Here is a 69,713-nt window from a genome sequence, read left to right on the forward strand (position 1 = left end):
TCTATAGGTCAGAGCCCCCGGAGAGGGCGTCGGACTTGGCGGAGTTCTTGGGGGGGGGGGGGGGGGTTGCCTTTCCCGATGGTAGAGGGGGAGAGTAGGAAGGAGTTGGAGGCCCCGTTAGGCTCAGAGGAAGTGCTGAGGGTGATTGGGCTGATGCAAATGGGTAAGGCTCCTGGCCCAGATGTGTTTCCCATTGAGGTTTGTAAGGAGTACTGCCTTGGCTTGTGAAGTGATTTAAAATGCCCAGTGGTCATGGATTCTCATACCGGCTGAGGTTAAATACCCGTACCTGCTGGCCTTCTCAACCTGGCCCCTCGCCTGAGGTGTGGTGACCCTCAGGTTAAACCACCACCGGTCAGCTCTCCCCCTCAAAAGGAAAAGCAGCCCATGACCCTCTGGGACGATGCCGACTTTACTGAACTATAAATGCAAATCTTGCTCTTAGAAAAGAGAAAACTGAGGGGGTGACCCGACAGAGATCTTTAAAACGATGAAAGGGTTCTGCAGGGCAGACACAGAGAAGATGTTTCCAGTTATGGAGGAGTCCAATCTCGTGGCCCATGAATATAAAGTAGTCACTAATAATCCAATAGGCAGGAATTCAGGAGAACTATGTTTACCCGGGAAATGGTGAGAACTCAACACCACCGGGAGCAGGTGAGACAATTCATCGAGGATAGAATCCCTGCAGTGCAGAACGAGGCCATTCGGCCCATCGGGTCTACACCAACCCTCTGAAAGAGCACCCTGCCTGGGTTCAAGCCCCCACCCTATCCCCATAACCCAGTGGCCCCACCTAACCTTTTGGACACTAAGGGGCAATTTAGCACGGCCAATCCACCTAACCCGCACATTTTTGGACTGTGGGAGGAAACCGGAGCACCCGGAGGAAACCCACGCAGACACGGGGAGAACGTGCAGACTCCAGGGACCCATGTTCGATTCTGTCCCTGGCTCTGTAAGTCAGCTGTGCTAACCATTGTGCCACCCTGCTGCCCAAAGCTGCATTTAGGGATGAGCTAGATGAACAGACAAGGGAGAGGGGTATAGAAGAGGGGCATAGAAGGACCTGTTGATCGGGTTGGATGAAGACTGGCTGGAGGAAGTTCTGTGTGGAGCAGAAACAGCAACATTGATCCGTTGTGCTGAAGGACCTTTTTCAGTGCTGCGAATACTGTGTCACTTTCATACCCCTTGATTTCACATTGAAATCAGGCTGATTTCAGGGAGCTGAGACTCCGCAATGCCAGCCTTACCACCTCGGCATCAAGTCCAAAGTCTACCCTGATATTTCCCATTGTCTCTTTAACCGTCTCTTGAGGATCTCAATAAGAACATTAACAGACTGCAGGAGGAAATCAGTTCACACTTTAACCTGGCAATCGAAGAGTTAAAGTGCCTGGCTGTGGGTGGAGTGTGCATTTTAATGCTCACTGTCTGGAGGAAACAAAATAGAAGCCGTTCAGGATCACTCAGTGCTGAGCGGATTGAGCCCAGAGACTGAAGACTGGGGGATTGAGGAGGACCATGCTGGTCGCTTTGGTCTGTATCATCGCCATGGCCATTTGCACTGGAGGTGGGTAACTCACTAAGTGTAGCAATCATTTATCTCTTTGTCTTTTCAATATGTCATGAACGGCCAGAAATTGACCCTCTCGCTCTCTAGATTATTGATAGATTGTTAACGGATTCAAGTCAGATGCGGGCGAGGACCCACAGCGAGTATTAACAGCTTAGAAATCACCTTCTCAATCACGCCTAAGTCCAGTACGAAGGTGATTGACTTCAAGACTGGTTAAACATCTCGTCACCCTCATGAATTCTTTACCATACTTGAGAGAAGGTTTACGGTTCAATGCTAAACGTTGGATGCTCTTTACCCTTTGGTTAACTGGTGGGAGCACTTTGAATGAACAAAATAACAAATCGTTGTTATGTGGTTTGAAACAAATTGAAGACAAATGTGCCAGTTAATGATTGCACCAACCCAGTGGCTCACTGAGTTTGTCTAATGAGTCACTGAACTGGGCAGCCCAAAGTGGTCATCGATCTGCTCAGTACACAGAATGACATAGACGTTACAACAGAGAACCAGGACCTTGGGCGGCATTCTCCAATAATGGGACTATGTCCCCACGCCCGCGAAGGAATGCGCACGATTCACTCTGGACTTACCTGGAGATAGTCCAGGGTGATTCCCCGCTTTGCAGGGGGCCAACAGGGCCCCGGAGTGCTCCTCGCAGCTCTGGCTGCCGATACGGGGCCCTGCACGTCCGGTCGGGGGTCCGTGCATGGGCGCGGCGGTGGCCTGCGGCGGCCGCCCCACGCGACATAGCGATCCCACACCGCGGAGCAGCATCAAGCGGATAGGCCCCTCCCCCCCCAGATCGCGCGCGCCCGCGGAGCGGTGGCCCCCGATCGATAGCCGGGCCATCCTGGAGGCCCTCCCCCCGGTGGATGATGCCCCTGCTCCCCACTAGGACGGCCACGGACCGCGGGCACCCGGTTGGCGGAGATTGTCCAGGGACCAGAGAATCGCGAGAGCGGCGTCGGACCCGATCTCGGGTTTGACGCCCATTGTCAGCCCCCGCGCCGAGCGGTGGCTCAGAGAATCCCGCCCTAGGTCTACATTGAGGTTTATACTTCATCCAACTCACCCGACCAACAAATCACTCTGTTCCTTTTACCCTCCTGTCCATCTCGTTTTCCATTAAATGCACCTACACCGTTCACATTAACTGTCCTACATGGCTCCAACTCTCACCACGCTCTGGGTAAGGAGGTTAGCTGATGTCCATTGCTAGGAACAGTACAGTTGCACCTTCAGCAGCACCTTCCAAACCTGCAACCTCTACCATCTAGAAGGACAAGGGCAGCAGCCGCATGGGAACATCACCCCCTGGAAATTCCCCTCCGAGTCACTCACTGCCCTGACTTGGAAATATATCGGTCGTTCCTTCACTGTCGCTGGGGCAAAATCCTGGAACACCCTCCCTAACAGCACAGTGGGTGTACCTACACCCCATGGACTGCAGCGGTTCAAGAAGGCAGCTCACCACCACCTTCTCCAGGGCAATTAGGGATGGGCAATAAATGCTGGGCTCGCCAGCGACACCCGCATCATGTGAGTTTAATTTTTTAAAAGCCTTTATCCCTATTTTAATAAAACCACCATATTATGCTTGTTCCGTCACTTTTAAAGATTTGTGCACAGACTCAACATGCCCCTCTGTCCGCGAACCCTCTTTAAAATGATTCGTTGAAAATGTCTCTTTTCAAACTTTCAACCAAAATGAATTACTTCCAAAAGTGGGGGTTCGCCCGGCTGTGGTTGATTGGAATGGAAGGGGAGGGAGGGCTGGGTGCTTTGAGTGGGCAGTAAACAGAGGCACAGTTCGCCAATTGACATCAAGCCTGTCATGGGTTACTATGAAGGGTGGTAATGATTCCAGGGGCTTTGGGGTGCACTGTTCACTTGCCCATGCATTGCCCCGACTGCATGGCCACCAGGTGACAGTACCCTCATGTGCTTTGCCAACGCATCCACAGCAGTCACCGGTGATGGGCGTACCAGGATGGCAGGTTGCAGGGTGAGCTTCAGTGAGCAAGACATTGTGTAACTTGGAGTTTCCAACCCTGGGCGGATGTATCAATGCAGATGACTGAATTACACTGAGATGCATCCAGGAGAATGGGTACACCATGTATGCTCAGATTTCACAATCTAAACAGAATCATAGCTCTGGGGAAATCTATCGAGTCCAAGTTCAGGTTTTGGGGAAGGTTGAGACCTTAAAGTAAAGATTTTAATGAAGGCTTTAAAACACACAAGAATTTTCATTGGGTGCAGTTAATCATGTCATTGAGAAATTTGCATTCTTCATTTTAGCCAGGAGTGTGGTGGAATACTCTCCACCTGCCTGGATGAGCGCAGCTCTAACAACACTCAAGAAGCTCAACACCATCCAGATCAAGGCAGCCCTGCTTGATTGGCACCCTAACCACAAACATTCACTCTCTGCACCACCGACACAGTAGCAGCGATGTGTACCATCCACAAGATGCACTACAGCACCTCACCAAAGCTCCTTAGGCAGCACCTTCCAAACCCATGACCACTACTGTGATGAACGGTTACTGTAACACTGTACCCTTGTCATCATGTAAGGTGATGTCCCCTTTAAGACCGGGCTTGGAACCCTGGGGAACTCCACCTCCGGCTCCGCCCACCTGGGAGCCGTATATAAGGGGCCGCCTTGTGGGCGGCACCACTGTTAGCACACGTCTCAGCACCAGGCTAGTTCTTAGCTTATTAAAGCCTTATTTACCATTTTACTCTCTAAGCGTTGTTATTGAGGGTACAACAATTTAATAAGCTAAACTACATCAGGATGGACTCAGGCCTAAAACCAGAGAAGCTCAACCTGGAAGCACGGACACCGGAGGCAAAAGACATTTTTAAATACTGGCTCCGATGTTTCGAGGCCTACCTGGACTCCTCAGAGAAACCCATCCTGGGGCCTCGCAAGCTGCGCCTACTCCACGCCCGGGTGAGTCACAGAATCTCCGCCACGCTCAAAAAGGCGACTACTTATGAAGAGGTGGTTGAGTTACTCCGCAAGCGGTTCGTCAAACCCATCAACGAGGTACATGCCAGGCACGGGGGAATCGCTAGGTGAATTCGTCGAAAAACTCACCGCGCTTGCCAGGGACTGTGACCATCAGGATGTGACAGGGGAAGCCCATATGAACCTGCACATCAGAGACGCGTTCATGTCCGGCATCCGCTCGACCTACATCTGGCAACGGCTACTCGAAAACGGGGCAAAAGACCTCCAGGACACGCTAACGCTCGCCTCCTCGCTGGAAGTGGCCCGACATAATTTAGGTACGTACCCCGCGGACTCTGCGAGCCCCCCTCGGACTTCCTCAGACTCAGCCACGTTACAGGCCTGCGCCGCGCGGCGAACCGCTCATCCTGGGGGCACCCGCTACATCTGCGGGCAGGGCCAGCATCCATGGCCACGCTGCCCAGCCCGCTCCGCGATCTGCAGCAACTGCGGGAAGAAGGGGCATTTTGTGAGGTCTGCCTGGCCAGGCCCCGGGGCCCGAAAAACAAAGAACAGCCGGCCCAAAAATCAGGCTCTCAGGCTCTCAGGCCCGCAGGCCTCGCAATGCGGCTGCGCACCGGCCCGACACGCCCCCTTCCGACCCGACGCGTCATCTGCCTTGTGCGAATCATGGGAGCGGCCATCTTGTCAGCGGCCATCTTCTCGACCCGACACGTGCGACCGACGGCGACGGCCATTTTACGAGTCCGATTCGGCTGAGGACTCGGACTACCCGCGAGTGGGAGCGATCATCCTCGACCAAACTCAGCCAAAACATCTGCAGAACTCGATGATGAAGGTCCAAGTCAACGGGCACGACACTTCATGCGTCTTCGACTCCGGGAGCACAGAGAGCTTTATTCATCAGAAACGGTAAGGCGCTGCTCCTTGCGCACCCATCCCGTGTCCCAAACCATAGCTCTCGCATCCGGGTCCCACTCGGTACAAATCAAGGGGTACTGTATCGCGGATCTCTCGATCCAGGATGCCGAGTACACCCGTTTCAAATTTTATATCCTCCCCCACCTCTGTGCCCCCCTGCTGCTCGGACTGGATTTCCAGTGCAGCAACCGAAGCCTGACACTGAAGTTCGGCGGACCCTTGCCCCCCCCTCACGGTATGCAGCCTTGCGACACTGAAAGTCGCACCCCCCTCGTTATTCGCGAACCTCACTTCCGACTGTAAGCCCGTCGCCACCAGGAGCCGGCGCTACAGTGCCCAGGATATGACTTTTATCAAGTCAGAGGTCCAGCGTTTACTGGGAGAGGGGGTCATCGAGGCTAGCAACAGCCCTTGGAGAGCACAAGTGGTGGTAGTCCGGTCCGGGGAGAAGGAACGGATTGTCGTGGATTATAGCCAGACCATAAACCACTTCACGCAGCTCGATGCGTACCCCCTTCCTTGCATAGCAGAAATGGTAAATCGGATCGCCCAATACCGAGTATTTTCCACGGTCGACCACAAATCTGCCTACCACCAGCTCCCCATCCAACCAAAAGACCGCCCCTATACTGCCTTCGAAGCAGCCGGCCGGCTCTTCCACTTCCTCAGGGTCCCCTTTGGTGTCACAAATGGGGTCTCCGTCTTTCAAAGGGCGTTGGACCAAATGGTGGACCAGTACGATTTGCGGGCTACATACCCGTACTTGGACAATGTCACCATCTGCGGCCATGACCAGCAGGACCATGGTGCAAACCTCGAAAAGTTCCTCCAGACCGCTCGAGCCCTCAACCTGACCTATAACGAGGAAAAATGCGTTTTCCACACCACCCGGCTAGCCATCCTCGGCTATGTCGTGGAAAACGGGGTCCTAGGTCCCGGCCCCGACCGCATGCGCCCCCTAAAGGAACTCCCTCTCCCCCGCAGCCTCAAGGCCCTCAAACGGTGCTTGGGGCTCTTCTCTTATTACGTCCAGTGGGTCCCCAAATATGCTGACAAAGCCCGCCCACTCCTAAAGACCACCACTTTTCCCCTCTCGGCTGAGGCTCAATTGGCCTTCAATCGCATCAAGGCCGATATCACCAAGGCTGCTATGCACGCGGTGGATGAAACTATCCCCTTCCAGGTAGAGAGCGATGCATCAGACATCGCCCTGGCTGCTACCCTCAACCAGGCAGGCAGACCAGTAGCGTTCTTCTCCTGGACCCTCACCGCCTTCGAGATTCGACACTCTGCAGTCGAGAAGGAGGCACAAGCCATTGTGGAGGCTGTACGGCACTGGAGGCACTACCTAGCCAGTAGGAGGTTTACCCTCGTCACCGACCAACGGTCGGTCACCTATATGTTCGATAACACGCAACGGGGCAAAATAAAAAACGATAAAATTTTGAGGTGGAGGATCGAACCCTCCACCTACACGTACAATATCAAGTATCGTCCAGGGGAGCTCAACGAGCCCCCAGATGCCCTGTCCTGCGGCACGTGCGCCAATGCGCATGAGGACCACCTGCAAGCCATCCACAATGACCTCTGCCACCCGGGGGTTACCCGGCTCGTCCATGTCATCAAGTCCCGCAACCTACCTTACTCAACCGAGGAGGTCAAGGCCATGACCAGGGCCTGCCAGATCTGTGCGGAGTGCAAACCGCACTTCTACTGGCCAGACAAGGCTCGGCTCGTGAAGGCCTCAGGGCCCTTTGAGCGACTAAGCGTGGACTTCAAGGGGCCCCTTCCGTCCACCAACCGTTATGCCTATTTCCTCACCGTTATCGATGAGTTCTCCCGCTTCCCATTTGCCATTCCCTGCCCCGACATGACCTCTGCCACTGTGACAAAGGCACTGCACAGCATCTTCACCCTGTTCGGTTTCCCCGCTTATATCCACAGCGACTGGGGTACATCGTTCATGAGCGATGAACTGCGTCAGTATCTGCTCAGCAAAGGCATTGCCTCGAGCAGAACGACCAGTTATAACCCGCGGGGAAACGGGCAGGTGGAGAGGGAGAACGCAACAGTGTAGAAGGCTGTCCTTCTGGCCCTACGGTCGAGAAGTCTCCCAACTACCCGCTGGCAGGAGGTCCTGCCCGACGCCCTACACTCCATTAGGTCGCTCCTCTGCACGGCCACAAATGAGACCCCTCACAACCAATTGTTTGTCTTCCCCAGGAAGTCTACCTCCGGGGTCTCACTTCCACCTTGGCTGATGGCTCCGGGACCTGTTCTTCTCCGGAGGCGCACGAGGAGCCATAAAACGGACCCCCTGGTCGAGAAGGTCCGATTACTCCACACCAACCCCAGTTATGCCTACGTCGAGTACCCCGACGGCAGACAAGATACGGTTTCCCTCCGGGATCTGGCACCCGCTGGTTCCCCCACTACAGACGCCCCTTCCCTCGCAGCTCCCCTGCAGGACCCGGCCCCCACTACAACACACCTCCTCCTGGCCGTGTCAACTAAGATGTCCGTGGCCGCCGCATCACCGCCCGAGCTGAGGAGGTCGATAAGGACGATCAGGCCACCGAGACGAATGGACTTATGATGGCACTTCACCCCCGCTGGACTTTTTTTAAAAACAGGGGGTGAATGTGATGAACGGTTACTGTACTATTGTACCCTTGTCATCATGTAAGGTGATGTCCCCTTTAAGAACGGGCTTGGAACCCTGGAGGACTCTGCCTCGGGCTCCGCCCACCTGGGAGCCGTATATAAGGGCCCGCCTTGTGGGCGGCACCCAGTAAGCACCTGTCTCAGCACCAGACTAGTTCTTAGCCTATTAAAGCCTTCTTTACCGTTTTACTCTCTAAGCGTCGTTATTGAGGGTACAACAACTACCATCTAGAAGGACAAGGATGCAGAGACAAAAGAACGCCACCATCCTGATTTAGAAATATATCGCCGTTCCTTCACTGCCACTGGATCAAAACCCTGGAACTCCCTCCCTAGCAGCACTGTGGGTGTACCTACACCACATGGGCCGCAGCAGTACAAGAAGGCAACACATCACCACCTTCCCAAGGGCACTGAGGGACGAGCAATAAATGCTGGCCTAGCCAGCAACACCCTCATCTCAAGAATGGATAAAGAAAAAAAACTTTTTTTTATTTGTTCATGGCCGTCGCAGGCTGTGCCAGCATTTATTGCCCATCCCTGATTGCTCCTAAGGGGGGCAGTTAAGAGTCAACCACCTTTTTATGGGTCGGGAATCACACATAGGCCAGACTAAGGATGGCAGATTTCCTTCCCGAAAGGACATTAGTGAACCAAATGGGTTTTTACAACAAGGGTTTCATGGTCAGCATTAGATTTTTAATTCCAGCTTTTTATTGATTTGAAATTTCACCATCTGCAGTGGTGGTATTTGAACCTGGGACCCCAAAGTACTCTGGGTCGCTGGGATACTCGTCCAGTGAGAAAACCACGATGCAACCACCTCCTCAAAGGACGGCATTTTGGACATTAGAAATTTCAGATACTGAGGAAAAATGTTATCAAATCATTTTCTTTAGCTCCAGTGGAACAGAAACTCTGGCATAGACTGGTTGGGCCAAATGGCCTGTTTCTGTGTCCTATATCCTATATATATATCCCTGGAGCTTTCACATATGGCTTCCAATAATCCCAACCTCACATGTCCTTTATTGGTCTGCTTAACCACAATGCCATGAACTGCTGAGGCTGCAGAAAACCCCAGTTAATTTAAGGCAATGGGGACACAGACCCTGGCGATGTTACTTGGCTGCTGAACATGGACTGGGAAAATAGAATGGAACAGGGGAAGCTGTGTAGGCCAACAGGTCTCAGGAGGGAACTGAAGATTTCCCAGAGTAATGGACGGGGAGAGCAGGCACCCAACCAAATAAAACCAGTTCAAACTCCTCCTGAAGGAAGGTGGCTGGACCAATAACTGTTTCAGAATGGGGCTGCAGGTCACAGAGCCCTGCAATGGGTTAGCAAGCTGCAGAATGTTTAAAAGAGCATCTCGGTGCCTTGGATTGAAATCAAGGAGCGTGGGAGGAATTTTAAATCAGTAGCAGCTCAATGCACGCCAGAATAGGTTTTGCAATGGGTTGGAATGAATGCTGTCTCAGAGGTATCGACAAGATCATTAGATAGGCTCGAGGAAGAAGATATTTCATCCTGTCTGGTCCAACGCTCTCACTGCCCACTCAGAAGTTTCAACCATTCTAGTCCCATTTTTTCCATCACTTGGCCCATAGCCTTGTGTGCCCTGAGGTCGCAAACGCTACATCTAAATACTTCTTAAATGTTATGAGAGGCCCTGCCTCCACCACCAAATTTGAATTCAATAAAACCCTGGAATTAAAGTCATGAAAACATCATCAATTGTCGTTAAAAACCCAACCAGTTCACTAATGTCCTTTAGGGAAGGAAACCTGCCGTCCTTACCTGATCTGTCCTACATGTGACTCCAGATCCACAGCAATGTGGTTGACAATAAACTGCCCTCTGAAATGGCCGAGCAAATCACTCAGTTCAAGGGCAATTAGGGATGGACAATAAATGCTGACCCACCCAGCGACCCCCACATCCTGTGAACGAGTAAAGAAAAAAATAGGGGGCGCGATTCTCCACTCCCGCGCTGGTTGGGAGAATCGCCTGGGCCGCCAAAATTTCCCGCGACGCCAGTCCGACGCCCTCCCGCGATTCTCCCAAGCGGCGGGAACGGCCCCGTCGAGTTCCGCGGGCCGCAGGCCGGAGAATCGCCCGAGACACCCAAAATGGCGATTCACCGGCACCCCCGCTATTCTCGGGCCCGGATGGGCCGAGCGGCCAGCCTGAAACGGCGGGTTCCCCCCGGCGCCGTCCACACCCGGTCGCTGCCGTCGGGAACAGCGTGGGAACGCTGGGGGGGGGCGGCCTGCGGGGGGGGGGGGGGGGGATCCTGCACCGGGGGGTACCTCAAATGTGGGGTGTCGTCGGGCCGTCCTCTCTGAAGGATCCGTCTGCCATCTTCTTGCGGGGCGGACTCGGAGAAGGCAGCAACCACGCATGCGCGGGGGACGCCAGTTATGCGGCGCTGCCTTTACGCGGCGACAAGGCCTGGCGCGTGTGGATGACGCGGCCCCGCTCCTACCCCATTATTGGGCCCTGAATCGGTCAGGATAGGGGCCTTTTCGTGCCGTCGTAAACCTCGACGGCGTTCACGACGGCGTGGGCACTTGGGCGCGGCAGTGGAGAATCCCGCCCAGGATTTTGGAAGGAAAGTGTTTTTCTTAATTAATTGTTTGGAATCACCAGCATAACCAATACTTACTGCCCAACGCCCCATTCCTATTTATCCTTGAGAAGGGTGGTGAGCTGCCTTCTTGAACCCCTGCAGTCCATGTGGTGTCGGTACACCCACTGTGCTGTCAGGGAGGGAGTTCCAGGATTTTGACCCAGCGACAGTGAACGAACGGCCGATATATTTCCCAGTCAGGGTGGTGAGTGGCTTGGAGGAGAATCTCCAGGTGGTGGTTTTCCAATGTAGCTGCTGCCCTTGTCCTTGCTGGGGCTGCCAAAGCAGCCTTCGCTAGTTACTGCATCCTATTTCCGAGAATGCACGGGAGGAAGTTTAATGAGAAGGTTGAGAGATCTTTGATGAATTCTGTGCTCTTCTGCGTTATGTTGTGACGCTGCGCAGGTTTCAGCGAGGACGGCTGGAGCGCGGAGACACCAGATAAAGTGACGGGTCGGGAAGGGAAGGCCACTATTCTGTTCTGCAAGTTCCCTCACCCTCAGCTGGGATATAAAGGTAACATCACAGTCACGTGGATGGAAACGTGGACAAATATGGTGCCTTTTAGTTACACAAATTACCCATCGCTAAACCCACAGAGCAGCGGGTTTGCGAATCGGATCCACCAGAATAATGGCGCGCGTTATCGAGTGATGGGGAATCCGAGAGAGAACGACGCTTTCATAATGATTAAACAGCTAAGTATGGGCTGCAGCAGGGGTAAATATTTAGATACATGCAGGTTCGAGTCTTTGCCAGAAAAGAGATGCAGAGCTTCCCAGTAGAGCCAGCTTCCACATTGCTGGAGGAGGTGCTGACGACAGGGGGACTGGAGAAGGGGGTAGTATCGGAGGAGCAGAGGGTGCCGCTAGAAGGGATCAAAGCAAAGTGGGAGGAAGAGTTGGGAGAGGGCATGGAGGAGGGGTTCTGGTGTGAGGTGCTCCGGAGGGTGTACGCCTCCACCTCGTGCGCGGGGTTGGGGCTGATACAGCTGAAGGTGGTGTACAGAGCGCACCTTACAAGGGCGCGGATGAGCCGACTCTTTGAGGGAGTAGAAGATGGTCCATCTGTGGAATATGAACCACGTTCGTATGTTTTGGTCCTGTCCAAAGCTGGGGGATTACTGGAAGGAGGTGTTTAGGGTAATCTCTAAAGTGGTACATGATGTGTTGGGTACTCTGCTACACAGACAAACCAACACGGTTGCGAATGGTACAACTCAGTTTTATTGCTAACATTTATTTACAGTGGTAAACTGGTTACTGAGGTTCGATCATAACCCTAGAATCTGTGGACCTATTCTTAATACTATCTTGTAGTGGCACTCAGCACATGGTGGATGCATGAGTGGCTTGCTATGAGCTCTGTGCCCTGAGCTGTCTCCTGCTGGAATGCTCAGGAAGTGTCGTGTTCCCTGTTTTGTACTGTGTATGCTCTTGCCTGTGATTGGCTGTGGTGTTGTGTGTGTGTTGATTGGTCCGTTGATCTGTCCATCAGTATGTATGTGCTATGATGTTTACCTGAATATCATGACAGTACACGTGAAACTGATTCCTTTTTGTCATTTGTTTATGTTAACATGCGGGCCAATGTCTGGGGTTTGGTGGGCGATGGGATCGTTGTTATTGATATGGGGATTGACGTTACATTCATGAATGATTATTGTTTATTGTTGGGTGTAAATTTGGGAGAAAATGAAAAAGGAGAATGAAAAATATTTTTTTAAAATAATGATTAAACAGCTATCCCGACATGGTAACTATTGGCAAACTGCTTGTCTTGTGAATCTGAAGGAATATTCGGATAAAACATCCGGAAGCTTGTTTCAAACAATTCTTGTGGTGGCAGGTGAGAATTTGTTGAAAGTTGAAAAATCAGATTGTCGACAGTTGGGATCAGAGAGTCGCGAGGGTCAGATTGTCGACAGTTGGGATCAGAGAGTCGCGAGGTTATTTGGCCCACAGCGTCCATGCTGGTTCTTTGAGAGAGCTGTCAGGGGCTGGTTTAGCACAGGGCTAAATCGCTGGCTTTGAAAGCAGACCAAGGCAGGCCAGCAGTGCGGGTTCAATTCCCGTACCAGCCTCCCCGAACAGGCGCCGGAATGTGGCGACTAGGGGCTTTTCACAGTAACTTCATTTGAAGCCTACTTGTGACAATAAGCAATTTTCCTTTCATGTCAATTATTCCCACCCCCCCTTTTCCTCACTTCACAGTCCTGTTTGTTCTATTTCATGTACAGCTAACCCCTGGACTCCATCATTCCCAGATACTCAAGCAGTCCGTGTTCATGTGCAGCAAGACCTAGTCCACATTCAAGTTTGGGCTGATAAGTGGCAAGTAATCGTCACACCTCACAAGTGCCAGGCAACGACCATTTCCACCAAGAGAGGATCTAACCATCTCCCTTTGATATTCAATGGCACTTCCGCCACTCAACCCCCTGCCTTCAACATCTCCGGGGTTGCCAGAAACAAGACTGGATCTGCCATATAAACACTAAGGCCACAAGAGGAGATCAGAAACTGAGTATTCTGAGGCAATTAACTCAGCCCTTGCCTCACATGAACAATGGGACATATGAATTTTGAGCAAGAGTAGACCATTCAGTCCCGTGGACCACTGCGCCACTCAATATGATCGTGGCTAATGTGATTGTGGCCTCAACTTCACATTCTGCCTGCCCCTGATAACCTTTGACTTCCTTGTCAGCTCAGCATCCATCCACCTCAGCCTTAAAAATATTCATTGCCCCTGCCTCCATCCATCTCTGGGACAAAGAGTTCCAAAGATTCAGGTCCTTCAGAGAGGAACAAAGTTATTCTTAACTACGTCTTAAATGGCAGCCTCCTTTTGTTCAAAACTGTGCCACATCAAAGGTTACTATGCAAAAGAATATCTCATGGCGTGGGGGTTAAAATGTTCACATGCACAGAGCTTAGAGGAAACCGAGAGTAGGGATAAATGGGTCTTTTTCGTGTTGACAAGCTGTAAGCGTAATCAGTATTGGGGCCCAAACTGTTTCCAATTTATATCAATGACTTGAGATGTAGCGATTGGATATGTGACAGATACATTTGCTGATGGCACAAAGATAGGCAGAAAAGTAAGTTGTCCAGAGGAGGTAGAGAGTCTACAAAGGGATATTGATAGGTGAGATGAATGGGCAAAGAAATTAACAGTTGGAGTATGGTGCGGGTAAATGTGAACTTGTCCACTTTGGCAGGAAGACTAGAAAAACAAGCAAAATGATTTAAATTCAGGGAGATTGCAGAATCCAGTGGTACAGAGGGATCTGGCTGTCCTGGTGCGTGACTCAGAAAACATTTATATGTAAGTACAACAAGCGATTAGGAAGGAAACAGAATGTTGTTGTTTACTGTAAGGTGGATGGAACATAAGAGTCGAGAGGCTTCACTAAAACTGTATCAGGCATTGGTGTGACCACAGCTGGAATACTGTGGAACGTTTTGGTGCCCCCTTTTGAGAAAGGGTTCAATTGCTTTGGAAGCAGTTCACAGAAGGTTCACTTAACTCATTCCTAGATAGAGGGCTAATCTTATGAAGAAAGGTTGAACAGGTTGGGGCCTAAACCATTGGAGTTTAGTAGAATGGAAGATGATATTATTGTACATGTAAGATCTTGAGGGGACTTGACAGGGTAGATATCTGGCAGATGTTTCCTCTTGTGGGGGGGGGGGGGGCTAGAACCTGGGAGCAAAGGTTTTAAAATAAGATGGAGAAAAGGGGGATGTTTTCGGAGAGTCATTAGTCTGTGGGATCCTCTTTCCCAGGAAGCAGGGGAAGCTGGGTCGTTGAATATATTCAAACTGAGTGAGACAGATCTTTGACAGACAACGGAGCCAAGGGGAGGCGGACAGGAAAGCAGGGTTGAGACACAACCCGCCCAGCCATGATCTTGTCGAACAGCAGAGTAGGCGCAAAAGGCCGAATATCCTCCTCCTATTTGGGTTCTGGAGGAGTGCTGCACTGTCAGAGGTTCCACCTTTCAGGTAAGAACGCGACCTGAGGTCTCACCTGATCGTTCAGGGTTTGGAAACGATCCCATGGCCCTCATGTGGAAAACGAGCTGTGGAGGTAACCCCAAGTTTCCGGGCCAATGTCTATCCCCCAGCCGATGGCAATAAGAACAGAACCTGGTTATGATCAGGGTGCTGGTTGTGGAGCTTGCTGTGCACCAATTGGTTGCTGTGTTTCCTGTATTGCAGCAGTGACTAAACTTTAAAAGTGCTTTCAGACATCGCAAGGTTGTGAAAGGTGCTACAGAAATGCAATTATTTCTAGTATTCCTTTTAAAGGTGCTTCACTTTCTGATTCAGTGAATATTGCCACATGGACAAACAGAATGTAAACTCTATCCATCTAATAATAATCTTTATTGGTGTCACAAGTAGGCTTATACTGTACATTCTTTCAAATCCTTCCCTATCTCAGGTCAGAACAACACGGGGCCTGTGACTGGGATGAAAGGAGATTCTGTCACGCTGCCCTGCACCTTCACTCCCCCTGACCGGTTTGCCAGCTCCCTCACTGTGCTCTGGATGAAGGGGGATCCATACACAGAGTGCACTGTTTTTAATCACACTCGTCCCCTCGCTGCCGATTCTCGCGTCACCGACTCGGTTACTGTCAATGAAGAAAATCGATATGGACTGATCGGAAACCTAACCCAAGGAGACGCCTCCCTCAGGATCAGTGACCTGCAGCTGAACGACACCAATGATTACTTCTGTCACGTCCACATCAAGAGAAGGAGACGGGAATATGTGATTCGGGATGTGACGAGACTACGGGTCGTTGGTAAGAAAAGATCTAGGTCGACGATAATATGAAAACATAACTTTTGACGACCGGTATATTTTCTGATTTAGCCATTGGATGGTTTTGAGATATTTTAAAAATGAATTCATGGGATGTGTGTGTCACTGTTAAGGTGGGCATTTGTTGCCCACCCAGAGTTGCCCTTCAGAAGGTGGGGGTGAGCTGCCTTCTTGAACCGCTGCAGCCCGTGGGTGCAGGAACATCCACAGTGCTGTTAGGGATGGAGTTCCAGGATGTTGCCCCAAGGACAGTGAAGGAACGGCGATATATTTCCAAGTCAGGATGGCGAGTGGTTTGGAGGAGAACCTCCAGGTGGTGATGTTCCCAGGTATCTGCTGCCGGCAGAGGTTAGTGGGTGCCTGTAACTCGCTGTCGGAGGAGGTGGTGGAAGCAGATACGATAGGATGGGAATAGAGGGAGAAAGACCTCGGACCTGTATACGGTTTTTGGTTAGACTGGTTGGCACAGGCTTGGAGGGCCGAAGGGCCTGTTCCTGTGCTGTTTTTTTCTTTGTTCTTTGGTTGTTGTCCTTCTAGATGGTAGATGTAGCGGCAAGATATGGACATACACTGTTAATGTTGGACTGAGTTCAGTATCACCCACACAGTGATGTAAGGAGACATATGACCCAGATCTACGTTCAGTCTACAGATGGATGTAGAAGTGTAAAGACCTATGATGGAGTCAGCTCCATACTGTATCTTCTACTATATATACCCATATAGTTTTCAGTTGTTAAGAAATACCTAATATATCCAAGACTATGAAGCCATCTTCATGTTGTCCAAAGCAAGATTCTTCAGTAGAGGTTGTAGGTTTGGAAGATGCTGTCAAAGGAACCTTGGTGACTTCCTTCGGTTCATCTTGTAGGTGGTACACACGGCTGCCACTGTGTGTCAGTGATGGAGGGAGTGAATGTTTACTGTAGAGGCACAACATGTGGACTAAGATACTAAAACCTACTTCATAGAATCGTAGCATGATCAAGCCCAGAAGGAGTCTATTCATAGCAATGTGTCTCTGCTGGCTCTTTTAAAAAGCCATCCAATTTGTCCCACATCAAAAATGAAATATTAATCATAGAATCACAACAGCACAGAAAGAAGTTTCCATTGAGTTCACGCTGCCTCTCAATCCATTCAGTCCAATTTACCCGCTCAATCCTCATTACCTGGCTTATTCTCAAGTGCCAATCCAATTTTCTTTTGAAATTAACATAGAATTTACAGTGCAGAAGAAGGCCATTCGGCCCGTCGAGTCCGCACCGGCTCTTGGAAAGAGCACCCGACCCAAAGTCAACACCTCCACCCGATTCCCATAACCCAGTAACCCCACCCAACACTAAGGGCAATTTTGGACACTAAGGGCAATTTAGCATGGCCAATCCACCAAACCTGCACATCTTTGGACTGTGGGAGGAAACCGGAGCACCCGGAGGAAACCCACACACAGGGAGGATGTGCAGACTCCGCACAGACAGTGACCCAAGCCGGAATCGAACTTGGGACCCTGGAGCTGTGAAGCAATTGTGCTACCCACAATGCTACCGTGCTGCCCCAATGCTACCGTGCTGATGATCAATTATTGATCATCTCCTTTTCCATCAGTCCTGATAGGCAACAAGTTCCAGATTATTCATTGCATTCTTCACGTTCCCCCACTCCATCTCTTACCCAAAAACCTTCAATCTGTGCCCCCCTAGTCCTTGTATTGTTAGCTAACGGGAAGAGATTTTATTTGTCCACTTTATCTAGACTTGTCATAATTGTGTCCACGTCTATCAAATTTCCCCTCAATCTCCGCTGTTCCAAATTGAACAATCCCAACTTCTCCAACCTAACCCTGGAACTGAAAGCCCTCCCATCCCTGGAACCATTCTGGGAAATCTCCTCCGCTCCTTCCCGACGGCCCTCACATCCTTCCCAAAACGTGGTGACCAAAACTGGACGCAATACCCTCGCTGCCGCCTAACCAGAGCTCCATAAAAGTTCAGCATAACTTCCCTGCTTTTGCCCTCAATACCTCGATTCAAGCCGAGGACTCCATAACCTTTGCCAGTCATTTCTCTCAATGTGTCCTGCCTGTGTCTTGAATGATTAATGCACCTTCTACCCCCGCACACTCTTTTGAATTTTTGCCGTTAACTTCTATTGTTTCCCCTTACCCATTCTGCCAAAATGCGTCACCTGTTATGAATCCATCTCCTACTTGTTCGCTCACTCTGAGAGCCCACCCATGTCCTATTGCTGTCGAGTAGTATCGTCCTCACTATTTGTCACCCCTCCAAGCTTAGTATCGTTGGAAAATGTTGACATTTTACTCTGCATTCCAATATCCAACTCATGTGTCGATACCAAACAAGCAGTATTGACCAGGCATTGGTCAAAGTGAAATGTTTATGAACTGGATTGTACAGATGTGAACATGTTCGTCAATTTGGTCCCTGACACATAATTAATAAGCGTCAGGCGAGATTCAAGATTGAAAACAACATATAGAATAATGGATTTGTACAGAAGATTCCCAGTTAACGGAACACTGGAAGGCCAGAGAATCATTGAATTTACAGTGCAGAAGCAGGCCATTCAGCCCATCGAGCCTGCTCCGTCATTTCATTAAAGCATGGATCGTCTCTACTTATTGTCCTTTATTCTTTCATGGCTTAGATTATCATAGAATTTACAGTGCAGTGCAGAAGGAGGCCATTCGGCCCATCGAGTCTGCACCGGCTCTTGGTAAGAGCACCTTACCCAAGGTCAACATCTCCACCCTTGTGGCCATCAGTGACAAGGCCAGCATTATCCATCCAGCTGGGCCATTACAGCGGGCATTTAAGAGTCACATGTGGGTCTGGAGTCACATGTAATCAGACTAGGTAAGGGCGGCAGACTTCCTTCCCAAAAAGACGTCAGTAAACCAGATGGGTTTTTACAACATTCAGCGATAGTTTCGTGAGACTAGACCGGCTTTATGTTCCAGAGTTATCCATTGAGTTTAAATTCCAGCGACTGCCAATTAGGATTTGAATCGGTGTCCCCACAGCATTGCCTGGGCTTCTGGATTACTAGACCAGTGATATCATGCCTGATGATTGTGACGTTAGGGAGCCTCCATAGATCTTTAAGAATGGGACCCAAATCTATTTTTTTCTGACAGTAAAAAGAGGACAAAGCATGATTCATACATTAGGGGACACCTGAACTCAGTAGGACCCATGCTGAGCACAGAGCTGAGTTCAAACATGACCCAATTTTGTGTAGCAAGGGCCTGAATCCATAGTGCAGGAGTCAAGGATCGATGAAGGAGACATAAAAGGTCACAAAAGGTGGATAACATATGTTGAATAGTCAAGCTGTCACTTTATTTAAATCCCCAACTCTTTAAAAGTTAAAAACAGGCTGCCTGTGTTGGTGAGGGTTGAAAATAGTTTGTTTCATTAATTACAATAGCTGCTTGTTGACATTACCACAAGGGCTATCATTATATCATTATTAATGGGTAACAGCTAACCACAACCTACAATTACCCCAGCAGGAAGTTTGTAAGCTTATAATTTGATTGACAGCTCAAAGTGGTTATCAAAGGATTAGCTGTCTTAGATGTGGGGTTAAGAATACAAGTTTGTTTGTTTCGATAAGGGATTAAGTACTCGAGGTTCTTTTAAAGTTTGAATGAGCATTCATGAATGGGAGTGATTTTTTATTTTACTCAAATCAGTGATAGATATTTATAACTTTACGTTATTTTGTCTCAATATGGCTCCTGAGGTCTGCCCATGATGGATACTTGGCCTTTGGCATGGAGGGTGAAAGGGCTAAGGGTGGTGGGCGAACGTAGAACATACAGTGCAGAAGGATGCCATTCGGCCCACCGAGTCTGCACCGACCCACTTAAGCCCTCACTTCCACCCTATCCCCGTAACCCAATAACCCAGCCCAACCTTTTTGGACACTAAGGTGGAAGGGCATAGATTGACAAGAGTTGGCATGGTGGCTATAAGACACCATGGGAGGTGGGTGGAGGGCTGTACATGAGCAGGTGGAAGTGATGAGGTATGATGTGTGAAGGTTTGAGAGCCTAATGTTTGACAAAACAACCGGGACAAAGTCCCAGAGAACCAAGGTTGGCCTTCTAAACAGCCTGCCTCGACACACTGGTGCCCCGTGGCTACCTCCGACCTGTATCCGGGGAAGGTGGGACCAATTCTATCCTACAACCATTTGGCTCTTTCCCACTCCACCCCGCCCTCCCAATGGAGCACACATTGCAGCTTTCAGAGCACCTGTCCGCATGTACGGAGCACCGAGCTGGGAAACCTCGTGACTCAAGCTGTCTGCTTCCGGATCGGAAATCTGGTCCATTACTATTCCAGAGCCGTCTCCGCCTATTTTAACTTGGTTTACCGTACCTTTGCTCCAAATTCTTACCCAAGAATTATCGGCAGTCTTAAAAGCTCCAACTGGCATTCACAACTTTGTGGAAAAGAGGATTCTTGATATCTAATATGGCAAGACTCAGGGGAGGGGGTCTCACTTCCATCAAAGGTCCGGACCCCGTACTAGGTATTAATGACACAAAACAAACTGTAGAGGGTGCCATCTCCGCTACTCCACTACTGGGCCGATATCTGGGGTTTGGGTATCTGTGTGTGTCTCTCTCCAGCTGGCACTGAAACTTCAGAGGCCAGGGGATGTCGCACTGGGACACTTCCACTGAAGAGAGCACTGATTCAAGCCTGCCGTTTATTCCTAACCGGCAGCCTGAGACTTATATCACATAGATCTCCAGACCCCTACCAATACCCAGGTGATTCTCTCTCTTGCCGGTGGTGCAACAGCCACCCGGTTCCTACTCCACTAGAGTAGCCTTCCCAAGAGAGAGAATAGGACACTGCTGTTTATTCCCTAACCAGCAGTCTGTCCTGAGTGAATCGCTCAAGATGACCCTCGATTCCTGAACCCGGAATTAAGGTGAGGAGTATTTTAACAATGACTTGGTCAGAGATCGCTGGTGAAAGATTGAAGAATTTAAACGACTCCAATTGTCATCAAATCAAGGTTTATTGTAAAACCCAGGTCAAAATCATCAACAGAAGAAACACAATACAATCTTATACTCTAATATACACTATGTCTATTCAAAGGTAATATAGCGGACACAACGAAAATTCTTATGCTTACACAGGTTTTAGCAATATCACAGGCACAAAACAAGTTCCCTTCCCCCAAAGCCTCAACCACTATTAAAATCAAGGGAGTTTCGTAAGCTGCTGCGGAGTACTTACGGTCACAGGCTGCAGAGGTCAAGTCAGGGGTGCAGAGGTCGAGCCACGAACGAAGAGCCCCCAATCGAAAACACAGCCCCTTTTATATTGTTTTACCTGGCTTTGTCCTGTGGTCGGCCAGCCCCCTTTGCATTGAAAAAGGTAAGGTTTAAAGTTCCCGCTGGTCCTGCCCCCTTTGAGCCGGTCAGACCTGTCGAGATGGGAGTACCTCCCCTAGGTCCGCCTCCAGTCTGTTTTTGAGATAACGAGGTTGAGCTCCCTTGAAGATTTTCAAAGACTTCCATCTGCTCTGGAGATCGCTGCTATGTTGATGGGGTGTTGATTGGATTCTGCTCTGGTGGAGGCCAGGTCATTTACATCTGCATGGGGCTATGACCATCCCATTGTCCTGCTTGCATGCAAGCCTCCTGTGTATTCCCGTGCCCCTTTGTCTGTGCTTTGATGTTATCTTGTTGTCTGGCTCCTTCTTCCTTGTAGCTCCTAGGGGGGTGTTTTGGAAATATTTATGTATTTATGTCCCTACTCAGCTCAGCGGGCCAAGCCTGCTGGGAAAACTGGTTCTGTTCCCTTGGCTGGAAAGTCGGTTTACAGTCTCTGAGTTTCTCCAAAAGGGCCGAATTGCCCGAAAACCTTACAGATGCCCCTTCGATACGTCCCTACGTGCTTGGACCGTATCGACACAGGTGAAGGGCAATTGTTTGCCTTTGTGTGGACCGTAGGTCCCCCCCTCAGCAACATGCGAAATTACAATTCCCAAGACAGTTCCCTTAGTCTAGGCTACCCCTGGTTTCAATGAAAGGGAGAGACAAGACCATATCTAATTTAAACACACAGTAACATATACACATTTCACCGGAACCCCAAACGTAAGGGTCCCTGTACATATATCACAATCAAGTACACATTTCACCGGAACCCCAAACGTAAGGGTCCCTGTAACCCGCGAATCCATACAACTATTTACAATTGCATCTGTTTATTTCACCAAGGATCCTCCTTTCTTGGCTGCACTTCGCTTCTTCCCGATGAGGGCTCTTCATTTACTCTCCATCGTCGATACCTGCAGCTGAGAGGTTTAGTCCAACTGAGGCGACAGCACAATGTACCCCCTGTACAACATTTCCTTTGTGGGACAAACACTAAACCATTCTCAGGCCCCCCCCTGGTGGTGATCGGACAGTTGTGAGGGTCGATCGGTTGGGCTGTGGGCAGGGGTCGCTTTACCTGAACCAGCAGTTCGGTAGCTTCTACAGTCATCCCTTCCCTGGGCGTTACACATCCCTCCCCACTGTGGTCAATTTATCCCGTTCCCTGGGTTCTGCCACCACCTTACAAAAGTGATTAATGCCCCTTGTGGGCACGCCTTGGTAGATCCCCATGAACACAAATAAATGCCCTGGTCAGAAGCCCACCCCTTATCCCCGCAAACGGTGATCCTACCCGGTGACCCCGTGATGGTCCGGTAGGTGTTGTCCAGTCCGTTCCCAGTCCGAGGACCGATCCCTCATGTCCAGCCTCAGCTTCCTGGGCCACCACCATCTCCCCAAAGGAACGTCCCCCTCACAGGTTAAACACACCCGCCTGCCCCCAGTCACCCTAACCCGGTCAGTCGAAGGACTCTTCTGTCTCGCCTCTGCGGAGTTCTCCCGGTCCCACCATCGCCAAGATCCTCAAACTCCACATCGTCGGGTGCCCCATCTGTAAAAAACAAAACACATTCTTGCCTCTACAGCCCTACCTACCTTAAAGTGCATGGGTTCTATCCAGTGGCAGCAGCAGCTCCCGCTTTGAAGTTGCCGCAGCCTGTCTGTGGTTCTGTGTCCACAGCCCGGCTCCCCAGGGTCCTAGTGCCTGGTGCTTCATCATTTTACCCTTGCACCAGGCGCTTCTGTGTTCCCACGATCCTAAATACTTTACACACAACTACACACTAATTAGAAGTAGCAGGGGGAGAGAAAAAGTAATATGATATATACAATGCCACCCGTCTCCGGGTGGCCAAATTAAAACTGTGCCCCGCTAAACTGGGGCAGTCCACCTGTTTGGTCGAACGGCTCGGGCCAGACCGTCCCCTCCCGGGGGTTCGGGCTGCCCCTTGCCTCTCCTTTCCCAACAGGGTTCGGTGATCCCTCATCGCTCCCTTCTACTCGGGCCCCCTTACTGCGGGACCGGGTGACAGGGAGGTGTGATGGGGACCATCTTACCGGGGGCTTGGAGACCCGATTGCTCCTTCGTCCCCTGACTGGTTCCCAAGCCCAAGGTGATACCTCCACTTCCTCCGCCTCCTTAGCCTCTATACTAAGGCAGGCCACCTGACCCACAGGTAAGGGCTTGGGAATCGTTACTGTCCCTGGGCTGGGTGCTTGCAGCACTGTCGGTCTCTTTGGGACTGCCCCTTCGGGACAGCACCTTGTCACCGGTTGTGTGACCGTGGAGTCAGGGACCTCCCCCACCGTCGTTAATTCTACGGGGGGTTTCTCCACTACCACCCCCCGTCTTCCCCCCACCTTGCTCTTTTTTGTCCTTATGGGGTGGAACAATTTAAATTGACTGATGTGGCGTTCGCATGGGTCCCACCTTAAGGGATTTAAACTGCAAATAGCCCCTGAGGCAGCCTCCAGAATGGGACCCTGCACCTGGACCGGACCAGGGTCTGGGGCTAGAACTACCCCTGCGCTCCCTTTTTCCTGAGGCTGCTCCCTGGGTAGTCATACGGGTTCTTGTGGTGTGGGTGCGGGCAGGCCCTGGCCCGTTGCCATTGCCCCCTGTCCTGAGCCTTGCAAAAGGGCTAAAATTTTACTTATCTCGATGGTTCCCGGGGCAGCTGCTCCTACCGCCGGGGTCTGACTCTCTACTGCGGGAGCCCTCTCCTGCTTGCTAGGGTTTTTACATTCCCTCTTGAAATGTCCGGCCTTCCCACACCCGTAGCATACCGGTTTCTCGTCGGAGGTCCGGGTGCCCTCATGCTTCCACTCTCTCTTAGGGGCTGCTGGCAAGATTTCATGCACCCTACCCTTAAGGGGCTTGTCCTCACCCCTCTCCCCATTACGATATGCAAGGGTGAGTTTCCTAAGGACCTCTGCCTCATTAAGGTCCGGACTCTGCGGGTCGAACCAGTGTTCGGCCTTTGCCCTAATGTGAGGGAGACAGTTAGCTACGAGGGTCTTCAGCCAGTGGGCTGTTCTCTCATCTAAATTCTGCCTATCCGCGGGAGCCCCACACGCCTCCACATAGACAGTCCACAGCCTGTCTGCGAACATAGTGGGAGATTCCCCTGGTTGCTGCTTGGTTTCCCCCACCCTCATGAAAGGGCTCCCCAGATTCAAGCCCATTGCCTCCAGAACAGCAGTCTGTGCTGCCGCCCAGGTGTCAGGTCTTCCCCCATTCCCAGAGGTCACTGTCCTGCATAGCTGGGCATCTAGGGTTATCAGGAGCATCTTTATTTGCTCCCCTTCGTCGCAGTCATTGATGTTGGCAGCCTGTTCCACCTCCATAAAATGCAGCGACGGATCCCCCTTTGGAGTTAGTCTGGGAACGTGGGCCACCATCCCCCTGAGCGCGGATGCCCCATGAGGAACGATAATGTCGCCCTCAACCGGTCCCCTGTTTGCCATCCCCGCCGGGGGACCATACCTTCTTTGCCTGACAGGGCACATCTGCCCTACCTGGGGTTCCTGCTCCTCCTCCCCACTGTCCAGCTCTCCTGCCTCGTTGGGTAGCCCCCCTGTCCCCGGGCTAACTACCCATATAGGAGACGCCGCTATCTGGGGATACACCACTGACCCCCCTTGGACCTGCCCCTGAACGTGCAGTCCGATCCCCCCCTGCCGACCCGGACACAATCTCGGTGCCTCAGGAGGCGGTCTATTCCCCTTGGCCTTTGGGGAATCATCCGCTGCGAGGAGCACCTTGCCCCTAGGGAACCCCCCTGGACCTACCAGGTGTATCTGTCCCCTGAACTTGGACAAGGTCTCCTCCAACTCCGTTATTCGTGCCTGGCACGGCCCATGGACACAGTCCCCTACTTCCTCGCGAGCCACTCGGTACGCTGCCTGGATGTCCCGGAACTTCCCCTCCAGCTTCCTACACTGCTCTGTGCTCCGAGCATAGAGTTCCTGGAGCCTCCGTTCCTTTTCTTTACCCTCCACTATCTGGCAGTGGAGATAGTCCTTCTCGCACCGCTTAGACTCGCTTTCCTGTTTCATTTCTGCCAATTCCTCCCGCAGTCGTTCCGCTGCGCTAGCCTCCTGCTCTAACTCTTCGATCCTTTGCTCTGTTTTGACTACCTGCTGAGACAGGCAAACCAGCCAAACTGCCTTCTCCAAGTGCCTTTTGTGCGCCTTGCTTTCTGTCCATGAAGCCGCTGCCATTACCGGTTGCTCCGCATTGATTAATTCTGAGACCCAAGGTTTGGTGAGGTTGACCTTTTGCCACAAATACGAGGATATTCTCTCCTCCATTTTGCTTCGTTCCCTCACCCCCTCTGCCAAGTCACATACTCCAAACCACCGGGGTCCTGCCGCGGTCGCCATTGTAGAGGGTGCCATCTCCGCTACTCCACTACTGGGCCGATATCTGGGGTTTGGGTATCTGTGTGTGTCTCTCTCCAGCTGGCACTGAAACTTCAGAGGCCAGGGGATGTCGCACTGGGACACTTCCACTGAAGAGAGCACTGATTCAAGCCTGCCGTTTATTCCTAACCGGCAGCCTGAGACTTATATCACATAGATCTCCAGACCCCTACCAATACCCAGGTGATTCTCTCTCTTGCCGGTGGTGCAACAGCCACCCGGTTCCTACTCCACTAGAGTAGCCTTCCCAAGAGAGAGAATAGGACACTGCTGTTTATTCCCTAACCAGCAGTCTGTCCTGAGTGAATCGCTCAAGATGACCCTCGATTCCTGAACCCGGAATTAAGGTGAGGAGTATTTTAACAATGACTTGGTCAGAGATCGCTGGTGAAAGATTGAAGAATTTAAACGACTCCAATTGTCATCAAATCAAGGTTTATTGTAAAACCCAGGTCAAAATCATCAACAGAAGAAACACAATACAATCTTATACTCTAATATACACTATGTCTATTCAAAGGTAATATAGCGGACACAACGAAAATTCTTATGCTTACACAGGTTTTAGCAATATCACAGGCACAAAACAAGTTCCCTTCCCCCAAAGCCTCAACCACTATTAAAATCAAGGGAGTTTCGTAAGCTGCTGCGGAGTACTTACGGTCACAGGCTGCAGAGGTCAAGTCAGGGGTGCAGAGGTCGAGCCACGAACGAAGAGCCCCCAATCGAAAACACAGCCCCTTTTATATTGTTTTACCTGGCTTTGTCCTGTGGTCGGCCAGCCCCCTTTGCATTGAAAAAGGTAAGGTTTAAAGTTCCCGCTGGTCCTGCCCCCTTTGAGCCGGTCAGACCTGTCGAGATGGGAGTACCTCCCCTAGGTCCGCCTCCAGTCTGTTTTTTGAGATAACGAGGTTGAGCTCCCTTGAAGATTTTCAAAGACTTCCATCTGCTCTGGAGATCGCTGCTATGTTGATGGGGTGTTGATTGGATTCTGCTCTGGTGGAGGCCAGGTCATTTACATCTGCATGGGGCTATGACCATCCCATTGTCCTGCTTGCATGCAAGCCTCCTGTGTATTCCCGTGCCCCTTTGTCTGTGTTTTGATGTTATCTTGTTGTCTGGCTCCTTCTTCCTTGTAGCTCCTAGGGGGGTGTTTTGGAAATATTTATGTATTTATGTCCCTACTCAGCTCAGCGGGCCAAGCCTGCTGGGAAAACTGGTTCTGTTCCCTTGGCTGGAAAGTCGGTTTACAGTCTCTGAGTTTCTCCAAAAGGGCCGAATTGCCCGAAAACCTTACAAAACTGAGCATACCTTTCCACTTTATTAACTCACTGAACAATAGTGTACACTTATTACACCAGTAAGACCCGTGTGTAGGAGTTCAACCCCAATTCGTCAGTTCTTCCACATGACTTCATTTTTGCAAAAGTATGCTTTATTCATAAAACATCTGAAAGAACATTACAATCATTTCAAACTGGTCATTACAAAAAGTGCAATGGCATTTAAGTTGTCTACATAAATCATGGGCCGGATTCTCCGCCCCACATTTCTGCCCCGACCCCGCCGGCGGGATTCTCCGTTACACCGGCAGCTCAATGGGGTTCCCCATTGTGGGGCAGTCCCATGCCGCCGGGAACCCCCCGGGCTGTCCCGCCGGCGGAGAATGCCGCCCAGTGTTTTCTGTGACTGACCAAGTCACGCTGTCGTTCTGGACTGTGGCTTTTTGACCTGGGTCCCTTGACATATCTGGGTCACCCAATCAGGTTTCAGTGTCTTATCAATCCCGCCAAGGCCATCCGCATGTGGTAATTTCCTGCTCTCTGCTGGAGGAGGGAGGGTCTCCAGGTGCAAACCAGCAATGGATGGAATACGTGTTGTAATGATATGTATAATATAAGGAGAGGAAAGGGTTAACAAGGTGACGTTCCTTTCTATCAACAGTAGATGGCATCACCGAGTAGTCTTATAAAAGATTGCGTCTCTAAGCATTCTGGGAGAAGCTGTTGGAGAAGTTGATGAAGCAGGATAGTGTGAGGTTGAGTAGGAGTGTTGGTTGTACTAGTGAGAGATAATTAATTACTGTAACATAGATTCAATACTATTATTTTGTTAGCTGTTACTCAGTAGAGTGTGCAAACCATTTCAAGTAGTGTAAAATAAATTAGCTTTGGTTTAAACATATAACTCTATTGTAGCCATTTAAGATGGCCACCTGCAAAGGACCATGGGAATTATGGCCAACCCAGGACTCAGACAGATACAGAGCCTATGTGTATCTGAAACACAGCTAACCAGACCTGATCGAAACCCCCGCTCGTTTGCATTTTAATGGCCCATTTTCCCAGGACAATAGAACTCCAATCAAGCAACCGGTACAGACACAGACTGATCGGCGCCACTCCCCTTACTCAGAACGCCCAACTGCCAAGGTCAATGACCGCTAAGGACCCGCCCAGCTACCCCCAAGGCACCCGCCACTTTATTGGCCAAAATCAAAGACAGCAATCAGAGCCCTGTCGAACTATTGGGTCCAAGGTTAAGGACCGCCCCAAAGAGCGCAAATTCCCAGGGGGAGAAAAGAGGACACAGCCATGTGTTCTGTCTCTATTGGATCCAGCCTGTGCCAACCCAATCGTAGCAGGAACAGCCAGCCAAGTTCAAGACCAACGATCGCTACCTGACAGATGAGCCTAGCACAGACAGAGCCACTTTCTTCGAACCAGCCAAGTGAAATCCAGATAAAGGCCTTATCCATTTGCACAGTGCCGGTCACCCTGAAGTTAAGTATAGGTTATTGTAGGTGATAGGTGTAGTTTAACTCGTGGTAGACATTGTGTTTGCATGTTGAGATAACTCTTGTGTGTGTAAATAAACCATCTTTTGAACTAACTAACTGGTTGTGAGGTCATTTGATCGATACAAGGGAAGGCTTGTGGTTCACCAACATTATTATAGGGCAACATTATTGGCGACTCCGCCGGGACTCGATTAGAAGTGACTTGTCACTTCGAGAGAACCCACAAACTTTGAATCCAATCGCGAGAAAGAAAAATAACCACAAGTGCAAGTCCCATATCGACCAAATAACCAAATTTCGGAAGTGTGTACTAACCCGCATGCGTACCTAAAGGAAGAGTAAGGTAAACTCGTTAGAATTGTGTACGACTATCGAGGGATTGTGAGCCGGAAAATAGCTTGAACCATACCCGCTGTTCAAATCGCTCCCTTATTCCCCTGTCCCAAATTAAAAGTAGAGAAAGAGATAAGAGAAGTAATGGCCACTAAAGCAATGGAAAGATTGATGAATCCACAGGAACCCGAGGTCGCAGCGACCAACAGAGCAGAGCAATGCCCCATATAGGAGGAAGAGTAAAGGAAATACTTAAAGGGGGAAGGATGGCCTCTTTGGTCGAATTTTTGCGCTGGTCCAGGAAAAATGGGACAGACATGGTAGGAGAACCTAAGCGAGGTCCTCAAGAAAAATGTAGGGAAAGTCAGAAAGCCGATGGCAATAGTGTCCCGTTTGGCACAGTTGCGAGGCACAGAGGAGGTCATGAAGACGCTCTGTAGGCAGTTAATTGAGAAGGAAGAAAAGAACGAGGGAAACAGTAATGAAAGCGAGAAGATAATTGAGCAACTCCGGGAACAGTTAGTAGCTAAGGATAAGGAAATACCGATGTGAAAAGCGTACGTCAATCTTGTCTAGTTCACCTTAGTAGCTTCTTGACCCAGTACGATAAAGCCTACCAAGATACACAGCGCGCAGTCCTGGTAAGAGAGGAAACAGAACAACTGGTCGCCCAGCTAACCAGCAAATGCGCGGATTTAAAAGTAGCTTTGAGAGCACTCCACAACTCCACCAAGGAACAGAGGCAGAGTATCGTTGACCATGCTAAATGCCGACAGAAGATAGAGAAGTTACAGTTGCTACTCTCAGTACAGAATGGCTTCAGGTACACTATAGGGCAGGATTTAGATGGGGGAGATGCTCCCAATTGCCAAGAGTAAAACGAAAGCGCCCAAAGATACGTAGAGGACACAGGAAATCAAAATCAAACTCCCCACGCTCCAAAAAGGAAAGCACCCGCAGTACCGACTGATGACCACAACTCGACCCCCATGCATCACACAATGCAAGTCATCGGATCAGGAGGAACCTAATATAGTTTACACCCACTATCCATTCCCAATTAAGAGAATCTAGCACGAAAATTAGTCCATTCCAGCCCACCGCAGACCCGCACAGCTTCTTTGAGGAGGTGCGCCAACAAAAGGTTATGTAAAGGCCTGGATGAGAGAGAGGAAGTAAAGCTAATAGTTATGAGCCTCAGCCAGTGTGTAAGGTCAGCTTTGCCAGAACCCCAAAATGTAGCAGGAGGAACCCACAGGAAATGAAAACAGCCATATTAGATGCCATAGGGTATAACAAAGGAGATCCAGTCGAGGGTTTAAATCACTGCAGGCAAAAGAAGGAAGAACATCCGACCGCGTTTGCTGGTCGTCTATGGATTCATTTCATGACAGTCTACGCACAATTGAACCGCGCACACCTAAATGAGGAGGACACCACTAAATGGTCCCGCACCTTAGTCTCGCATGCCACAGGCGCAGGTCAAAAGGTTTGTGTAAACTACGACCCCGCACACCATACACACACACAATGAAGTTTGGGTATTGAAACGACTTTCTAGAGCATGGGAACAACCCCTACACCGACAGACAGATCAGGATTAAATAGAAGCAAACATGCACCCAGTTAGGACTAGCCAGGACCCAGCATGGATAAACGAGGGACAGCACCCCAGAGCACAGGCACCACGAGGTTGTTACAATTGTGGCCACGTAGGACATTACACCAGCAAAACCCCCGAACCAGCAACGATACCAACAACCAAACCCCCCCACCTCGGAACAATATTAGGTCCATGCATAATGTTAGCGCCTGTTCAGGCGACTTAGCGTTTAACTCCACAGATTGATGGTGTTCGGACTCCCCATCTTGGGTCTGTGACACACGCTGGGACAAATCAGGCAGACCAGTAGTTACAGGCACAGTCCGGGGACATACAGTCAATTTTCTTTGGGACACAGGAGGATCCTGCACCTCTTTAAACTCCTCCACCATGTTTCATGACCCTGAGTGGATTCACAGGCCACATGCAACTAGTGTATCACAGCTCCCACAGGGAACATTAGCACCAAACACCCTGTTGTTTTAGTTGACTTACCCCAAACCGCAGAGCCCATTTTAGGCATTGACTTAATGAGCTCCCATAACCTTTCGTTTGCCCCAGTAAACAAATGTGTCTGGTGAATGGCTAAAACAGCTAGGGCTCCCACTACGCTCACAGTAGGGGATTATGAAAACAGGATTTGCTCAATAGGGGAATATTGGTTTGATCCGCAAACAATTAGGGCAGACCAGACGATTAGAGAGGTCCTCATAAAATACAAAGCTTCGTTCGCACCAAACAAACACGATTGTGGGAAGATCCCAGGTACAGTGAAGATTTCCGGTCCCGATTCAAAGCCGTAAAAGCAATACGGTTTCCCACAGCAAGCCGAGGGTGAGATTTCGAAGTTTATTAACAGTTTGTTAGATCAAGGAGTTATTCGACCCATAGCCTCCACAAATAATGCCCCAATTTGGCCCGTAAAAAAGCACAATGGTTCATGGTGACTAACGATCGACTACCGAGAACTTAATAAGGTAGCTCCTTTAGCAGCCCGCACCGTTGCCACGAGTCCCGCGACCATGCTCAAACAGGGAGTACAAGCAAAGTACTTCACAGTGCTGGACATCAGCAATGGCTTTTGGTCCATCCCGTTAAACAGGGACTGCCAGTATAACGAGTTTACGTTTCAAGGGCAGCAGTACACGTGAACATGCCTCTGACAAGGATTCCATAACTCCCCCTCCATTTTACACTGACAATTGGCCAACGGATTTTCTAAATTTTGCTGACCCGAATGCCTAATACAATATGTGGACGATCTGCTATTGCAAACGGACACAAAAGAGGAACACGTGGCGCACTTATCTGAATGACTAGGCCTACTGCAATCAATCGGATGTGAGGTGAACCCCAAAAAGGGCCAGATTTTAAAGGAAAAGGTTCTTTATTTAGGCACCATCATCACCCACGAGAAAGAAGAAATTGAGCAAAAACGGATCAAGTCCATCATTAAATTGCCCCTGCCCCAAAATGTCACTGCACTCCGGTCATTCCTAGGTTTGGTCGGATATTGCAGAAATTATATAGATAGTTTTGCCACCAAAGCAGCCCCACTCTCAGAGCTCCTTAAAAAGAACGCCACATGGGAATGGTTTCCGCAGCACAGCGGGTGATTTAAAACGCACCCTAGGTACAGCCCCCACTTTATAAGTTCCAGACCCAGACTTGCCCTATAGCATAGATGTAGCAACCACCGACCGAACCCTATCAGCAGTGCTCCTGCAAGAACAACACACTTAGGACCCGTAGCCTATGCCTCAAAAGTATTAGACCCCATTGAGCAAGGATTCTCAGACTGCGAACGGCACTTGCTTGCAGTCTTTAGGGCAGTACAGTACTTTGCGTACATCACAGGCCTCAACCCAGTCACTATCTTGACCGAGCACCCCCCCACTCAACTATTACCAGATGGTAGATTAAAGGACGGTTCAGTCAGCCAGATCAGAGCAGCCCGCTGGACACTACTGTTACAAGGCAGATGCATTTCGGTAAAACTCACCAAAACCCACACATTTCTGGCCAATAATCTCCAATATGCAGGGACCCCACATGAGTGCCAGATCATAGCAGCCCAACACCACACAGGAGCCTTTATCCCAAAGACACTACACCCACGGGCAAGCAGCATGACTCAGGATTCCCAAACCACAGGGGATACTTAAATGTAGACGGTTCTTCCACAATCGGAAATGGAGTTAGAATTACTGGTTGTGGAATTTACGTGGAAGACGTGCAGGGACTCCCACTAGAAGAGATCTCTTTAAAATTGCCCGGCCACCTAGGTTCACAAGCAACAGAACTCGCAACCATAGCCTATGTAATTCAGTACCCCGACTCTTTCCCAACTCCCGCAGACATCCACTCGGACAGCCTGTATGTGTGCAACAGTTTAACAGAATTCCTGCCCCTGTGGGAATCTCGAGGTTTTGTTTCAGCCGATGGAAAACCTCCACTCTCTGCCCCATTGTTAAAGCACAATCTCAAGACAGCCTCAGATCGCACATAGGGTATCGTTTAAGTAAGAAGCCATCATCGCTCCTCCCCACCCGGTAATGTAAAGGTAGACGCCTTAGCCAAAGCAGGATCACGCCATGGTCACTTCTGACAGCCACCAGAAAGCGACCGATACACTCAGTCCAGGTTTCCCAGACCAATATTGAGGATCTATCTCAAGCCCAAAAAGCAAACAACACCCTCAAACAGGCTTTAGACGGCAACTTCCCAGCCCCCTATGATAAATGGAAGGACGCACTGACTGCACAGGACGGAATAGTTTTTTAAAAACTGAATTTATGTGGTCCCCACCGAGGACAGAAACCAGCTCATTTACCAATTTCATGACGGACACGGACATCAGGGGATAGACAATACCATTTCCCATTTAAGACCTTTGTGTTGGTGGCTCGATTTAAAAAGCGATGTAAACCATTATGTCGAGAATTGGCTTATCTGTGCTCAGAACAATCCCGAACGTTACTCAAAGAAAACACAATTACGTCACACCCAACCTGTGAATGGCGCTTGGACAAATTTGCAAATCGATTACATTGGCCCCCTTCCCCCTTGCAGAAATGGTTTCAAGTACGTGCTGGTTGTAATCCACACCTTTACTAAATGGATAGAAGCATTTCCCTCACGGACAAACACAGCAACGAAAATCGCTTATTGTCACAAGTAGGCTTCAAATGAAGTTACTGTGAAAAACCCCTAGTCGCCACATTCCGCCGCCTGTTCAGGGAGGCTGGTACGGGAATTGAACCGTGCTGCTGGCCTGCCTTGGTCTGCTTTCAAAGCCAGCGATTTAGCCCTGTGCTAAACAGCCCCTGCCTTAGGCCACCGTTAAGCAAAGGCCACCGCTAAGATTTTGACCCAACAGATATTCACACACTGGGGTCTCCCCCACAGCATTGAGTCAGACCAAGGTTCCCACTTCACCGGCAGTCATGCAAAATGTTTTAACAATTTTTGGGATCAGGCAGAAATTCCATACAGCATATCACCCCCAATCCAGTGGCATTGTCGAGAGAATTAATCGAACTTTAAAAGCGACCATTAGGAAGATGGTGCAACAGGACAATACCATGTGGGATACAGTCCTCCGATTTGCTCTCATGTTTATTCGGAACGCCATTTCCAGTTCCACAGGTTTCACCCCCCACACTCTCATGACCGGACGGCCCATGAAGGGTATTGAATATTTATTAGGCATCGATTTGGCAAGCCCTACAGTAACCACCCTCACCCACAAAAAAGCAGTGCAACAGGTTACAGATAACATTAAAGTAGCACAACTATCCGATTAGGCGCCAGAAGGAAGCAGAGTAAAGCCTGCTTTGACAAAACCGTCCACCCCGTAGAGTACACAGTCGGTCAGCAAGTAATGGTTTCACTTTCCAACCCCAGTTCTTTTCTCTCCCCCAAATTAGCAGGACCCTACTCCATTTCCGACAAAGTGAGCCCCTCCGTGTACAAGATAACGTACCCCAACGGTAAAACTGGTTGGTTCCACATCAACCAACTGAAAGTCTACGGATCACAATGTAGCCACTCCCACCACATCTCTCTGGCAATAGGAGATGATTACGCCCCGCACATCGACAACCTAGTCCAACCCCTACGCCAACCCTCCCCCAAACATACCGGCATTTATCCCTTGTTCACGCCCACAGACCCGAACTTGTCTCCGCCCAAAGGTACAGACTTTCACCTTCAACTTGACTCCGACAGCGAGAGCCTCCCGGATTTGATTACTATCCCTGAACACTGGCACGATCTCTCTGCCCCCAGTTACCCCAGTCCCCGGAACCACAACTTGGATATCTTTGACCCCCTATATGCCCTTGCCCAGCCACCGCCACTGCCACCGCCCGACCACAGTAACTTGCCCTCCACTCCCACTGCCCTTACACCCCACAACAAACAAGCCCCTCTTTGGCACCGCGACAACTCTTGCAGTCTAGTAAGGCACGCCGATTCGGATTATCCGACGGCCCACGCGGCCAAGGCACAGAAATGGCAGACACGAGTCTGGCAACCGGGAGATGGTGATGATTCAGATACTGACTCTCGTTTCAGTAATGCTTTTACAACACTGTTTGGTACAGAGCCCTGAGGTGTCCAGATGATGAGACAGAGACACTGCCTAAGTATTAAGGTGTCCAAAGTTCTGATGGAGCCTGCCCGCCTTTTTCCTTCTTCTTTTTTCTACTACATGGTTTTAATTCATGTCGCCCGACAATAAATTACTCTTCTGATTCGAGGGTATGATACCCAGTGTCAGTTAAAGGCACAAGTTTGTTGAGAAACAGACCACTGTTCTCCCAGTCTTTATGACAAGTTTCCACACGACTCCAAACTCTCACCGCCCACCCAGGTCACCCAGGTAGGGAGTAACGGCACTGATCCCCGCCTTACCTGAGGACCCCAAATTCATCCGGTCAGTTAAGCTTGGGTAGTGGAGTAACGGCACTAATCCCCGCCCTACCCGGGGATTCCACCCATTCTTCTCCCGCAGCGGCCCACATGCACCTCATGTTCCCGTCACTTCATACGCTCTGGAATGGTTCTCTACACTCTGCGTTGCCTTTGGCAGGCCTTAGGTTCACCTTCTCTACTCTCCCTTTGGTTGTGGTATAAAGAATGGATTTTGCCACGTTCTGTACGCTCACCCCTTCTTTCCTTTACCTTCCGCGACCCCCTGGTCGCTACCCACCTGCTATTTACACATATGACACAATTGGTTGCTATGCACGCTGCTACACGCGAGCTATCTCTGAGCCCTGGGATGAAACTCTATAAAACTGGCCGCCCTGAAATCCGTCTGGTTGAGGTAAGCCGCAACCACCACAGGTTGCAAGTAAAGAAAAGACTGGTTGAAGAAATCGTCATCCCAGTCCCCGCACCGACCACAAGCTGCGAGAATCTCTGTACTTTAAAAATTTGCCCTTCTTGTCTCTCCAAAATGGTATTTTTTTTTTAAAATGAGGGAGTCACACATGGTGACAATCATAACGGGTAATTGGAGTAAAGAGGGAAAGACTAATAAAACGAGATATTAACCAAAGATAATAACAGATACTATGCTTGCACCCCCAGGATTACCCGGAAAACAGAAAACACAGGATGAAGCAAGGACTGCTGACATGCGTTTGGATCATCGCTGGACTTCTGCAACTGCGCGCGCAACGGACTGTTTCAACAAACCCCACACCAGCCCCGAACACTACCACACAACAGGCCACCCCCAGCCCGCACACTACACCACACATAAAGACAGACATCGAAACCCCCACCTGGTGCGAGAACATTTCCTAATGGAACCCCCTTTCATACATAGGATTTGCAATTCTAGTAATTGCAATAATCTACAGTGTCATTCAGACACTCCGACTCCGTAAATGGCGAGCAAAAGCCTCCCGCTCCCCGATATACACAGTCCGATCCCCTTTCTTTGGAATTCAACAAAATTGAACTCATGGAACAATCGCTGCTAAAAATAAACCATGTACCTCTTTAACTTTATTAGGATGCTGCTGTTTTAAATTTTGTACTGAATATAAGTTATTTGATATTCGCCAGCAGCATGAGAGTATCTTAGATAGTGTCAGCTAGAGATCAACTGTGCGGATAAATTAAAATGTTATAGTGACCTAAATTATAGTAACTGTTAGAGATGAATTAATTTATGAATTTATGAATTTATTAATGGAATATTAGGTAAATGTCCCAAACCATAAGATAAGAGTAGAGTAGAACCTTGCCTTGACGAAGGGTGACCGGGTCACCAAGGATGAACAGGGATCAATAGTGTGATCCACCACGCTTCGCATTCAGGATCAAGAGGACGGAATGTAGCCATCTAAGATGGCCACCTGCAAAGGACCATGGGAATTATGACCAACCCAGGACTCAGACAGATACAGAGCCTATTTGTATCTGAAACACAGGTACCCATACCTGATTGAAACCCCCGCTCATTTGCATTTTAATGGCCCATTTTCCCAGGACAATAGAACTCCAATCAAGCAACCGGTACAGCCACAGACTGATCGGCGCAACTCCCCTTACTCAGAAAGCACAACTGCCAAGGTCAATGACCGCTAAGGACCCACCCAGTTACCAAGGAACCCGCTCCTTTATTGGCCGAATCCGAAGACAGCGATCAGAGCCCTGTCGAACTATTGGGTCCAAGGTTAAGGACTGCCCCAAAGAGTGCGAAATCCCAGAGGGATAAAAGAGGACATAGCCATGTGTTCGGTCTCTTTTGGATCCGGCCAGTGCCAACCCAATCGTAGCTGGAACAGCCAGCTAAGTTCAAGACCAATGATCGCTACCTGATGGATGAGCCCAGCAGAGACAGAGCCACTTTCTTCGAACCAGCCAAGTGAAATCCAGATAAAGGCCTTTATCCATTTGCACAGTGCCGGTCACCCTGAAGTTAAGTGTAGGTTATTGTAGCTGATAGGTATAGTTTAACTCATAGTAGATATTGTGTTTGCATGTCAAGTTTACTCTTGTGTGTGTAAATAAACCATCTTTTGAACTAACTAACTGGTTGTGTGGTCATTTGAATCATAGAATCATAGAATTTACAGTGCAGGAGGCCATTCGGCCCATCGTGTCTGCACCTGCTCTTGGAAAGAGCACCCTACCCAAGCACACACCTCCACCCTATCCCCATAACCAAGTAACCCCACCCAACGCTAAGGGCAATTTTGGACACTAAGGGAAATTTAGCATAGCCAATCCACCTAACCTGCACATCTTTGGACTGTGGGAGGAAACCGGAGCACCCGGAGGAAACCCACGCACACACGGGGAGGATGTGCAGACTCCGCACAGACTGTGACCCAAGCCGGGAATCGAACCTGGGACCCTGGAGCTGTGAAGCAATTGTGCTAACCACAAGGCTACCGTGCTGCCTTGGAGAACAATACAAGGAACATAACATGTGTATCTTGAAAAGTCAGGGAGAAAGCAATTTACACATTTCCAGAGAGGACATTGTCTCTGTGAGTCGTTATGGAGGGAGTGTCAGGTGGTGCAATTAGTCTGGGCCACCACCTTAATGACGTGTCGAAGTTACATGTCCTGATTTGTGTCTGTTTGTGTGTGTGTGAGTTCCTGTTCAGTTAAAACTGTCTTTGATTTTTAAAAATTCAATCTGAGCCCCGTGGTGATGCCCTGGGTCAGAGCACCTCTCCCTCCATCCCGATGTGCTCCACACTCCATGTTCCTACCACCTGATATTGAGCTGCACACACTGGTTCACACCACAACTGGTTACATTGTACTCACAAGCAGAAATCCAAGACATTAAACATGCCTCACAGTGCAACAGAAATATCCGAGATAGCAAAATACCTTACAGTACCATCTGTGCAGAAAAGCGTTTCTCGATTTCACACGTGAGTGGTTCGAACTTTCAGATAATATCCCCTTATTCTGGGCTCTTTATCACAGCAAACAGATTCTCTGTGTCAACTCTATCAAATCCTTTTAACTTTTTAAAAAATCGACGATTTACCCCTTTTAAGTCCTCGTTTTATTCTGATAAATCTGTGCGGGACGCCAATCTCCCCACATCCTCCAAGAACCTCAATTTATTCCTCGTGAAATGTGTTTCACCAATTGGAATATATTCCTGCGATGGAAAAATTGCTTTTCTGAACAGTGTGTGCATGTGTTTAGTTTTGACACAAGCTTACAATTAACAAGCTTCAGACAGGACTCGAGATTAAAAATCACAGTGTTGCGACTTATTCTTCATTCTGATCTTATGTTCCATCAGGACTTTACCAATTTCCCTAGCAGCACAGTGGGTGTACCTACACCACATGGACAGCAGCAGTTCGAGAAGGCAGGCCTTGCCTTCGCAAGGGCAATTAGGGATGGGCAATAAATGCTGGTCCAGTCAGCAACGCCCATGTCAACGCTACCACCAAGAAAGCACAACAGCGCCTATACTTCCTCAGGAAACTAAGGAAATTCGGCATGTCCGCACTGACTCTGACCAACTTTTACAGATGCACCATAGAAAGCATCCTATCGGGCTGCATCACAGCCTGGTATGGCAACTGCTCGGCCCAAGACTGTAAGAAACTTCAGAGAGTCGTGAACACCGCCCAGTCCATCACACAAACCTGCGTCCCATCCATTGACTCCATCTACATCTCCCGCTGCCTGGGGAAAGCGGGTAGTATAATCAAAGATCCCTCCCACCCGGCTTACTCACTCTTCCAGCTTCTTCCATCGGGCAGGAGATACGGAAGTCTGAGAACACGCACGAACAGACTCAAAAACAGCTTCTTCCCCACTGTCACCAGATTCCTAAATGACCCTCTTATGGACTGACCTCATTAACACTACACCCTGTATGCATCATCCGATGCCAGTGCTTATGTAGTTACATTGTATACCTTGTGTTGCCCTATTATGTATTTTCTTTTTATTTCAGTTTCTCTTCATGTACTAAATGATCTGTTTGAGCTGCTCGCAGAAAAATACTTTTCACTTTACCTTGGTACACATGACAATAAACAAAATCCATCCATCCAAACTGTTTATCTGCATCTCTCTTTCTTCCCCAAGCCCCAGCCACCATCTTGGAGCTGTCGGCCGTGAGGGATGGTATCACCGGAGGCACCATCGTGTGCCGCGTTGAAGGGGAGCCACCTGCCAACATCACATGGATCGACCCCGAAAACAGCACGGTGCACGAGGACAGCAGTGACACAACGGTCACACGAGTGCCCGGCAAATATCAGACTGTAGGAAGGTTTCTTGACCCAACGCTGAGAGGGACATACAGCTGTGTAGCTGTCAATGAACACGGGAGAGAAGTCCGTCAGATTCGCTTAGCCACTGCTGGCTTCAACTACTCAAATTTCATCATCGGGATGTTCTGCCTGATCCCTCTGGTTAAGTTTCTCCTCCTTCTGATAACAGGGATAATTCTATTCATTAAAATAAAAGGTACGTCCATTTCGCTTTTGCCTGTTTTGTGATTCAAAGGAGGAACAAGCAAAAAATAGTTCATTTAAATTGACAAAGTGGGCCCTAAATGTGATTGAAAATGATAACATAACAGAAAATGTTGGATAAACACAGTAGGTCTTGTCATAATATCCACTCATGTATATAATGAGATGCAGACAGGCAGTGATTGACACACAGGATAACCAATGAACACACACGACACATAACAACCAATCACCAGACAGGACACCACCTCTATAAAGCACACAGGGCATTAAGACTCTCCCTCTCTCTACAGGACACAGCTACTGAGATAGTAAGAGTGCACAAGCCAGTGAGCACTATCACCATGAGGTAGAGAGTTAGTCTGGTCAAGCCAGTAGGAGGTTATCAGTTAGATTGGTAGAGTGTCAACTCACAGCAGACTATGTACAGCAATCAGGAAGTTCAATAAAACAGTGTTGGACCATCTCCTGGGTCAGAAGCCTGTTTCTAGTTTCACTGCATCCAGTTGCAGTCAACGTTGAACCAACTTACTTAACACATCAGGCCTGGCAGCACCTGTGAAGAGAAATAGAGTTAATGCTTCAAGTCCAAACAATCCTTCTGCGGAACTGAAGAAAGGAACCCTCACAACATTTAAGAAGCATTTAGGTGAACATTTGAAATGCCACGGCATACAAGGCTACCGATCAAGTGCTGGAAAATGAGAGTAGAATAGATAGGTGCAGACGCAATGGGCCGAAGGGCCTCTTTCTATGCTGTAAAACTCTATGACCTTATGAGATAAGCAATGAATTATGTAGTAAGAGAAGTGGGTGGAGGAGGCGGGACAGAATATAAGAACAGGGATAAGTTGGGGCAAAGGAGAGATTGACAAAGTGTCATGGACTGTTATAGGCTTACCCTCAATATGTGGCAGCTGATAATGAGCAGATTCCTTCGGGTCGTTCCTTTTTCCTCGTCGCCACTATAATAAGTCCACGGCGGCAGAAGTCCCTTCACCAGAATTCCTTTGATTTTGATTTGATTTGATTTGATTTATTATTGTCACATGTATCAGTATACAGTGAAAAGTACTGTTTCTTGCATTCCCGTACATAGGGGAGGAAGGAGAGACTGCAGAATATAATGTTACAGTTATAGCAAGGTGTAGAGAAAAGATCAACTTAATACGAGGTAGGTCCATTCAAAAGTCTGATGGCGGTAGGGAAGAAGCTGTTCCCGAGTTGGTTGGTACGTGATTTCAAACTTTGGTATCTATTTCCTGACGGAAGAAGGTGGAAGAGAGTATGTCCGGGGTGTGTGAGGTCCTTAATTATGCTGGCTGCCTTTCTGAGGCAGCGGGAATTATAGACAGAGTCAATGGATGGGAGGCTGGTTTGCGTGATGGACTGGGCTACATTCACAATGTTTTGTAGTTTCCTGCGGTCTTGGGCAGAGCAGGCTCCATACCAAGCTGTGATACAACCAGAAAGAATGCTTTCTATGGTGCATCTGTAGAAGTTGGTGAGGGTCGTGGCTAACATGCCAAATTTCCTTAGCCTTCTGAGAAAGTAGAGTCGTTGGTGGGCTTTCTTAACTATAGTGTCGGCATGGGGGGACCAGGACAGGTTGTTGGTGATCTGAACACCTAAAAGCTCGACCCTTTCTACTTCGTTCCCATTGATGTAGACAGGGGCATGTTCTCCACTACGCTTCCTGAAGTCGATGACAATCTCCTTTGTTTTATTGACATTGAGGGAAGATTATTGTCGTCGCACCAGTTCACCAGATTCTCTATCTCATTCCTGCACTCTGTCTCGTCATTGTTCGAAATCCGACCCACTACGGTGGTGTCAGCAGCAAATTTGAAGATCGAGTTTGAGGGGAATTTGGCCACAGTCATAGGTGTATAAGGAGTATAGTAGGGGGCTGAGGACACAGCCTTGTGGGGCACCGGTGTTGAGGATGATCGTGGAGGAGGTGTTGTTGCCTATCTTTACTGATTGTGGCCTGTGGGTTAGAAAGTTCAGGAACCAGTCCCAGAGGGAGGAGCCGAGGCCACAGAGTTTGGAGATGAGTTTCGTCGGAATGATGGTGTTGAAGGCTGAGCTGTAGTCGATAAATAGGAGTCTGACATAGGTGTCTTTGTTATCTAGGTGTTCCAGGGTAGAGTGCAGGGCCATGGAGATGGCGTCTGCTGTGGACCTGTTGCAACGGTAGGCAAACTGTAGCGGATCAAGGCAATCTGGGATCAAGGAATTCCTTTTATTAAAAAAAACAACCGCCTACAACCAGGTGCATTTAGCTTGCTATCCACTCTGGGAGTGCAGAGGACCTGACACTCCCTGTTATAGACAAAAAAAAAGTTCCCTGATTGGCCCGCTAATCAGGGAACTCGTATTCCAATTGGCCAATCTCAAAGGCCTGGTCTGAGTCATGACATGGACATGAGACAAAGGGGAGTGTTCATGATGCCATTCAGGGATGAAGAGTGTTAACAGTGGAAAAAGGTCATGCAAATTACGAATCTGCTTCTCCCAGGCTTAGTAACGGTTTGGTGGCATTATGGTAATGCCGCTGAGCTGGTGACCCAAAGGCCTAGACTAATTCCCCGGAAAGGTGAGTCCAAATCCCACCACAGCAGCTGTAGAAATTTAAATTCAATCAATCGATAAATCCAGAATAAATCACTGATGTTGATGGGGTGCCGGTCAACATAGAACATACTGTACAGAAGGAGGTCATTTGGCCCATTGCGTCTGCACCGACCCACTTCAGCTCGCAAGGGGCAATTAAGAACGGGCAATAAATGCTGCTCGAGCCAGCGACACCCACATCCCAAAAAATTAATTCGAAAAAAGTGGCAGATTGTGCGAATCGCCTCCTCCTGCTTCTTGTTCGTATGTTCAGTGTCCTTCAAAAATCTTATGCACCTTTCTCAACTTTAAGGTTGGAGACCTGGCCTTACTTTGCGGTGCTAATTTTAAATTCTATATTATCCTATATGTTAAATATCTGGAGTCGGTTAGCTCAGTTGGTTGGAGAGCTGATTCATGATGGGGAGCGACCCCAACAACTCCTGGGTTCATGTCCCGCACCGGCTGAGGTTATCCCTCTCAACGTAACCCGTGGTGACCCTCAGGTTAAACCGCCTCCAGTCAGCTGTCAGAGGGGCGAGCAGCCTCTGATCCCCTGGGACTGTGGCGAGGTTTACCTTAACCATCCCTTATGTACAGTACATTTAAAATATTGAACATCTCTTGGACGAACTCCAGTTGGGAATGATGAACTTTTCTGTTTCTTCCCACAGATTGAGCGACTGTGCAAGCTGAGGGTGAGAAAATACCTGCGCCCCCACCCACCACCCCCACCCACCACCCCCACCCACCACCATATGACCCTTTGTTTGTCGCCACTAGACTCCAGTCCTGAAGGTGATTCACAATGGAGCATCCACGGTATTAGTTTGTCTTGCCTTTGCTCCGTTCGTATTGCTCTCGCCAGGCTGTGGCTCCCTCTACTGTGCTGAGGAAGTACTGCATTGCCAAAGACACCGCCTATCTGATGGGATGTTAAACTTTTTAAAAAAATAATATTTTATTGAGGTATTTGAAAAAGTTTTCTAACAGTGACATAAACAATGACAACAACATGGTAAAATTAACATTTCCCCCCTCAGCCCAATCTTCACGCACCTCAAACATACAGCAACAATCCGCACCCCCCTTGGAATACTGCATCTGCTGATGCCACCTCCGGACGAACCCTAACATTGACCCCCTCAAGGCGAACTTTATTTTCTCGAGGCTGAGAAACCCAGCCATGTCACTAACCCAGGTCCCTGCACTCGGGGGCTTCGAGTCCCTCCACATTAACAAGATCCGTCTCCGGGCTACCGGGGAGGCAAAGGCCAGGACGTCGGCCTCTTTCGCCCCCTGAACTCCCGGCTCTTCCAACACTCCAAAGATCAACACCTCCGGACTCGGCACCACCCGTGATTTTAGCACCGTGGACATTGCCTCAGCAAAACACTGCCAAAATCCTCCAAGCTTCGGGCATACCCAAAACATGTGGACATGATTATCTGAGCTTCCCGCACACCTCGCACACCTGTCCTCTACCCCGAAAAACCGGCTCATCCTAACCACTGTTATGTGTGCCCGGTGGACTACCTTAAATTGTATCAGGCTGAGCCTGGCACACGATGAGGAGGTATTAACCCTGCTTAGGGTATCCGCCCATAGACCCACCTCTATTTCTCCTCCTGGCTCACCCTCCCACTTGCCCTTAAGCTCCTCCACCGGAGTTTCCTCCGCCCCCGAAAGCTCCTGGTAAATATCCGATACCTTCCCCTCTCCCACCCAGGTACTGGAGACTACTCTATCCTGTATCCCCCGTGGCGGCAGCAGCGGAAAGGCCGGCACCTGTTTTCTCAGGAAGTCTCGCACCTGCAAATACCTAAAACCATTCCCTGTTGGTAATTCAAATTTATCCTCCAAAGCTTTCAAGCTGGGGAAGCTCCCGTCTATAAATAGATCCCCCATCCTTCTAATTCCTGCCCCCTGCCAACTCTGGAACCCACCATCTAGCCTAGCCGGTAAACTGATGATTATTATAAATCGGGGTCCAAATCGATGCTCCCTCCACTCTCTTATATCTCCTCCACTACCCCCAGATCCTCAGAGCCGCCACTACCACCGGACCTGTGGGGTATCGGGCCGGCGAGAACGACAGAGGTGCCGTTACCAATGCTCCCAGACTGGTGTCTTTACATGACGCCGCCTCCATCCGCTCCCATGGCGACCCCTCCCCACTACCCACTTCCTAATCATGGCTATATTAACCGCCCAGTAGTAACTGCAGAAGTTCGGCAGCACCAACCCACCCTCCCCCCGACTGCGCTCCAGCAACACTTTCTTCACTGGCGGGGTTTTACCTGCCCACACAAAGCCCGATATGATCTTATTAACCCGCTTGAAAAAGGCCTTGGGGATGAAGCTGGGGAGTCACTGAAAGACAAACAGTAATCTGGGGAGGACCGTCATTTTCGCGGTCTGTGCCCTCCCCGCCAGTGATAGCGGGAGCATGTCCCATCTCTTAAAGTCCCCTTCCATTTGTTCTACCAACCGGGATAGGTTTAACTTGTGCAGTGCCTCCCATTCCCAGGCCACCTGGATTCCCAGATATTGAAAGCTCTTCCCTACCATTCGAAGCGACAGCTCTCCCAGTCTCTTCTGCCCTCTTGCCTGGATCTCAAACATCTCGCTTTTCCCCATGTTCAATTTATATCCCGGAGAATTGCCAAATTCCTCCAAGATTCGCATTACTTCCCCCATCCCCCAACGGGTCCGAAATATACAAGAGCAGGTCATCTGCATAGAGCGAGACCTGGTGCTCCCCTCCCCCGACCCACCCCTTTCCAGTTCCTAGAGGCTCTTAACGCCATGGCCAATGGCTCTATGGCCAGAGCAAACAGTTACGGGGAGAAGGGGCACCCTTGCCCCGTCCCTCGGTGTAGTTTCAAATACCCCGACCTCAGCCGGTTCGTACGCACACTCGCTACTGGTGCCTGATAGAGCAACCGCACCCAGTCAATAAAGCCCTCACCCAACCCAATCCTTCCCAGCCCCTCCCACAGGTAATTTCACCCCACCCGATCAAAAGCCTTCTCCGCATCCATCGCTACCACCACCTCCGCCTCCCCTCCTTCTGAGCGCATCATAATAACATTTAGAAGCCTTCGAACATTGGCCTTGAGTTGCCTGCCCTTAACAAATCCCGTCTGGTCTTCCCCTATCACCCCCGGGACACAGTCCTCTATCCTTGTGGCCAGTATCTTATCCAGCAGTTTGGCGTCCACATTCAGGAGAGAAATCGGCCTGTATGACCCGCATTGCTCCGGATCCTTCTCCCGTTTCAGGATCAATGAAATCGAGGCCTGCGACATTGTTGGGGGGAGGATTCCCTTCTCTTTTGCTTCGTTAAATGTCCTCACCAGCAGTGGGCTCAATATCTCTGAAAACATCTTATAGAATTCCACCGGGTAGCCGTCCAGCCCTGGGGCCTTGCCCGACTGCATGCCCTCCAGCCCCTTGATTATTTCCTCAATCTCAATTGGGGCCCCCAGCCCCTCCACCAGGTCCTCCTCCATCCTCGGGAACATCAACTGATCCAGAAATTGCCTCATCCCCTCCACCCCAGCCGGGGGTTCCGACTCATATAATTTACTGTAAAAGTCCTTAAACACCTCGTTCACCCCCGCTGGGTCCAGGACAGTATTACCGTCTCTACTCTTTACTTTACCGATCTCCCTGGCCGCCTCTCTTTTCCTGAGCTGCTGCGCCAACATGCTGCTTGCCTTTTCCCCGTACTCATAAATCACCCAAGTCTAACGAGCCGCCGCGGGCGATATTGATGCGGTTCCACCGCTTGGTGGACAGGGAGTGTGTCCTAAGATGGGCAAAAAAGGAGCGGAGCAGCAGGTGGGAGAATGCAGAGGTCCGTATATACCAGTTCTGGAGCGCGGAGGTGGCCAAGAAGAGGGCCGGGTACAATCGGGCTCAGGCGGCTCTGCATCGGAAGGGGGTGAAATTCGGGATGCTGCAGCCGTCGCGACTGTGGGTCAAGTTTAAGGACCGGCACCACTACATTGAGATGCCGGAGGAGGCGTGGACCTTTATTAAGGCCGAAATGTTGGACACTGACTGAGGGTCGGTTGTGAGGGGAGGTCGCGGGGGGCTACTGTGGTTACTGTGCTTTGGGGGATGTTGGGGGAAGCCCCCTGATCCGGCTGATAACTTGGAATGTGAGAGGCCTGAACGGGCTGGTCAAGAGGGCCCGTGTGTTTGCACACCTGAAGGGACTGAAGGCAGATGTGGTTCTGCTCCAGGAGACGCATTTGAGGGTGGCAGATCAGGTTAGGCTAAGAAAGGGGTGGGTAGGGCAGGTCTTCCACTCTGGGTTGGACGCAAAGAATCGAGGGGTGGCGATTTTGGTGGGGAAGCGGGTGTCGTTTGAGGCGCTGAACATCGTGGCAGACAATGGAGGTAGGTACGTGATGGTGAGTGGTAAGCTGCAGGGGGTGCGGGTGGTATTAGTGAATGTATATGCCCCGAATTGGGACAATGCCAGATTTATGCGGCGCATGTTGGGCCGGATTCTGGACCTGGAGGCAGGGAGCTTGATAATGGGGAGGGACTTCAACACGGTACTGGACCCAGTATTGGATCGCTCCAGGTCCAGGACGGGTAAGAGGCCGGCGGCGGCCAAGGTGTTGAGGGGGTTTATGGACCAGATGGGAGGAGTGGACCCATGGAGGTTTGTCAGGTCGGGGGCCAGGGAATTGTCTTTTTTTTCCCATGTCCATAAAGCCTACTCCCGGATAGACTTCTTCATTATGAGCAGGGCACTAATCACGAGGATGGAGGACACGGAGTATTCGGCCATAGCCATCTCAGACCATGCCCCGCATTGGGTGGAGCTGGAGCTAGGGGAGGAGAGGGACCAGCGCCCACTGTGGCACCTGGATGTGGGCTTGCTGGCGGATGAGGAGGTGAGCGGGCGGATCCAGGGGTGCATTGAAAGCTATCTAGAGGCTAACGATAATGGGGAGGTGCAGGTGGGGATGGTCTGGGAGGCGCTGAAGGCGGTGATTAGGGGAGAGCTAATCTCCACTAGGGCCCACAAGGAGAAGAAGGAGAGGGGAGAGAGGAGAGATTGGTGGGGGAGATTTTAAGGGTGGATAGGAGGTATGCAGAGGTCCCCGAGGAGAGACTACTCAAGGAGCGACGAAGCCTCCAGGCCGAGTTCGACCTGTTGACCACCAAGAAGGCAGAGGTGCAGTGGAGGAAAGCGCAAGGAGCGGTGTATGAGTACGGGGAGAAGGCTAGTCGGATGTTGGCACACCAGCTTCGGAAGCGGTAGGCAGCGAGGGAGATTGGGGGAGTTAGGGATAAAGGGGGGGAACACGGTGCGGAGTGCGGTGGGAATAAATGAGGTATTTAGAGACTTTTATGGGGGGCTGTATAGGTCTGAGCCCCCGACGGTGGAGGGGGGATGCGTCGATTTTTGGATCGGCTGAGGTTCCCGAGGGTGGAGGAGGAGCAGGTGGGTGGGCTTGGGGCACCGGTAGGGTTGGAGGAGCTGACTAAGGGAGTATGCAGGTGGGGAAGGCACCGGGGTCATATGGGTTCCCGGTGGAATTTTACCAGAAGTACATGGACCTGCTGGGCCCTCTATTAGTGAGGACTTTCAATGAGGCAAGGGAGGGGGTGCCCTACCCCCGATGATGTCCAGGGCGCTGATCTCGCTGATCTTGAAGCGGGACAAGGACCCATTACAGTGTGGGTTGTATAGGCCAATCTCTCTCCTCAACGTGGACGCGAACCTGTTAGCGAAGGTGTTGGCTACCAGAATTGAGGACTGTGTCCCGGGGGTGATTCACGAGGACCAGACGGGTTTTGTTAAGGGAAGGCAGCTGAATACCAATGTGCGGAGGCTCCTTAACGTAATCATGATGCCTGCAGTGGAGGGGGAAGCGGAGGTAGTGGCGGCGATGGACGCGGAGAAGACCTTCGATAGGGTGCAGTGGGGGTACCTCTGGGAAGTGTTGAGGAGGTTTGGGTTCGGGGAGGGGTTCATTAGTTGGGTTAGGCTACTTTACGAAGCCCCGGTGGCGAGTGTGGCCACGAATCGGAGGAGGTCGGAATACTTTCGGCTGTACCGGGGGACGAGGCAGGGGTGCCCCCTATCCCCCTTGCTATTTGCATTGGCAATTGAGCCTTTGGCTATGGCTCTAAGGGAGTCCAGGAACTGGAGGGGGCTGGTCCGGGGGGGTGAGGTGGGGGGGGCGGTGGAGAGGAACACCGGGTTTCGTTGTATGCCGATGACCTGTTACTGTATGTGGCAGACCCAGTAGGGGGGGTGCCGGAGGTGATGCGGATCCTCGGGGAGTTTGGGGACATTTCCGGGTATAAGCTCAACGTGGGGAAGAGTGAGCTCTTCGTGGTACACCCAGGGGACCAGGGAAGGGGGATAGACGAGCTTCCCCTGAAGAGGGCGGAAAGAAGTTTTCGGTACCTGGGGATCCAGGTGGCCAGGAGCTGGGGGGCTCTACACAAGCTCAACTTGAATAGGCTGGTGGAGCAGATGGAGAAGGAGTTTAAAAGGTGGGATATGCTGCCACTCTCCCTGGCGGGTAGGGTGCAGTCGGTGAAGATGACGGTGCTCCCGAGGTTCCTTTTTATATTCCAGTGCCTCCCCATCCTGATCCCTCAGGCCTATTTTAAGCGGGTCAGTAGGAGCATCATGGGATTTGTGTGGGCGAAAAAGACCCCGAGGGTGAGAAGGGTGTTCTGGAGCGGAGTAGGGACAGAGGAAGGTTAGCGTTACCTAATCTGTGTGGGTATTACTGGGCTGCCAATGTGGCGATGATACGCAAATGGGTAATGGAGGGGGAGGGGCGGCGTGGAAGAGCCTGGAGATGGTGTCCTGTGTGGGCACGAGTCTGGGAGCGCTGGTGACAGCACCGCTGCCGCTCCCGCCGACAAGGTACACCACGAGTCCGGTGGTGGCGGCGACTTTGAAAATTTGGGGGCAGTGGAGACGCCACAGGGGTGAGGTAGAGGCCTCGGTTTGGTTCCCGATCCGAGAGAACCATCGGTTCGTCCCGAGAGAATGGATGGGGGGTTTCTGAGCTGGCATCGGGCAGGAATTAGAAGGATGGGGGACCTGTTTTTAGGTGGGACGTTTGCGAGCCTTGGGGCGCTGGAGGAAAAATTTGGGCTTCCCCCCGGAAATGCCTTCAGGTACATGCAGGTAAGGGCGTTTGTAAGACGGCAGGTGAGGGAGTTCCCGCTGCTTCCAGCACTCAGGATCCAGGTAGGGTGCTCTCGGGGGGAGTGTGTTGGAGAGAGCAGGGTCTCGGCGATCTACCAGGAGATGCAGGAAGAGGAGGAGGCCGCGGTGGAGGAGCTAAAGGGTAAATGGGAGGAGGAGCTTGGGGAGGAGATAGACGAGGGTACGAGAGCAGACGCCCTGGGTAGGGTTAATTCTTCCTCCTCTTGCGCCAGACTTAGCCATGATACAATTTAAGGTTCTTCACAGAGCGCATATGACAGAGGTGAGGCTGAGCAGGTTCTTTGGGGTGGAAGACAGGTGTGGGAGGTGCTCGGGGAGCCCAGCAAATCATACCCATATGTTCTGGGCGTGCCTGGCGCTGGATGGGTTCTGGAGGGGTATTGCGAAGACGGTGTCTAAGGTGGTGAACACCCGGGTTAAGCCGAGCTGGGGGTTAGCACTATTTGGGGTATGGGACGAGCCGGGAGTGCAGGAAGGGAAAGAGGCCGGTATTCTGGCCTTTGCGTCCCTGGTAGCCCGGCGGAGGATTCTGCTACAGTGGAAAGATGCGAGGCCCCCAAGCGTGGAAACCTGGATCAGCGACATGGCAGGGTTCATTAAATTGGAGAGGGTAAAATTTGCCTTGAGAGGGTCTGTGCAAGGGTTCTTCAGGCGGTGGCAACCGTTCCTAGACTTTCTAGCGGAACGTTAGGAGGTGGTCAGCAGCAGCAACCCAGGGGGGGAGGAGTGGGGGGGGGTGTACTTTGTGTTTTCTACTGTGTTTACTATTGCTTAATGGGGGTTTTGTATATTGGGGGAATTCGTGATGTAGTTGTAAGATGTTTATTTATGTGTTCTTTGTTTTTCTTTTTTCTGTAAGGTGGGGTTTGTTGAAAATATGTAAAAATTTGAATAAAAATATTTCTAAAAGAAAAACAATTCCTTTGTCACAGCCGGCCTCCTCCCTGTCCTGGATTTTGACCGGTCCAATTCCGGATCAATGATTGTGTTAAAGTCTCCTCCCATGATCAGGTTATGTGACTCTAAGTCTGGGATCTTATCTAACACACGCGTCTAATTCCACGGCATCCCAATTCGGAGCATATATGTTCACAAGTACCACTCGCACCCCCTCCAGCTTCCCACTCACCATTATGTATCTACCCCACCTGTCTGACACGATTCTCCTCGCCTTGAATGCCACTCGTTTGCTGATCAAGATCGCTACCCCCCTGGTCTTTGTGTCCAGTCCTGGGTGGAACACTTGGCTGACCCACCCCTTCCTCAATCTCGTCTGGTCTGTAACCTTTCGGTGTGTCTCTTGTAGCATTGCCACGTCCACCTTCAGCCCCCTCAAATGTGCGAACATTTGACCGGCCCATTCAGTCCTCTCACGTTCTATGTGATCAGCCTGGACGGGGGGCTTCCAACCGCCACCCCCCCCCCCCCCCCCCCCCCCCTGCCGACTAGCCATCACCCTTTTTAGGCCAGCCTTGAGCTCACGCCTTCCACTTGATCGAGTCCCCTCTCGGGCTGTCGCCGTTCCCGACATCCTATTTGTCCCCTAGTAACAGTTCCTCCCCTGTCAGCAAAGCAGCTCCCCCCCCTCTACCTGCCCCCCTAGCAACAGCATTAGAAACCCAACCCCCAAGTCAAGCTCCAGCTTAACACCTGCTCACCCCTCACTGCGCTTCCGAGAGTCAGCTGACCCATGCTGACTCGATAGCTCCCGCCCCTGACACCAAGCAGTCTGTCTCCCTGTTGTACTCTCCTCTCTCCCCCCACCCCACATGAATAAACATTTTAAAAGCATCACATTCCCCAGTAAACAAACAACAGAAAAAATAGTGAAGAAACAGTCACTTTAGAAAAATAGTCACCCAAAAAGCAGAACTAAATTCAAAGCCCATCCCCCACCCCCTCTAGCAAGACAGAGCAACCTTTAAACATCCACACAGCCCATTATTTCACATAGAGCTACTTAAATTTATACAATCCAGCACCACAAATCACTGCCACAGTACTTCTCCAAGGCTTAAGTGTCTTTTAATTCACCTCCAGCTTCATTTCTTTAATCAAGGTCCATACTTTGTCTGGCGTTTCAAAGCAGAAGTCCCGTTCCTCATGTGTGACCCACAGGCGGGCTGGGTACAGCATCCCGAACTTCACCCCCTTCTTAAAGAGGGTCGTTTTTGCCCGATTGAACCCAGCTCGCCTCTTGGCCAAATCCGCTCGCAAGTCCTGATAGATGCACAACTCACAGTTCTCCCACTTGCTGCTCCGTTCTTTCTTGGCCCACCGCAAAATGTGTTCCTTGTCCAGGAAACAGTGAAAACGTACCACCATGGCCCTCGGCGGCTCGTTCGCTCTGGCCTTCCTCGCGGGGGTTCTGTGCGCTCTGTCCAATTCCAGGGGCCGAGGGAACACCTCAGCCCCCATCAACTTCTCCAACTTGTCCGTCACAGAGGCCCTCGCATCCGATCCCTCACTGCCTTCAGGGAGGCCAACAATTCTGAGATTCTGCCTCCTGGACCTGTTCTCCAGGTCCTCCAGCTTCTCCTGCATTCTTTTCTGGCAGTCGTTCATCGTCCCCACCTTGCTTTCCAGCACGGTTATTTACTCCTCGTGCTCGGTCAACTTTTGTTCGACCTCCTGGATCGCTCTCCCGTGGATTTCCTGATTCTGAACCACTTGATCAATCGCAGCCTTAATCGGGTCCAGCGTGTTCCTCTTCAGCTTGGCGAAGCGATCCTCGAAAAACGTCACCGGCTGCTCCGTCGACCACTGTGCCGTCTCCCCGCGGGCCTTGCCCCCCGCCATGCTGTCCCGTGTTACCAGCTCTGCTTGCGTCTCCCTTATAGGACTTTGCCGTCTCACACGGCCACTTCTGGTCCAATTCTCCATACACCGGAGGGGGATTTCTCCTCACTGTCTCACTCTTCACCGATTTATCCCATAAAATCCGGGAAAAAAACAGGGGAAGATTCAAAAGACCGTTACATGCGGGAGCTATCAAATGTGTGACCTACTCCTCCATGGCCGCCACCGGAAGTTCGATGAGATGTTAAACTGAGGCCTGTCTGACCTGAACACAAAATATCTCGCAGTCACTATTCCGGAGTTCTGGAGGAGGGCTGGCATGTTCTCCCCAGTGTCCTGGCCAATATTTTTAATCATAGAATCTACAGTGCAGAAGGAGGCCATTCGGCCCATCAAGTCCGCACCGGCCCCTGCAAAGAGCACCCCACTAAAGCCCACACCGCCGCCCTATCCCTGAAACCCAGTAACCCCACCCAACCTTTTTTGGACACTAAGGGCAATTTAGCACGGCCTATCCGCCTAACCTGGACATCTTTGGACTGTGGGAAGAAACCGGAGCATCCGGAGGAAACACGCAGACACGGGGAGAACATGCAGACTCTGCACAGACAGTGACTCAAGCGGGGAATCGAACCTGGGACCCTGGAGCTGTGAAGCACAGAGCGAACCAATGTTAATTGTGGGAGCCCTTCACCACTGCAGGTTGCGTTTGCGGCTTGTTCCTGCTGGTGGCTGCAATGCCTGGAGGCTGCTGATGCGGTTTCCTTCCTTTTCTGTAATCGGAAAGAAGGACAATTTTTTCTGAGGTACCTGGGTCCTGGAACACAGGGCCCAGGAGGACATATGGGTCCAGAAGGCAATCCGGTCTGAAGCAAGAAGACCCTGCGGGACCTGGTGCGCGACATTGATCCAAATGGGCCGCCTGATGACGCCATTGAAGAAATGCTTTTGCAGATTGCTGCTGGGTTTGTTGCTGGTGGGGTGAGTGCCACATGTAACTGGCACGTCACTTGATTCTTGATTCTTGATCAATAAGGGGATCAGGGGTTATGGGGAGAAGGCAGGAGAATGGGGAAGAGAAAACTATCAGCCATGATTGAATGGCGGAGCAGACTCGATGGGCCGAGCGGCCTAATTCTGCTCCTATGTCTTATGGCCTAATTCTGGTCCTCTGGCTTGGTTCTGGGGAGACTGGGCCGTGTGGGAGGGGCCTGCACGGCTGCAGTTCCTGGGCGGAGAATGACACTGATACGTGGAACTAGTAACACATTGATGGACAGATAATTTCTATGATAAAGTTCTGGACATGATGACACATTCTCAGGCTTATCCTCCGTTTCTGTTGAGGAACCTGCGAGGGGCAATGCCATGTGTTTTAATGCAAATGAGCTGATATAGCTTTGTATTGGTACCAATATGGAACAGTGACGTTTCCTTGATGTTTAATGGTTAGTGTGATATGTGGAATGTAACATAGTTGACTTTCAAATCTTTGTTACTGTTGACCGGTTTAATAAAGAAAATATATTCTCAAGTGGCTTCTCGTGGATACACGTGTTATTTCTCAGACAATGATTATTGCATTGCATTTTCAATCACAGCCTGTGTGGTGATATGCATCACTGTAAAGACACAAGGGGTTAATGTAAATACACGTAGACTAGATAAACACTAGAGGGAGCACCAGAGACATGACACACAGACACTCAACCAATAGGTCAGTAAGATAGGACACGACCAATGGGCATTCACGATACACACAGAGGTGACACGACCACAGGGGGGCATTACACCAAAAAATATATAAAGGACACCACACACATGGGGCGAAATTCTCCCCCAACGGCGCGATGTCCGCCGACTGGCGCCAAAGACGGCGCCAATCAGACGAGCATCGCGCCGGCCCAAAGGTGCGGAATGCTCCGCATCTTTGGCGGCCTAGCCCCAACATTGAGGGGCTAGGCCGACGCCGGAGGGACTTCCGCCCCGCCAGCTGGCGGAAATGGCGTTTGTTGCCCCGCCAGCTGGCGCGGAAATGCGGCGCATGCGCGGGAGCCTGTCAGCGACCGCTGACAGTTTCCCGGCGCAAGCGCAGTGGGGAGAGTCTCTTCCGCCTCCGCCATGGTGGAGGCCGTGGCGGAGGCGGAAGGGAAAGAGTGCCCCCACGGCACAGGCCCGCCCGCGGATCGGTGGGCCCCGATCGCGGGCCAGGCCACTGTGGGGGCACCCCCCGGGGTCAGATCGCCCCGCGGCCCCCCCCCCCAGGACGCCGGAGCCCGCCCAGGCCACCTGGTCCCGCCGGTAAATACCAGGTTTGATTTACGTCGGCGGGACAGGCAATTTCTGGGCGGGACTTCGGCCCATCCGGGCTGGAGAATTGAGCGGGGAGGGCCCGCCAACCGGCGCGACCCGATTCCCGCCCCCGCCCAATCTCCGGTACCGGAGACTTCGGCGGGGGCGGGGGCAGGATTCACGGCGGCCAACGGCCATTCTCTGACCCGGTGGGGGGTCGGAGAATGACGCCCATGATCTTCCTCTTTCCAGTGGAGACAGTCAGTGAGTAGAGACACAGGGTTGATTCAATATTACACCCACCACGTGGATTGTAGCAGACTGGTTAGTCAGTCTGAGTAGCTATAGCAGGATTAACAGTAGTGGCGAACCCGAGGAGGAGAAGTGGAAATAGTTTAATAAACGTGTTGAAGTTATTGCCACGTCTGAACCTTCCTTTGTCAAGTGCACCACAAGGAAGCTGCTTACGCTACGCCTAGAGCATAACAAGACAGTTTGCCTGATCTCTAGAAGTGTCAGCACGATAGACGCAGCAGCCAACAATCAAACACTCAAGTACTGGGGATACCCTCGCGACCAAGTGTGTTTGGATCATGGGAGGGTATCTGAGCACGGTCTCCCTAATGTTCCCAGCAGGGGTCTGGGATTTAGGGGCTCCTGTTGTAGCCAGGGGTGAGCGTGCAGAGCGCGGTTTTCCAGCACAACAGGCTAGATTGATGGCACTCTGAGAGAAGGCGGGACACATAAAGGAGGCTTGTTGGATCTGAGGGTCCCTGGGTGGAAGCCCTCACTGATTGTCAGTCTGTCTCCTTCTCCATCTTGTGCAGCATTGCCCAAGTTACAATCCACAAGTGCATCCATGAATGTTACGGATGCCCTGTATTCCCGGGCAGCTGACTATGCCAACTTTGAGCTGGGTCAAGCCCACCAAGATGCCCGAGTTGCAGGATTCTTAGCCATTGCTGGTATGCCCCAGTCCAGGGGGCGATAGATGGCACTCATATAACCTTGCGTGTACCATGGCATCAGGAGTGCTCTTCATTAATAGGAAGAGGTTCCACTCCCTGAGTGTTCACCTTGTGTGCAACCACCACCTCCGGATCATGCACATGCATGACACTTCCATCCTGGGACACTTGAAGATTCCCGGTATCTTCAAGGACCATTGCAGGATGATGGGTTGGCTCTTGGGGAATAAGGGGTACCCGCTGAGGTCCTGCATGGTGATGCCAGTGCAGAGGCCTGAGATAGAGGCAGAGACCTGATATGACCAGGCCCGTGCTGTCATTGGGCAGTGCATTGGACTGCTCAGAATGCGGTTCCGATACCTGCACCACTCTGCTGGTGCAATGTAGCACAGTCCCCAGAGGGTCTATAGGATGGTCTGTCGTGCCCTCCACAACCTGGCATAGCAGCGGGGCAACATGCTAGTGGAGGAGGAGGGACATGCGTCCTAGACTGAGGAGGAGCTGGACCAGGAGAGGATGGTAGTTGAGCCTGGGGAGGGGCTGCAGGAGAAGCTGGAAAGGGGGAGGACAGGTGGCGGCCAGGGTCCGGCATACCCGGAGGATGAAGGAGGCCCTCATCCTCGCCCAAATCTCTGAGGACGGGGCTTTGTTGGTCAGCTCACCCCTTCCCCCCCCCCCGCCACCCCATTCCCCTCCTTCCCTCCCATACCCTGACCATCTCAGGGTCGATGCAATATCAACCAGGATGATGGGCCTGTGTTGGCACTGTCAGCGGGTCAATAAATAAGGTAGGAGAGGTGGTGTAATGGTATTATCACTGAAATAATAATTCAGAGATCCAGAGTACTGCTCTGGGGACCCAGGTTCGAATCCCACCATGGCGAAATTTGAATTCAATTAAAATTTGGAATTGAAGTGACCGTGAAACGATTGTCGTAAAAAAAACATCTGGTTCACTAATGTCCTTTAGGGAAGGAAATCTGTCATCCTAACCCGGTCTGGCCTACACTCCAGACCCACAGCAATGTGGTTGCCCCCCCATTGGAGAACAATTAGGGATTAGACAATTAGAGGCCAGCGACGGCCACATCCCGTGAAAGAATATAGAAGAAAAGTACGAGATCCTTGTTCCTACACAGAGACACTGTGCCATTTTGTGTCGATGGGTCAGAACTGATACAGCAGAACTGGTGTGAGATAACTCCAATCAGACTCTGAGGATTTCACTGTCACTGTCGTTATCGTACGTTTTGAATCTCTTGATTCACCTACATGTGAAATAAAGATATTTGATAGCGGTCACGTGTGCGGATTCTTTCAGAACTTTGCCCCGTTCTTTGAAAATCTTTAAGACCTGGACAAGCATTTCTCTGGCCGAGCGCCTTTGACAACCTCAGGAGTTCCCAGAGTGCTCCACAGGCATTGAAGTACTTTTGAGGCGCAGTGAGTGATGTAATGTAGGAAATGTGGCAGCCAATCTGTTCACAGCAAGCTCCCACAAACGGCATGAGATCGCATGAAGGGCGGCACGGCAGCACAGTGGTTAGCACTGTTGTTTCACAGCTCCAGGGTCCCAGGTTCGATTCCCGGCTTGGGTCACTGTCTGTGCGGAGTCTGCACGTTCTCCCCGTGTCTGCGCGGGTTTCCTCCGGGTGCCCCGGTTTCCTCCCACAAGTCCTGAAAGACGTGTTTGTTCGGTGAATTGGACCTTCTGAATTCTCCCTCCGTGTGCCCGAACAGATGCCGGAATGTGACGACGAGGGGCTTCACAGTAACTTCATTGCAGTGTTATGTAAGTCTGCTTGTGACACTAATAAAGATTATCATCATGACCAGATAATCAGCTTTTCTTTAGTAATAATGGTAAAAAAGGAGCAATAAACCCACCAGAAATACCCCTTCACCGGTACCATAAGACATAGGAGCAGAATTAGGCCACTCGGCCCATCGAGGTTGCTCCGCCATTCAATCATGGCCGATATTTTCTCATCCCCATTCTCCTGCCTTCTCCCCATAACCCCTGATCCCCTGATTAATCAAGAACCTATCTATCTCTGTCTTAAAGACACTCAGTGATTTGGCCTCCACAGCCTTCTGCGGCAAAGTGTTCCACAGAATTACCACCCTCTGGCTGAAGAAATTCTTCGTCTTCTCTGTTTTAAAGGATCGTCCCTTTCGTCTGACATGCTGTCCTCTGGTTCTAGTTTTTCCAACAAGTGGGAAACATCCTCTCCACGTCCACTCTATCCAGGCCTCGCAGTGTCCTGTAAGTTTCAATAAGATCCCCCCTCATCCTTCTAAACTCCAACGAGTACAGACCCAGAGTCCTCAACTGTTCCTCATATGACAAGTTCTTCATTCCAGGGATCATTCTTGTGAACCTCCTCTTGCCCCTTTCCAAGGCCAGCACATCCTTCCTTAGATACGGGGCCCACAACTGTTCACAATACTCCAAATGGGGTCTGACCAGAGCCTTATGCAGCCTCAGAAGTACATCCCTGGTCTTGTATTCTAGCCCTCTCGACATGAATGCTAACATTGCATTTGCCTTCTTAACTGCCGACTGAACCTGCACATTAACCTTAAGAGAATCGTGAACAAGGACTCCCAAGTCCCTTTGTGCTTCTGCTTTCCGAAGCATGTCCCCATTTAGAAAATAGTCTATGCCTCTATTCCTCCTTCTGAAGAGCATAACCTCACACTTTTCCGCATTGTATTTCATTTCCCACTTCATTGCCCACTCTCCTAGCCTGTCCAAATCCTTCTGCAGCCCCCTTGCTTCCTCAATACTACCTGTCCCTCTACAGATCTTTGTATCATCTGCAAACTTAGCAACAGTGCCTTCAATACCTTCTTCCAGATCATTAATGTATATTGTGAAAAGTTGTGGTCCCAGCACCGACCCCTGAGGCACACCACTAGTCACCGGCTGCCATCCTGAAAAAGATCCTTTTATCCCAACTCTCTGCCTTCTGCCAACCAGCCAATCCTCTATCCATGTCAGGATCTTACCCTGAAAACCATGGGCCTTTAACTTATTTAACAGTCTCCTATGCGGCACCTTGTCAAAGGCCTTCTGGAAATCTAAATAAATCACGTCCAATGGTTCTCCTTTGTCTAACTTGTTTGTTACCTCCTCAAAGAACTCTAACAGATTTGTCAGACACGACCTCCCTTTGACAAGTCGTGCTGACTCCGTCCTATTTTACCATGCACTTCCAAGTGCTTCGCGATCTCATCTTTAATAACAGACTCTAAAATCTTACTAATGACCGAAGTCAGGCTAACCGGCCTATAATTTCCATCTTCTGCCTCCCTCTCTTCAAAGAACAAAGAACAAAGAAAAGTACAGCCAAGCTGCCTGACTAAACTATAATCTTCTACACTTCCTGGGTCCGTATCCCTCTATTCCCATCCTATTCATGTATTTGTCAAGATGCCCCTTCAATGTCACTATCGTCCCTGCTTCCACCACCTCCTCCGGCAGTGAGTTCCAGGCACCCACTACCCTCTGTGTAAAAAATTTGCCTCGTACATCTACTCTAAACCTTGCCCCTCGCACCTGAAACCTATGCCCCCTAGTATGTGACCCCTCTACCCTGGGGAAAAGCTCTGACTATCCACTCTGTCTATGCCCCTCATAATTTTGTAGACCTCTATCAGGTCGCCCCTCAACCTCCGTCGTTCCAGTGAGAACAAACCAAGTTTATTCAACCGCTCCTCATAGCTAATGCCTTCCATACCAGGCAACATTCTGGTAAATCTCTTCTGCACCCTCTCTAAAGCCTCCACATCCTTCTGGTAGTGTGGCGACCAGAATTGAACACTATACTCCAAGTGTGGCCTAACTAAGGTTCTATACAGCTGCAACATGACTTGCCAATTCTTATACTCAATGCCCCGGCCAATGAAGGCAAGCATGCCATATGCCTTCTTGACTACCTTCTCCACCTGTGTTGCCCCTTTCAGTGACCTATGGACCTGTACATCGAGATCTCTCTGACTTTCAATACTCTTGAGGGTTCTACCATTCACTGTATATTCCCTACCTGCATTAGACCTTCCAAAATGCATTACCTCACATTTGTCCGGATTAAACTCCATCTGCCATCTCTCCGCCCAAGTCTCCAAACAATCTAAATCCTGCTGTATCCTCTGACAGTCCTCATCGCTATCCGCAATTCCACCACCCTTTGTGTCGTCTGCAAACTTACTAATCAGACCAGTTACATTTTCCTCCAAATCATTTATATATACTACAAACAGCAAAGGTCCCAGCACTGATCCCTGTGGAACACCACTGGTCACAGCCCTCCAATTAGAAAAGCATCCTTCCATTGCTACTCTCTGCCTTCTATGACCTAGCCAGTTCTGTATCCACCTTGCCAGCTCACCCCTGATCCCGTGTGATTTCTTCTTAAACAGTGGTGTTACATTAGCCACCTTCCAGTCCTCTGGGACCCTCCCTGCCTCCAGTGATTCCTGAAAGATTACCACCAATGTCTCCACAATCTCCTCAGCTATCTCTTTTAGAACCCCGGGGTATAGTCCATCCGGTCCAGGTGACTTATCCACCTTCAGACCTTTCAGTTTCCCCAGAACCTTCTCCTTAGTGATGGTTACTGCACTCACCTCTACCCCCTGGTTCTCCTGGAGCTCTGGCATCCCACTGGTGTCTTCCACCGTGAAGACTATTCAGTTCCTCTGCCATTTCTTTGTTTCCTATTATTACTTCTCCAGCCACATTTTCAGTGGTTCAATGTCTACTTTTGCCTCTCCCTTACCTTTTATATATTGAAAAAAACTCTTCCTATCTTTATTCATGTTACTAGCTAGCTTGCACTCGTACTTCATCTTCCCTTCCCTTATTGCCAAGTGGGGGATTACTGAGTCTAAGTGTGGCCCACCAATGTTATATGGACTAGGATCTGTTTATTCAGAGCAAGTCAGGATCTGAACCTGGGGAAATCATAGATTATCATAGAATTTACAGTGCAGAAGGAGGCCATTCGGCCCATCGAGTCTGCACCAGCTCTTGGAAAGAGCACCCTACCCACGGTCAACACCTCCGTTCTAACCCCATAACCCAGTAACCTCACCCAACACTAAGGGCAATTTTGGACACTAAGGGCAATTTATCATGGCCAATCCACCTAACCTGCACATCTTTGGACTGTGGGAGGAAACCGGAGCACCCGGAGGAAACCCACGCAGACACGGGGAGGATGTGCAGACTCCGCACAGACAGTGACCCAAGCCGGAATCGAACCTGGGACCCTGGAGCTGTGAAGCAATTGTGCTATCCACAATGCTACCATGCTGCCCCTTAAATCTGGTCCTCACTGATCTTACGTCTTACGTCCTCACTAAGTGGTGTATTTCCCTGCACTGAGGGAAGTAACTTCTCCAGTGCCACCAGCCCGCACCCCCCACAAACCCTCAGCAGGCTGCTTGTGAATCAGCCACATTTGATATTTAGATAGCCCCCTTTAAACATCAGAAAGCAAAGTCCCAGGAATTTTACCCGGAAACAGGGGAGGGTGGAACGGGGTTGTGTGAGTGGATTGGGGTGGGGTAGGGAGGTGAGAGACCAGGTGATATCCCAGAGAGTCTGATTAGAGTCATGCTGAACACAAAGGAAGGCGGTTGTGGTAGTTGGAGGTCAATCATCTCAGTCCCGGGACATCACTCAGGGTCGTGTCCTAGGCCCAACCATCTTTAGCTGCTTCATCAATGACCTCCCTTCCATCACAAGGTCAGAAGTGGGGATGTTCGCTGATGACTGCACAATGTTCAGCACCATTCACGACTCCTCAGATAATGAAGCAGTTCATGTCCAAATGCAGCAAAAACTGGACAATATCCAGACGCTTGCTGATAAGTAGCAAGTTACATTTGAGCCACACAAGTGTCAGGCAATGACCATCCCTTACAAGAGAGGATCTGACCACCGCCCCTTAATATTCAATGGCATTACCATCGCTGAATCCCCACCAAAGATTCGCAGCACGGTAGCATTGTGGATAGAACAATTGCTTCACAGCTCCAGGGTCCCAGGTTCGATTCCGGCTTGGGTCACTGTCTGTGCGGAGTCTGCACGTCCTCCCCGTGTGTGCGTGGGTTTCCTCCGAGTGCTCCGGTTTCCTCCCACAGTCCAAAGATGTGCAGGTTAGGTGGATTGGCTATGATAAATTGCCCTTAGTGTCCAAAATTACCCTTAGTGTTGGGTGGGGTTGCTGGGTTGTGGGGATAGGGTGGAGGTGTTGACCTTGGGTAGGGTGCTCTTTCCAAGAGTGCAGACCCGATGGGCCGAATGGCCTCCTTCTGCACTGTAAATTCTATGATAATCTATGTAAATTCTATGATGAGATTAGGTGGAACGGCCGTGCTAAATTACCCTTTCGTGTCCCAAGATGTGTCGGATAAGTGGATTGGCCACTGCGTGGCGTCACAGGGATAGGGCAGGGGAGTGGGCCAAGGTAGGGTTCTCTTTCAGAGGGTTGGTGCAGACCAAATGGCCATTCTGTGATTCTATTATCAACATCCTGGGGGTTACCATTGACCAGAAACAGAACTAGGCCAACCATATAAATACTGTGGCTACCAGAGCAGGTCAACGAATTCTACAGCAAATAATTCATCTCCTGTGTCCCCAAAGTCTGTTCACCATCTACAAAGCACAAGTGAGAAGTGTGATGAAATACTCCCACTGGCCTGGATGAGTGCAGCTCCAACAACACTCAAGAAGCTCGGGACCATCCAGGGATAAAGTAATATGCTAGAGCAACACCTCATCCACCAGATTCACCAGAAACAATAGTTTAAATATGATGTATAAGTTAAATAAAGAGGAAAGCATGTGACATGTTTCAGGCGAGGATGATTCACTGATCCCAGAGGATGAAGGGGGGGCGGGCAACGTTTGTGGTTGCAATTACATAGAACATACAGTGCAGAAGGAGGCCATTCGGCCCATCGAGTCTGCACCGCCCCACTTAAGCCCTCACTTCCACCCTATCCCCGTAACTCCAATAACCCCTCCTAACCTTTTTTCGACACTTAGGGCAATTTATCATGGCCAATCCACCTAACCTGCACGTCTTTGGACTGTGGGAGGAAACCGGAGCACCCGGAGGAAACCCACGGAGACAGACACGGGGAGAACGTGCAGACTCCGCACAGACAGTGACCCAAGCCGGGAATCGAACGCGAGACCCTGGCACTGTGAAGCAACAGTGCTAACCACTTGTACTACCATGCTGCCCATTACTTAGTCTGGCTATTTTTTTTAAATTTAGAGTGCCCAATTCTTTTTTTCAGGTTTCAGGTGCGAGGGGCAAGGTTTAGAGTAGATGTACGAGGCAAGTTTTTTCCAATTAAGGGGCAACTTAGCGTGGCCAATCCCTGCACATCTTTGGATTGTGGGGGCGAAACCCACTCAAACGCGGGGAGAATGTGAAAACTCCAGACGAACAGTGACCCGGGGCCGGGATCAGACCCGGGACCTCGGTGCCGTGAGGCAGCAGTGCTCACCACTGTCTAGCTATTTTTAATTCCAGGTTTTATCAATTGAATTTCAATTCCCCCGGCTTCCGTAGTGAGATTTGAACTCACGTCCCCGTGACTTCAGCCTCTGGATTACTGGTCCAGTGACGTTACCACTGTGCCACTCTGCTACAAGAACAGGTCACAGCAATCGGGGTGGACAAGGCCACAGAGGGATTTGAAAGCAAGGGTGAGACTTTCAAAATCGAGGTATTGCTTAACCGGTAACCCAAGTTGGTTACTGAGCGCGGGGGGGGGGGAGCGAAATTTAGCATGAGTCACCACATGGTATCTTAAATTTACAGAAGTTGGGGAGCCAGACAGGAGTGCACTGGAATAGTCGAGTGTAGAGATAAGAAAGGCGTGAATGGGGGTTTCAGCAGCAAGATTAGCCAGGACAGAGGTGGAAATACAGAGTCATTGTGGCAGCATGGCTGTACAATAGGAAGCTCAGCTCAGGGTCTCTCATGTATGGAGGTAGCAGCAATCCCTTTCTCAACATTCCTTTCCTCTGTTATTGTTTATTATTCATGTTTCTCAAGCAGCCAGAGATCACGTTTCCTGATAAAGTACAGGGAGATTTCCTCCAATTTTAACACGATGTGTGAAACCTGTTCTGCTATAGTTTGTAACTTAATACCTTCAACCTTTTGTGAAACAAGGAAGAGGTGTTACAAAGAACAAACAACAATACATCACAGGAACAGGCCCTTCGGCCCTCCAAGCCTGTACCGGGCAGGATACCAACCTTGGCCAAAACCCTCAGCACTTCCTTGTGCCGTATCCCTCCATACCCAACCCATCCATGTGTTTGTCAAGATGCCTTTTGAACGCCGTTAACGTATCTGCTTCCACAACCTCCCCTGGCAACGCGTTCCAGGCACTCACCACCCTCTGCGTAAAAAAACCTGCACATCTCCTCTAAACTTTGCCCCACGGACCTTAAACCAACCTGGTGACCGCCCCCTCCACCCTGGGAAAGAGTGCCTGCCCATCCACTCTATCCATGCCCCTCATAATCTTGTAGACCTCTGTCAGGTCACCCCTCGACCTCCGTCGTTCTAATGAAAACAGTCCGAGTCTATTCAGCCTCTCCAGACCAGGCAACATTAACCAAGGTTCTATACAACTGTAACATGACTTGCCACTTTTTATACTCGATGCCCCGTCCAATGAAGGCAGGGATTCCATATGCTTTCTTGACCACCTTGTCCACTTGTGTTGCCACCTTCAACAATCTGTGGGCCTGCATGCCCAGGTTTCTCTGACTTTCTATATTCCTAAGAGTTTTGCCATTTACAGTATATTTCCTCTCGATGTTAGCCCTACCATAATGCATTACCTCACATTTGTCCGGTTTAAACTCCATTTGCCATTTCTCTGCCCAAGTCTCCAAGCTATCTATGTCCTGCTGTATCCTCTGACAATCCTCAACACTATCTGCCACCCAACAACCTTGGTGTCATCCACAAACTTACGAATCAGACCGGCTACATTTTCCTCCAAGTCGTTTATGTACAAACAACAGAAGCCCAGCACAGATCCCTGCGGAACTCCACTAGTCACAACCTTCCATTCAGAAAAACACCCTTCTACTGATTGCCCTTTGCCTTCTGTGACCGAGCCAGTTCTGTATCCACCTTGCCACCTCACCTCTGATCCCGTGTGACTTCACCTTTAGTACTTATCTGCCATGACGCACCTTGTCAAAGGCTTTACTGAAGTCCATGTAAACAACATCCAGCACCCTCCCCTCATCAATCATCTTTGTCACCTCCTCAAAAAACTCGATCAAGTCCGTGAGGCATGACCTCCCCTTCACAAAACTATGCTGTCTATCACTAATGAGTCCATTTGTTTCCAAATGTGTATAATCCTGTCCCCGGGGAGATTTGCCTACTGCCGATGTGAGGCTCACCGGCCTATAGTTTCCAGGATTATCCCTGCGACCTTTCTTAAACAGCGGTACCACATTAGCTATTCTCCAGTCCTCTGGGATCTCACCTGTAGCCAATGAGGATACAAAGATGTCAGTCAAGGCCCCAGTAATTCCCCCCCTTGCTTCCCTCATGATTCTGGGGTAATTCCCTTCCAGCGCAGGAGACTTATCTATCTTAATATCTTTTAAAAGACCCAATACCTCCTCTTTTTTGATGTAAACATGATCCAGACTGTCCACACACCCTACCCAAGAATCATCTTCCACAAAGTCCCTTTCTCTGGTGAACACTGATGCAAAGTACTCATTTAGTACCTCACCCATTTCCTCTGGCTCAACGCATAGATGTCCCCCCCACGGTCCTTTTTCACATATGAATAAAAAGCTTTGGGATTCACCTTAATCCTACTTGCCAAGGACTTTTCATGACCCCTCCTAGCCCTCCTACTATTCTGCTTCGGTTCCTTCCTACTTTTTTTCTACTCCTCAAGGGTTCCGACTGTCCCCACCCTTCTAGACCGTACAAAGGTCTCCTGTTTTTTTGGACGAGGTTCACAATATCCCTCGTATTCCAAGGCTCCCTAAACTTCCCATACTTATCCTTCATTCTCTCAGGAACGTGACTTTCCTGAATCCTAATCAACTGTTGCTTGAAAGACTCCCACATGTCCGATGTTGATTCACCCTCCACTAGCCGCACCCAATCCAAATTGTTCAATTCCTGCCTAATGTTATCGTAATGTGCCTTTCCCCAGTTTAGCAGCTTAATGCGAGGGTTACCCTCATCCCTGTCCAAAAGTACCCTAAAACCTACGGATATGTGGTCACCACTCCCAAAATGTCCCCCTTCTGAAACCTCAACCACCTGTCCACGCTTATTCCCCAATACCAGATCCAGTACTGCCCCTTCCCTAGTTGGACTATCTACATATTGCATCAAGAAGGCTTCCTGGCCGGGAGTGCAGGTCGCGAAAGAGGCCGGTATTCTGGCCTTTGCGTCCCTGGTAGCCCGGCGGAGGATTCTTCTTCAGTGGAAGGATGCGAGGCCCCCAAGCGTGGAATCCTGGATCAACGATATGGCGGGGTTTATTAAGTTGGAGAGGGTGAAATTCGCCTTGAGAGGGTCGGTACAAGGGTTCTTCAGGCGGTGGCAACCGTTCTTAGACTTCCTGGCAGAACGGTAGACATTGGTCAATGGCAGCAGCAACGCGGTGGGGGGGGGGGGTTACTTTATTCATGTTTATTTACACTGGGGGATCTGAAGGGGTGTATATATTTGCTATGTTGTCTCTGTGTTAATTTATTATTTTTGTGCAGGGGGAGGGTTGTTTTTTTGACTATGGTTTGTATTTAACCCTGTTGGGTTCCTTTTTCATTTTGTTATTGATATTCTGTGAAAACCTTAGTAAACATTTTTTTTTTTAAAAGGCTTCCTGGATACACCTGACAAACTCTGCCCCATCCAACCCCCTAGCTCTAAGTGAGTCCCAGTCAATATAGGGGAAATTAAAATCCCTGACAATCCCACAACAACCCTGTTAATTTTGCACCTATCCAAAATCTCTCTACCTATCTGCTCCTCTATCTCTCGCTGGCAGTTGGGGGCCTGTAATAAACCCCCAACATTGTGACTGCCCCCTTCCTATTCCTGAGCTCTACCCAGATTGCCTCATTGTATGAGCCCTCCGAGGTGTCCTCCCGCAGTACGGCTATAATATTCTCCTTAACCAGTAATGCTACTCCCCCACCCCTTTTACATCCCCCCATCTCTCCTGAAGCATCTATATCGTCCAACATTCAGCTGCCAATCCTGCCCTTCCTTCAACCACGTTTCTGTGATAGCCACAACATCATAATTCCAAGTACTAATAAGTGTTCTAAGTTCATCTGCCTTACCCGCTATACTTCTGGCATTGAAACAAATACACTTCAAACCACTGTGTTTGAGCAGACAGGGTGATGTTGTTCTCTTATTTTTGTTCTCTATTTCCCCTTCAGTTATTACACCTTCTAAGCTAGTGCTCTGGTTCCCATCCCCCTGCCATACTAGTTTCAATCCTCCCACGTGACTCTAGCAAACCTCCCAGCCAGGATATCAGTGCCCCTCCAGTTTAGATGCAACCCGTCCTTCCTGTACAGGTCCCACCTGCCCCGGAAGAGACCCCAGTGGTCCAGAAATCTGAAACCCTCTCTCCTACACTACCAGTTTAGCCACGTGTTTAGCTGCACTATCTTCCTATTTCTAACCTCACTGGCACGTGGCACAGGGAGTAATCCTGAGATTACAACCAACAAAGAACAAAAGAACAAAGAAATGTACAGCACAGGAACAGGCCCTTCAGCCCTCCAAGCCCGTGCCGACCATGCTGCCCGACTAAACGACAATCTTCTACACTTCCTGGGTCCGTATCCCTCTATTCCCATCCTATTCATGTAAGAGGTCCTGCTTTTTAGTTTACTGCCTGAACTCCTTCTGCAGGACCTCATCACTCTTCCTGCCTATGTTGTTAGTACCTATGTGTACTATGACCTCTAGCTGTTCACCCTCCCCCTTCAGGATGTCCTGTGTTCGTTCAGAGATATCCTTGACCCTGGCACCCGGGAGGCAACATACCATCCTGGAGTCTCTTTCACAGCCACAGAAGCGCCTATCTGTGCCCCTTACCGTACAGTCCCCTATAACTATCACTTTGAGGTTTAAATGCAGCATGGGGGTCAGGATCCGGGAGCAGTTATCCAAGTCAGTCTACGGCAAGTGGACAAAATTGCAAAGGTCTTGGCCACTGGCACCTGAGCCTGTGTGACGATCGGGGGGAGAGTGGGCTACAGCGGAGTGTGTCTGGTGAATATGACAAAGTGCAGATTCTCCTGATGGCAGGTAAATCTGAAAGATTAGGGGGCCAGACGGAATTTTGAATTATTTGCTCCGAATTAATGTTCCCTTTGCCTGGCCATGTGAGCTTCGTTTGGGTGCAAAGTGAATACAGTTTCTGAGTGGGTCTTAAAGTGATTTACGTGGCCCTCCTATTTGTAGGGGAGGGGGTTGCATGTGACGCCAATACGTGAGCTGTGATGGAATATGTGATTTTCTCTTTGGAACATGTACGAACGGTGTGTCCAATCACCTACAGGTCCAATTGCTTGGTGGGGTCACAATCAAGGATCCCTTGTGGGACAGGCCTGTGGCCAGGGGACATGTTAACTCACGGGCTGTGGTGGCCTCCCTTCATGATAATCCCTGACTTCTTTGGCCACCAGCCTGCTTCCTACTCTGTACCCAGGGTCTCAGAGCCGAGGATGTGTCGAAGGGAATGCGGAAAATGAACAATTACATCTCTGACGAGATCCACCAGCTCAGCAAGAAGCCGCATTTAGCAAGAGAGCTATTTGTGCCTGAATTTTTGGAATGTGGGGTGGTGTTGTATCGAATTGTGTTGTTCAGCTGAGTTTTGCATTGTTTAACTCCTGTTATTGCCATTAAATGGGCAACACGGTAGCACAGTGGTTAGCTCTGTTGCTTCACAGCGCCAGGGATCCGGGTTCGATTCCCGGCTAGGGTCACTGTCTGTGCGGAGTCTGCGCGTTCTCCCCGTGTCTGCGTGGGTTTCCTCCGGGTGCTCCGGTTTCCTCCCACAAGTCCCGAAAGATGTGCTGTTAGGTCAATTGGACATTCTGAATTCTCCCTCTGTGTACCCGAACAGGCACCGGAATGTGGCAACTAGGGGATTTTCACAGTAACTTTGCAGTGTTAATGTCAGCCTACTTGTGACACTAATAAAGATTATTATTAAAGTTTAAAATCAACTACTGTCTCCTTGACACTGATCAACAGTTTAGTCACTATTCCATACATCTACGCACTTAGAAGACTTACTTCATGCGGGGTGAGTCTCTGGGAGATTGGGAAGTCTTGTATTGATTCAATTTTTCCCAATGTGAAACCAAACTCATCCAAACTGGATTTTCAGAATAACGCACATCACTGTCATGGTGAAGCACAAAATGTCATCATGGGGCGGGTAGTGGTGTCCTTATTAATTTCAAGTGAACTGCTCTTTAAGTGGGATCAGCCAGGTTCCAACTATTTTGATTAACACCAATAACCAAGTAAATTAAGTCAAATAAAGTGAAGGACAAATTAAATGGACAGTCCCTTGGGGGAAACTGCCTTAAACAAAAAACTAATCACAAATGAGACTAAAACCATCAAACCAAAATGTGATTAACGGGGTCAATAATGCACTCCAGCCACTCCGGCACCCAGCGGGCACGGATGGGATCAATTGTGCCAGCGGACACTCTGCGCTCCATCTCCAGGACCACCCGGCCGCGATTGAAGCACAAGGAAGAGGGGCAGACAGCCGGGTTGGACGACGCCCTCGATCGCTCACTGTCTGGGTCTGTTGATTGCACAATTTTCCAGTCCTAGGAGCAGGTTCACAAGCAGGTCCTCCTCCTTTCCGCGCCCCTCTCAGCACTGGCTGCCCATAGATCAGGAGTGAGGGCTGAAGATCAAACAGAACTGCAACAAAAGGCCCTGGATTCTCCGCCGCTGGATGCTCCGTTTTGCCGACGCCTGGGGGTTTCCCGGCGGCGTGGGGCTGCCCCACAATGGGAAACCCCTTTGAT

The 69,713-nt window shown here is 50.2% G+C and overlaps 1 protein-coding gene across 3 annotated transcripts; it reads left to right on the forward strand.

The window, feature by feature from the left end:
• The first annotated feature begins 1,432 nt into the window (after positions 1–1,432).
• LOC140429095 (sialic acid-binding Ig-like lectin 15) lies at positions 1,433–43,056 on the forward strand. 3 transcript variants are annotated; one of them, XM_072515659.1, is made up of 5 exons: positions 1,433–1,576; positions 11,194–11,304; positions 15,241–15,606; positions 39,312–39,695; positions 42,994–43,056. In XM_072515659.1, the coding sequence occupies exons 1-5, from the start codon at positions 1,528–1,530 to the stop codon at positions 42,996–42,998; spliced, it is 915 nt and encodes a 304-aa protein (XP_072371760.1). In that variant the 5' UTR covers positions 1,433–1,527; the 3' UTR covers positions 42,999–43,056. The 3 variants fall into 3 exon arrangements, with proteins under 3 accessions (XP_072371760.1, XP_072371762.1, XP_072371761.1); XM_072515660.1 differs by lacking the exon at positions 1,433–1,576 and adding an exon at positions 2,945–3,124; XM_072515661.1 differs by lacking the exon at positions 11,194–11,304 and having other exon boundaries at positions 1,445–1,576.
• Positions 43,057–69,713: the final 26,657 nt, after the last annotated feature.

The sequence above is a fragment of the Scyliorhinus torazame genome, chromosome 9 (genome assembly GCF_047496885.1).
Source record: "Scyliorhinus torazame isolate Kashiwa2021f chromosome 9, sScyTor2.1, whole genome shotgun sequence".
In the NCBI taxonomy this organism is placed as follows: Eukaryota; Metazoa; Chordata; class Chondrichthyes; order Carcharhiniformes; family Scyliorhinidae; genus Scyliorhinus; species Scyliorhinus torazame.

Excerpts from the sequence above, each read along its gene's own strand:
- LOC140429095 (XM_072515659.1), top strand. The coding sequence starts at position 1,528 with ATGCTGGTCGCTTTGGTCTGTATCATCGCCATGGCCATTTGCACTGGA. Across the intron at positions 11,305-15,240 it reads CCCTCAGCTGGGATATAAAG|GTCAGAACAACACGGGGCCT; the intron begins GTAACATCACAG and ends TCCCTATCTCAG. Across the intron at positions 15,607-39,311 it reads GACGAGACTACGGGTCGTTG|CCCCAGCCACCATCTTGGAG; the intron begins GTAAGAAAAGAT and ends TTCTTCCCCAAG.